The sequence below is a fragment of the Ochotona princeps genome, chromosome 1, assembly GCF_030435755.1.
Source record: "Ochotona princeps isolate mOchPri1 chromosome 1, mOchPri1.hap1, whole genome shotgun sequence".
NCBI lineage: Eukaryota > Metazoa > Chordata > Mammalia > Lagomorpha > Ochotonidae > Ochotona > Ochotona princeps.
Window position 1 is genome coordinate 7,454,666 of NC_080832.1, and position 54,843 is coordinate 7,509,508.

Below are 54,843 nucleotides of genomic sequence, written 5' to 3' on the forward strand. Positions count from 1 at the left end.
CAGGGCTGGCGACCAGGTGGGGAGTGACTTGTCAGCGCAGAGATGTAGGTGCAGGTGCTGTGTGGAGAGTGGCACAGCCCTCCCCCAGCCAGGGCGGTTGCTGGCATCCCACACTAACACAGTGCAAGGTGACATCCACGGCACCTGGCGCAGTCACCGGAACGCCCCTGGCCCCGCCGCCTGAGGCTCAGCAGCACCAGAACCTCCTTCCCACAGCACAGGAACGTTTCCAAACACGTGGCTTCCCATCCAGAGATGATTTTCCTTAAGCCGTTTATTTTCTTTTCACTTTGTTTCCAAATGTGACACTGAAAATCTTGTTAGCAGTAAAGAATCTATAATAATTTATCAACTACTTTATTTAGCTTTTATTTAAAAAAATAAAGCTTTATGGGATTTCACAGTCAACAGTTTGCAGAAATGACTGTTTCTTGGAGTGGAAAGTTTCCCTCCTGTGGGCCACAGCCACAGGGGGGCGCACTCATTCCTGAATGCTTGTATGTGGCCACACGCCCTCCAGAGACACCGGGCAGCAGGCCCTGCCCCCGCTACGGGCACCGTGGGTTATCTGGTATTACCCTGCTGGACTCATCAGAGCGCCACAGCTCCTGCCCTGGTGGCCCCCAGGGGCCAAGGCCTGACCACCACCACTCCCCTGGTCAGTCCCCACCTGCAGGCTCCCAGACGCCTGGCTAGGGGGCGCTGGCCACTTCCCCCAGAAGGCCTGCCTGGCTCAGGCAGGCACAGAAGCAGCTGCTCTTGGAGTGAAGGGCACAGAAATCAGAATTCCCAGCTCCAGGCGAAGGCGGGAAAGAAAGGGGGAAGCTGCCAGCGGGGCGCCTGGGCCATCAGGCCCCCGGAACGTGGGAGCTGTGACTTTTTCTTGAAGGAAAGCATGTAGCTGTCTATTGAGAATGGGCGATTTCCTGTTTCAGCATTGCACACCTAGCTCATCTGAAGTCTTCGTAGGAAGGACTTGGCTGTTTAAACTTTTGTCAGTTCCCCCTCTTCCTAAATAAATGCAGCTACCCTGACAATAACCGTAACGTTAAATTTGTCCTCTGTTTTGGTCTTCTTTTGAGAATGTGTAAACAACTATGAACGAGACTTCTCGGCACATGGGTCTGGAGGGAAGCAGGTGTGGGCGGATCTGGCCGATGCCGGCTCAGTCACTGTCCGACTCCTCCTTGTACTTGGCCCGGATGGCCTGGCCGTTCTGCAGGGGCATCTCTTCATAGTCACTCCTGCCGGAAGACAGACCTTGAGCCGCCCTGGCCCGCGCTGCTCCCTCACGTGGACACCACTCTAACAATGCCCGTCACATGGCTTCCTTCCCGGAGTGCCCCTGCCCATGCCACTCCCCAGTCACAGGGCCTGGCAGCGGGCCACCAGGCAGTCAGGATGTACAGAAAGCAGCCCTGTACACCAGCCTGAGCAATGTGAGAACGGGAAACCGTGGGAGCACATGGCTCACCCCGTCAAAGCCGCAATCCCTTGCAAATCATTTTAGAGTAATAACCCGGCCGGTAACCACCAATGCCAAGCCAGGAAGTGCCTGACGCCACGGCAGCTTACCCATAGATGACGTCGTCATCCGAGTCATTCAGCATGGAGAAGGCGGGATTGTCTTTAAGCTGGGACTCTGAAAGCCAATAGAAGCAGCTTAACCTCAGGAAACGTATTAGCCTGATGATGCAGACCACTGTCATGGGGACCAGAGCGCAGAGCTGGATCCCACCCCGGGTCCTGCTCCTCCCACGTGTGTGAGCCTCAACAGTGTCCCAAGGCCTGCGTGGCTCAGGGCTCTGAAGGGTGGGCACCCGTGAGAGACAGCAGGCTCGTTCCAGGTGCCCACGTGGACAATGAAACAGCAAATGGGCCCCAGCAGGGGTGGCTCAGTCGTGCCTGCCCCCAGCAAGTCTCCCTTCCAGTTTTTTTCCTCTGCACGTTGCATGTGGCTACAGCCATCCAGCAAGGCTGCCGTGCCGCTCGCTGAGTCCCCAAGCGTGAAGGTGCTCTGAGAGCCAGAGTACCTATGATGGTCAGGGCAGCACTGGTTGGGTCCCAGCAAGTTCCCTCTGGGCGTTCTAACTAAAGCTCAGAGCTTACCCTGTACACTGCCTTGTCTCTCCTACCCAAAGAGAAATGCTGTTAGCTGCAGTGCCCAGCACGAATGGGAAACTAAAGTGCATCCTGAGCAAACAGACTGTGCGGTGCCCGAGGCGCAGGGCCTTACCATAGAGCGCATTCCTCGACGGAGAGTACACAAAGGCCAGAGTGTAGAGGTAAAAGTTCAATAAGCCGTAGAAGGACAAGAACTCTGCTGGTGGTGCCGTCAAGGAAAGGCTGAAGGTCTGCTTGCTTTCTGGCCTCCCCTCCCAACAGTCAGAGCCCCGTCTAGGTGGACCCACACGCCTGGCAGGCCGCTGTGCTGGAGGCCTGTGCAGGGCTACACTGGAGAGTGTCACTGACTTCTACCAGTGGGAGTCGGGCCCGGGAGGACAGTCCTCAGCAGCCCCCAGGGCAGGGACAGGGAGGCCACCAGCCCATGCACTAGCAGGTCTCCACACAGGAAACCAGGAGGAGTAGGCCCAGCCAGGCGTGTCTGACCTTTCTAGATTACAGACTGCCTAGTGAGAAAGGCAGTCACAAAGCATGGGAAAATCCTGCATGCTGAGAAGGCTGTGCAAAGACGAAGATTTAAAGGCTGATGTCCAAAGTGTGCCAGGCACCAAGGAATATCAACGCCGAGTGGGGACAGGGCACCTGGGAAGCGACAGCATGCGCCACTGGCCTCGGGTCCAGGGGCACATAAGGCGGCCTTGGTGTTTCAGGAGCACCTCCTCAATGCGCACACTCAGCTTGCTCCACTCGCCCGAGCCTGACAGCACGCTCACTCAGCCCCGGGGCCATAGCTCCAAATGACCCAGTGTGGACTTGGGCCTGGGCCTCCAGTGACCTGCACGTGTCCATGGTCTGGGAAGGAGAGCTGGACCAGTGGCCTGGGACTGGACCCAGGCTGCGCCACGTGGTCACCACCTCGGGGACTTGCTTGGTCCTGCCCACAGAGGAGAAGGGGCAGAGCCAGCGTCTCCCAGACCACCATGGGCCAGGCGAGCCGTTAGGAAGTGTTTCTCAGCATGGGGGGGGTGGTCCATGAGGTCCCTGGGGGCCTCTACAGTGCAGGCCACAGGGAGCTGACGGTCACCTCGTGAGCAGCACTGATGGCGGTGAGGCCAGGTGCACGGGTTAAAAGGATATAATTCTGGTAGTGAGTGGACAGTTCTGCTACAAAGTTGTCTTGTAACACCTGTGCTCCGAACCTTAGATAAAGGATGACGATGCTGAAAAACAAGGCGTGCGGAAATGAAGCAAAACTCTCCCAGGAATGGCACCCATTCCAGACAATTCTCCAGTCCCCCAGCAACGGTGTGCTCACTGGTCATTCTGCACAGAAGCCTCCATTCACACACACAGTCCCCCTGGGAGGGCCAGAGCCCCAGCCAGCTGACAGCAGAGAGCCCTGCCACCAACACAGGCAGCAGTGGTCCCCCAAGGCCTGGGGCATCTGGCACACCCACTCCCAAGGTCACCCCTTCACAGCTGTCTCCCCGCATGGGATTCACCTCCTCAAGGGTGTCTCCCCCCACGGAATTCACCTCCTCAATCAAGGCCATCTCCCCCCATGGGATTCACCTCCTCAAGGCCAACCCTATGGAGTTCACCCCTTCAAGGCTGTCTCCTTACAGAGTTACAGCTCCCCTGGGAGACTCCTCCTCAGCCACCCCCTATCCTGACCCACGTCTTACACCGTAAGGACAGAGCGCCCTGGTCAGACCCTTCCTGATGACAGAGTTGGCACTAGAGCACCGCACATCCGTTTAACTGAGTGTCACCTCCTCAGAGGGCTGACCCTCCTCAGCCCCTGTGCTGTCGCCACTGCTTCCCACCCCTCATCACTCTTCCCCCTCCCGGAGCACAAATGCAGTGACAGGGAGGCGCTGTCTGCCAGCGTGGCTGTGGGACGCACCCAGGAATCCCCGCGACGCTCCCGTGAGGCAAGGTCACAAAAGCCTAGCAACTTCCAACACAGCTTCCAGAGAGGCCACAAGGAGCAGGTACACTCCCCAGCTGAGAACTGCGTGGCGTGAGGGTGAGGGCACGTGTGTCAATGTGTGGGCATAAGGAGTGTCTCAGGGTGTGTCTGTCCGTGTGTGTGAGGGCGTGAGGACACGCATGTTACTGCAGGTCAGATCAAGATGGTGTGTCCTGAGGAGGGAGGGAGGGAGGGAGCATGCGTGTGAGAGACAGAGAGACAGAGAGAAGCCAGAGACACTGTGTGCACGTGTACAGTAGATAGTGCAGACGCTGCTGGACGCCAGGCCGAGGGTCGCAGCCGGAAGGAGAGCCCCCAGCCCCGAGGAGTCAAGCTGAGCACACACGGGGCTGGCTGGACATGGATGCCCGCAGGAGTCTCCCGGACGAGCTGCTGCCCAGACACCTGTCGGGCTCTCCGGACTCATCTGCTATCCAAGCAACCAAACACCAGCACACACCTTTTTCTTCTCCCCACTGGATTCTGATTTTAAGGAGAAAGACAAACCCTAAACAACCAAATAATTACCTGGAACTTATTCCCGGGATCGGCCTGCCCGCAGGTGACCATGGCCCACAGGCTTCCTCTGTGACCCCCAGCAGGACCGAGCCCTCTAGGCCCGGCAGCCCCCACAGGGCTCCCCAGTACCTGAGGCTCTAGCTCAAGCTTAGGGTCCAGTCCTGGGAGGAACAAAGGGTCAAGCACCCCACACCTCCATCTCACCAGACCCTAACTCCCTGACCCGAAGGACTGCCCACCACACACAGAGCAAGTGTCAGTCGGCCGGCTGGGTCACCTGCTCTGGCTAGCCTATGTCCTGGCCCTGGCCACCTACAACCCAGCCTGTGCTCTGGGCTGTCACGCACGACCAGCCCTGCCCTTGGGGTGGCCAAATAAAAATCAGCCTTTCCTTCTTTCAAGCAATGACATTTTCTTACCTAATGACCAGCACTACAAAGGTTAACGCTGTCAGAAACTTCAACCTGAGATCTGAAAAAGACAGCAGGGCTCCTATTAGTAAGTTCCCCTCCCATCTCCAGGATCTTCAAAATACAAGCAGGAATAAAGCAAAGCTTCCAGAACAAATCCCTTCATGGGACTTATGGACTTCAAGCCCCTTAGTCGCAGCCCAAGCCAGGCTGGCAGCTCCCAGAGCTCTTGCCGGGGACCAGGAAGGCTCTGCCTCAGGCCTGCAGCCAGCCCCTCTGAGCAGCCATCGGGGTCTGGGGCCTGCACCTCCATCCCCAGACCTCCTACCAAACGGCCAGGGCCATCATCTCTTTAAGCCAGCTGCAGCCTCCTGGGGCCAAAGAGCAGGTCCCCAGCTGGTGGAATGAACAGTCCCTCCCACCCTGCAGGGCAGCCCTAAGGCATGCTTACCCACGTACGGCATGTGGCGCAGCTCAGAACAGGCCCGAACAACCAGGAACAGCAGGGCTGCGACGTACACAGCCGCCCCCACCAGGAAGAATGTCTTCATGCCCTGTGGGGGGACGAGACCTGCACCTGAGTGAGGTCAGGCTGGCTGCTGCTCCCCTGTGGCCCGCCTCACCGCTCCAAGGATGGCCCTGGAACCCCACAGGCCACTCCAGGAAACAGAACTGTCCTCTCGGGCGCCCTCTGTGGACAGGGACGCCTGGCCCTAGTGTGTTGGAGGGGCTACAGCCAACCCCCTCCCAGGACACACCGCACTCCGGGCAAAGGCAGAAGCCAATGAGGTGGCAGGGCCTGCTAGCCTGCGGCCCCCGGGGTAAGGCTGGTTGCTCGCCCCACTTGTGAAGATGGAGGCTGGTGCCCAAGCTGTCTGGAAATCTTGAAAGAGCTAGAGCAGAATAGGAACACGTTCTGGGCCACACAATTCTCCTAAAAGGTGACACGTCTTGTGTCCTGGTGTTTCAACCAGAAGCCGTAGATTTGAAGTGAAAACACAGTTTTTTACATTTTGTATTACTCAAACCTTTTCCTTAAATTTGCGACCCTTGAACATCCTATGGGTCCTCCCACACAGCCACCTGCAAGCCCGCAACAGCAGGCCGGCGTGTGCGTTTACTAAGTGGCATTAAGGAGCTACACAATCCTTACCTGAAAGTTGCCCGTGTCAACACGATACTGGTACATGGGGTCATGCAACTCATTGACACTACAAAACAACACCATAAGACTGAGGGTGAACGGCTCACTTCACTTCCTATTTCACACATTTTCTCACCTGAATTTTTAAACTCTGTGCAATACTAGTAAAGGATTTTTTACCCAGGATCCTAAATCCATGAGAAACCTCAATTTCATGGTTCAGATAGCAAAGGTGCACAGCTGCCGTGCGCCTGGGCTGCAGGGTGGCCCCACGCCTCCTGCAGATGGCAACTCCGGGGCAGGATGCCGGGGACACACCTCCCTGGGGCTCAGTGCTGACTCTGAGCTGGTGGCCCAGGTGCAGGGAGTAGGGTGGCAGGGGCGTATCCCAGCCACAGGGCTCCTGTGCGGGAGCCCGGCATCTGTGGGTGGGCAGGAGCACCAACAGCCTTCCTTGGGGGTACAGGAGGCTCCACTCCACTAGGCCTCTGCCCAGCCACCTTCTAGAAGACACTAGAAAGATGAACCCTAGGAGCCGGGGAAGGACCCAGGGTAGGAGACTCAGTAACCTGGTGGGTGGCACAGCCAGGGCCTCTGGATGCCTGAAACGGGGTGCTGAATGCCACGGTCAGGCTAAGAAAGCAGGGCAGTGGGATCCGCTCTGCCAGCCTCCAGCACACCCTGCAGGCCCATAGCTTCGCCAGATGACCTACTCACGTCTGCCATATTCCCAGAGTCACAGATGCTAGCCACAGCAGCCCAACAATGAAGAATTTCGGCAGATAGAAAGTTAAGCACTTTCTTTCTCCCTAAAAAGGAAAGCAAAAGTATGAAAAGTCTAGCGAAGTGCCAATTCAGCATTGGTGGCAGACACGCGAGTCACATCTCTGTCACCACATCCATCCATCCTGTGGGAAGCCCGGGTTTTCAGGGGTCACCCCCTCTTGAAGGACTCCTCTTGGGTTGGGGGGATTCTGGTGCCGGGGTCCGTGTGGTGGATGTGGAAGACAGGAAGGTGTGAACAGCATTGTTCAATTGCAGGCAGGGCCGCAATGAACTCCCTGCTGGGCAGGGCTCCGGCAGGATGTTGCTTTGACCACCTGAATGCAGCCCGCTTCCCACTGCTGGACACTGGACTTTCCCACTGAGTTTCCTGTAACCTATCTAGGCATTGTCTGCCCCTGCGGGTTAACGTGTAGTATCTATGTGAGCTTGAAAGTTGATGTTGCTGATATTCGCTTTAGCAAAAAGGTTTTTACCAATTGCTGTCACAGCTGCCTTCATTGGCAATATACTGATCAGGGGTGTTAACTCCCCCTTTGATCCTATGCTAATCAGAGGCATAGCAGTTACCTTTGCTCAGAATCCTCTTCCCCTATTGATCTTATGCTAATCAAGGGTGCTAACCCTCCAGAGGTAGAGAAAATCCATTCTTTCCCTCTTTCTTTGATCTTTGGGTCCTGCCTCCGGACACATTCCTCCCTTAGCTGATCCAAGAGGAATGTGTTACTGATTGAGCTTGCCTTAGGTGATACAAAGGGCAGAATTATCTTTAGTAACACCCATTTAATCATGACGTAAAAAGTCTGAGCCAGAGTTTGACTGATTCTGTATAAACAAAGCGGACGGCTTTATTGCTTGGTCCACAATCATCATGGAATCCTAGTGGTCCATCTTTTTCTTTATCCTCTCTTCGCGCCTCATCCACGCACCCTTCCCGAGTTCCGAACCCCGGGCCGGAGCTGGACTCCGGCATTCTGGGGCATGCTGAGGCAGGCGGCTCACCTGGACCCGAATGCCGTGGTACACGCACAGCCAGAAGAGCAGCAGGGCACACAGGAACATGGACTGGAAGAGGTCGTCCAGCATGCCAGGGAGCCAGCTGTTCACCAGGAAGGAGAGCGGGAAGAAGGGGTCTGCAAGGCGAGGGGCCGGAGACATGAGCCCGTCCATGGCTGGCCGGTGCCCTCAGAGCCAGCTCCCCTCCCGGCTCCCTGCTCCGAGCCACAGCTCTCCTGTTCTCCAACACCCGAATGCCACCTTGCGCCCCTGCCCGGGCCACTGCGGGGCTGACAGAGAGCTGCTGGCCCGGCCCGGGAGCACACGCATGCAGGGGAGGCGGAAGGGGCCCCATGCACATTCCAGCAGTGTACACGTGCAGTGCATCCCAGTGCTAACGGCTGAGGTGGCACCAGTCTGCTCCGGCCAGGCAGGACATGGCTCTGGAGCAGCAGGAGCCTGCCTCTACCCCTGCCCCACCACCTCGCTCCCCGCACTGGCCCTTCTGGGGCCTCCCGAGACTGGGCCGCCTCCAAGGCGGACGGGAAGCGAGCCGCGCCTACCGTTGTACAGCAGCAACAGGGGCAAGAGAACGGACATCCACTTCTGCTCGATCCCCCAGTCCCGCATGGAGAACTTGCGCAGTGAGTGTGTGAACAGGCACTGCAAGGCAAGCCAGGCCCGCAGCCGCTGGGTCACAGCCTGCGCCAGCTGCGAGCCCAGGGACGCCTGGAGCAGAATGGCTGCCTCTAAAGGGGCACCAGCACAGGGCCGGGGGCGGGGGCCCAAAGCTTCTATAAGAAAGAGAAAGGCACCCCTCCACCCACACCCTGGGCCGGCGCCCACATCTGTGGCTTCTACATGCAAGGGGGAGCAGGTTGCTACCAACGGCCTCAGGTTCCCGAGAAAAACTCCAGTGGAGCAGGACTATGGCTGGACCCTAAAGCAGCTGTGGGCCCAGGGAGAAGTCTCAACTGCTTTCAAACCCTTTCATCCTTCCTCTTTTCCCTCCTTCCTTTCTTTTCGCTTTCCCAGGACACAGCAGGGAGCTGGACCGGGAAGTGGAACAGCAGGGACACAAACTGATGCCCATATGGGATGCTGGTGCTTGCAGGCAGAGGATTAGCCAACTGAGCCACCATGCCAACTCTTTTTGTAACCTGATCTAAGCCCATGACTTCTCAGCAACCTGGACTTGCTGGCCTATGGGCCACAGTCCCCAGTCTAGGTGGCCTGCTGAGACTAGGGCCTGGATGGAGGAACAGCCCTCCACCTTCAGGAACAGCAGGGATCCTGGCCAGGCTACAGAGCGGGGTCCCCACCCTCAGGACACTCAGTATGCCCACTTGGGGCTGAGACATTGAGACACCGGGGAGCACCATGCCTGCCCCCCAGTTCCGTCTCTGGACAGTGAGTCTGCAAGTCCCAAGTGTTTCCCAGGGGTCAGCCCAAGGGCTCGCCAGGGCGAGGGTGTGGTCGCACAGCTCTCAGACGCCACTCGTCCTGGTCAGCGCCGGCGGGCAGCAGCTGGCAGGGCAAAGTGCCACTCTGCAGACAGCACGAGCCACTCCCTCCTCAGCACAGATGGGGTCTCGGGCTCCCCTGGGTTCCTACAGCCAGCATTGCCCCTGGATCCCAAAGGACTCTGCCCTCACACGTGCCAGGAAGGGTTTGTGACAGCCCGCCATCCCTCTACGCTCTGCCACACGCAGACATGTGGGACACAGCAGGGCCCTGGCTCCGGTCTGCTGCAGTCTGCGTACGAGGGGCACGTACCGTGATGACAAAGGTGAGCACCACGAAGGCAAATCGGAACCAGACTTCCAGCTGGGAAAACGCGGGGTTGTAAGTCTTCCACTGCAAAGAGGAGGCATGGCAAGTGACTTGGACAGAATGCACCCAAGAAGAGACATGCCGGGTTAGTAAGAGCAGTGGGCTCCGGACGGCGCCCTTTGCATTACCCTGTCCCAGGGGCTTGGCACTTACTACATTCTGAATTTGTTTTAAATATACAAACATAAAAAGTCCTAATCACCAAGAGCTGAAAGGACTTTCAAACGAATCTTTTAATGATGCACATGCCAGAGAAATTATCCCATAACTAGAAAAACAGGTGGATGCTGGGGTCCGTGCAGTAGGGGTGGATGGCACGAAGGTGTGAAGAGAACAGCTCCCCTGCTTGGCAGGGCCCGGGAGGGGGCTTCCAGCTGTTTGGCAGGGCCCGGGGGAGCTTCCGGCTGGTTGGCAGGGCCCAGCGGATTTCTCTCTGACCACCTTGACACAGTCTCACCCCCTTTTTGCATGAACACTCAAGCACCCCACTAAGAATTCTGTAATCTATTGAGGCATTGTTTGCCCCTGTGAGATGGCTTTGGCAAGTAATGTGAGCTTGAGAGTTAATGTTATTGATAATGTCTTGGTGAGTGGGCCTTTAACTGCGCACAGGAGTACAATTAAACCCATGCCATTTCTGGATACCTTATTGCGTGCCTACCCACTGCCCTGAAATCTGGCCCAGACATATAGCATGCCTTCTGGGAAATGCCTTAATAAGAATTTTACAAACTAATGGAATTGATGGGAGTATCAGTGGAAACTGCTATGGCAAAAAATATAGTTACTGTGACCTTAAAGGTTAGCCTGTCCTTGCAACTCTTTAGAGCATAGAAGATGTAGTTGTTTTAGCCGCTTTCACAGTTTTTTTAAACTAGAGGAAATATAGGGCGATTCTATTACCATCACAGAGATATACTTTGGATTATTCTTTGATTGTTTATGAGGTTGTAGAGCCTGCAGTTGTAGGGGGATTTAATGCTTGAAACTTTTTGTCTTAGATCCTTATGTTTTTTCCTCTTTTGATGTATTTTTCCCATTAAGTAATAAATAAGTTGTGAAAATAAAATGTAGTAGGAATGTTTTATTGATCAGTAGGTAACCATCTGTGCCTCGGCCTTGGAGTTCTGGCTGTCACCTAATGGCTACTTCTGAAGAAACTGATTACAGTAACTTACAGAATTATCTTTAAGAGCACCTGGTTGACCATGAAGTAAAAATTAATTGAACATCTGTGCATGTTGCCTTAGTTCTGAAGGTAAAGATAGTAAAATCAAATGTTTATACAGAGGCTTGTCATGTGTCTGAGCAAATAAAAAGGACAGCTTCTTCTTGAGAAAAAAGCAAGGGGGCACCAAGTGACAGTGTCTGTGTCTTTCCTTATCGCCAACTCCACGCACCCTTCTCAAGCTCCGAGCTCGGCTGGAGCTGGACTCCGGCAGGTGGATTCTAAATCCATCAAAATCAACCCTGTCAAAGCAAAAAGGGAGGCAAGCAGCTAGCCCAGTAGGTAAGACATCACATCCAATGGCAGAGAGCCTGGTTCGATCCCTGGCCGACTCCTGAGCCCTGGGAGGCAAGAGAGGCTTGGATTGTGTTCCTGGCTCTGGCTTCAGCCTGAGCCCAGCCTGGCCCCCGGGGGCACTTGGGCACAGCCAGCTGCTCTCATGTTCTATCTCTGCCTCTCAAACCAACCCCCACCCCATCTCCTTGTTAGAAAAAGCACACTTTAATAACGGGGAACATGCTTTTGTATCTTTTCTTGAGACAGAGCACGCACTCCCATCTGCCAATCCATGCTCCAAATGCTGGCCAGGCTTGGGCTGGACCAGACCTCAAGCGGCAGCCAGGAGCTCAATGCAGACCTCCACGGTGGGCGGCAGGACCCAGTTAGCTGAACCATTACCTGCAGCCTTCCATGGCTTACACCACCAGGAGGCTGGAGTCAGACGCCAGCTGGGGTACCAAGAGCAGGCTGCCAAGCACAAATACTCCAGTAAAGAAGCAAAGCACCCCAACCCATGTCTTAGCCACTGGGCTAAATGCCTGCCACAGAAACAGGTTTTCAAGTGTTACCCAGAATAAGCAGCATGTAAATGGGTGAGAGGGGACGCTGAGGACGCAGGCGCCACCTGCTGACGAAAGCACAGAGGCAGTCAGGCCCCGACTGCTCTGCTGCAAGGCCAGTGAGCCCCATCACCGCAGGGCAATGAAGCACCATTGCTGAGCAACTTGCACAAACCTTTTAAAGATGAATATTGTAACACAAACTCTAGTGATCAGTAATATCACACATGAAATTAAAAAGCACAGGAGAGGCCCAACATCAAAGCCGACCAGAGGTCAGAAGACAGAACCAGCAGGAAGGCAGCTCCACGGGCCAGCGGGAAGCCTTGCCCTGCTCCAGAGAGACAAGCGGGGTCTGCAGCCAACCACCACCACAGAGCCTGCGGGGAGCGGGCCCAGAAGCCACCTGGGACACAGCGAGTCAGAGGAGACAGAGACGGCCGGCGCCCTGTGCCCTGGGCGTCTGTGGGACACTGGGGTGGCAGGCGAGGCCAGGAGGGCAGCAACAGGGGTGGCCACGGGCTTCCGGCTGAAACCCAGGGGAGCGCACCGTAATCAGATTGCTTCAACAGGAAAGCTCTTTTTTTTAAAAAAAGATTTATTTATTTTTCTTGGAAAGGCAGATTTTAAGAGAGAGAGAGAGAGAGAAGAAAGATCTTCCAACCATTGGCTCATTCCCCTGATGGCCACAACAGCCACAGCTGAGCGGATCTGAAGCCAGAACTTCTTCCGGGTCTCCCAAGTGGGGGCAGGGTCCCAAGGCCCTGGCTGTCCTCAACTGCATCCCAGGCCACAAGCAGGGAGCTGGGTGGGGTGGGCTGCCGGGACACAAATGGGCGTCCACGTGGGATACAAGTGCCACACAGCGGACAAAGTCTGCTGCACCACCGAGCTGGCACCAAGTAAAAGACCTCAAACAGAGGAGGGGGACTGGGGGCAAAGATTCAGTGAGGACGACAGCGGAGTCTGTGCCAGGATCACGCAACGCAGAAATACCCTGTGAACTGGAACTCGGCGTGGCACCTCGCAGTAGCCAGCATGGCAAACCCTACAGCACCAACAGCACCAGGGGCACAAGGACAGGGGGCCCAGAGGTGAGGGTGCTCTTCTTTGGCCCGAGACCCGGCCACCCCACCTCTGCTGTCAGCACACGTCCACGCAAGGGCTGGCACACAAGTGTTCCCAAGAGCTGCCTTTACAAAAGCTCCAAACCACCCGAAGGTCCTCAACAGCTGGACGGACGACCTCTGTTGGCAGCACCCAGCGGAATGGGACTTGGCTGTGACAGGGCCCGAGATGCAGGACACCCATGCCGTCCCCGCGCTGAGTGAGCATGCCACAGGACAGGATTCAGACACACCAGGTCCTTGCCAGCTCGGTCATAAAATCAGATGCTGGGGGCCTGGGCTGAAAGGCAGCAGCAGGACGGGGTGCTGGCTTCGACGTGAGTTGATGTACAAGCCAGGCACAGGTGGCCGCAGCAGCTGATGGCTACCAAGGTAACCGAAGGAAGGTGGAGCCTGCCTCCAAATGAACCCAGACCAGATGGCGGAATTCAGGTTGTGAAACCACCCCTGCACCAATGAGGGGCACAAGCCCATATCCCCCCATCAAATACGGGCCAAGGCAACCCCCGTTTCGGTTTCCGTGTCAAGGAGAGTTTAAAAAGGCCCCTTCCCCATCTCTTCTTCCTCTGTAGCCCTCTCCTTCACGTCTGTGTTTTGGCTGCAGACAGAAGGGAAGCCCGTGACCATGGGTCCCTGAAATCAAGGCCATCTAAATTCTTTTCATATATTCGCTGATTCATATATTCGTATATTTCCCCGGTGGCAGTTGAATCTAACATTTTGGCAAGTGACGAATCTAACAGCAGCCCACGTACAATAGACAGTGACACATCCAAGCGGTGATCGTTCCACAGTCTGACTGTCACGCCAGTCTATGGGTCCTAGAGGGATCACAGTGATACGGACAGACACGTAACACGTGCTGATGAGAACCCAACAGTCCAACAGGACCAAGTACAATACACCTCCCGCTTGCAAAATACAGAGGCTGAAGCACAGTCAAGAGGAAAAGAAGGAATTGTTACAATGGGGGTGGGGGACAGAAAATATCCTTAAAGTAACAGGAATAAAAGGTTTACTTAGGTATTTATTTTTTAAGTATCAAGGAACTGAACTCCTAAAGATATTCTGTCTTAAGATTCAGTCGCATCTGGGCAAGATGGCCGACATAGGAGGAAGACTGACAGAGCTCACAGACACAGAGGGCTAGAACGCGACAAAAGCGTAAGTGGAGCAGCATAGAACTACAGGGAGAAGAACGTGAAGTTCCCTGGACAGTGTGGAACCAAAAAAATCCACACAACTCGGAAGAGCAACCAGGGAAAAACAAAACAAAGGGCAGGGAAGACGACTTTCCGCTCCTGACCTGCTGAGTCACCTTTGAGTGCAGACACTGAAAGCTGCAGACGACCTGCAGACCGACCCGCAGACGCTGTGGCCGTGAGGACCAGCGGTGATTGGGACCCGCTGGCATTTGCTCACCCTGGTCACCAGGACCCGCCAGGACCTGCGCCAAGACCGGACACCAGGACCCTGAGTCATCGGAGCCCGCCGGCTTCCGCCCACCCTGGTCGCCAAGCCCTGCCGGGACCTGCACCAGCTGCAGCCTCCAGGTTCCATCCGCCTACACCCGCCGGGACCAGCAACGGACGCAGTAGCCGGGAGACGCATCCGCGGCGAGGGTTCCCACCAGAGGAAGAGGCAGACTGCAAGAACCTGAGGTTTGAGTGAGTTGGGAGGGGACAGTGGTGGGTTGGAGGCTTCGGAAGTTAGCCCCCCAGGGGCATGCACAGAGCCTGAACACAATTGGTGCTCGTCTCCCCGCCCCTCCCCCCCCCCAAGACTCCAGCGTCTAGAGACACCGGGAGAGTGCCTTGAAACTGCCAAAACTGTGTCTGGGAGAAAGGCAAAAGGCACACTGAATACTCCCCCGTGCCTTTGCGGTCTGGCACTCAGCTGGGCGGTGCTATCCCACAAGAACCCAAGCACACCTCTGGGCTGGGCAGTCCCGTGCTAGCGCTGGGCGGTCGGTCCCCTGCAAGCGCTGGGGTGGGCGGGCCTGCGCAGGAGGCGCTTCCAGAGAGCACCTGGAACACCCCACGCCCTATAGTCCCGTGCTTGGGAGACGAACCAGGAGAGCACTGCGGACCCGCGTGCAGGAGGCGTTCCCAGAGAGCACCTGGAACCTCCACGCCCTGCAGTCCCTGGCACTGGGGACACACCGAGAAAGCACCTAGAATCCTCTGAGCCCTGTGATCCCGCGCACAGGGGGCGCGCACAGAGAGTGCCTTCACTCCCCCACGCCCTGTGGTAGCATACCTGTAGGGGACGAGCTGAGAGTGCGCTTTGAATCCGCTGGGCCCTGGGAGTGGCGCCCTGAGGTCCAGTGTTCTGGAGACGCACCAAAAGTGCCTTGAAAATTCCCACACCCTGCTACTCCACGCCTGCAGACTCCGATCTCTACAGGATAGTGCTTGGAGACCCCTCAGCACACTGGTGCCTAGGTCTCTCAAAAAAGAAACACTAACACAATGGGAAGAAATACCAGAAAAGGTAATGATCCAGATGAGAGTGCCAACACACTACCAATAAAGGATCAAAAGCCAATGTCTATTTCGGAGAAGCGAGATGAAGACATAGAAGATCTACCAGACAAGGAATTCAAAAAAATAATGTTAAAATATGTCAGAGACAATGAGAAGAATTGGGAGGACTTCAAGGAATTCAAGAACCACATAGCCTCAGAAATACAACAAACGAAAAGTAAAATCCTTGACTTAGAGCACAAAATTGAGAGCCTAACCAACAGAACAAATACAGCAGAAGAGAGGATCTCTGAAACGGAAGACACACAAAACGAACATACCCAGTTCATTAAACAGCTGGAGACAAGTCTGAACAAAGCCAATAAGACCATACAAGAAATGAAAGACAACCTCAGAAAATCAAATATTAGGATTATTGGCCTTCCTGAAGGAGCGGAAAAAGAGTCAGGAATGCAAATGGTGCTCGACGAAATTATACAGGAAAACTTTCAAAACACTTGGAACATGAACCCAGCCCAAATCCAGGACGGTCAGAGGACGCCCAGCAGCTATGACCCAAAGTGATCTTCACCCAGACATATGGTGCTCAAGTTCCACTCCAACGAAGACAAAGAAAGAATCCTAAGACAGGTACGAAGCAGAGAAAAGATCACATACCGGGGAAAACCAATCAGGATCACTGCTGACTTCTCTGAAGAGACCTTACAAGCAAGAAGAGAATGGACAAAGATCTTCCAAATCCTGAATCAGAACAACTGTCAACCAAGAATATTGTACCCAGCAAAGATCTCATTCGTATTTGAGAACGAAATCAAATACTTTCACAGCAAAGAGAAATTAGAAGACTATGCCAGCACAAAACCAGCTCTACAAAATCTCCTTAGAAATGCACTAAATCCAGAAAAAAAGGAGGTGAATCATAAGCAAAGATGGCAAACAGGAAGATCTCCCCACTAAAGTCCACACAAGAAAGGGCAATTACACAGATATCAACACCCACAAGAACAAGTATGGCAGGGCAAAATCACAACCTCTCAATTTTAACTCAACACAAATGGCCTGAACTCACCAATCAAAAGGCATAGATTAACAGAATGGATTATCAAACAGCACCCAACTATCTGTTGCCTACTAGAGACACATCTAACCAGAAGAGATTCGAAGAAGCTGAAAGTGAAAGGTTGGAAACAGATATTTCATGCCAATGGACGAGAAAAAAAGGCTGGGGTAGCTGTCTTAATTTCAGATGATGTGGACTTCAATGTGACACACATCAAAAAGGACAGGGAAGGACATTATATATTGGTGAAGGGACTGATCCATCAGGAAGTAATTACCATTGTGAACATATATGCACCAAATTCAAACGCACCTAGCTACGTGAAGCAATTACTCACGGACTTAAGGGGAGACATAGATATGCACACAATAATAGTGGGTGATCTTAACACCCCACTAACAACAATAGACAGATCAACAAAACAAAAACTCAACAAAGAAACAACAGAGCTCATACAAACAATAGAACAACTGGACTTGGTTGACATTTATAGAATTTTTTACCCTAAGGCCACAGATTATACATTTTTTTCAGCAGTGCATGGCACCTTCTCCAGGATCGACCACATGATAGGACACAAAGCAAACCTAAATAACTTAAAAAAGATAGGAATCATACCATGTACCCTCTCAGACCACCACGGAATGAAGCTGGAAATCAGCAATTCAAAATGCCCCAGGAAATACAGAAACTCTTGGAGGCTGAACAATATGCTATTAAATGAACAATGGATCAGCGAAGAAATTAAAGATGAGATCAAAAAATTTATGGAAACCAATGAAAGCTCTGACACAACATTCCAAAATTTGTGGGACACTGCCAAAGCAGTGCTACGGGGTAAACTCATCGCAATTGGAGCTCATGTCAAGGCCCAAGAGAGGCGCCAAATACAGGAACTAAACACACACCTCCAGGAATTGGAAAAACAACAGCAGAAGAGCCCCACACACAATAGGAAACAAGAAATCATCAAAACAAGGGAGGAAATCAACCAGATAGAAATAAAAAAAACCATACACAAAATCAACGAAACAAAAAGCTGGTTTTTTGAGAAGATAAACAAGATAGACACCCCACTGGCCCGACTGACAAAGAAAAAACAAGAGAAGGCAAGAATTAACAGCATCAAAGATGAAAAAGGCAACATAACAACAGACACCGCATCCATTAAGGCCATAATTAGAAATTACTACAAAGCACTGTACTCCAACAAATCAGAAGATCACCAAGAAATGGAAAAGTTCTTAGACTTCTACCACCTGCCAAAACTTAGCCCAGAGGCAACAAACGACCTGAGCAAACCCATAACTGAAGTAGAGATCGAATCAGTGATTAAAGACCTCCCAACAAAGAAAAGCCCAGGCCCAGACGGCTTCACTCCAGAATTCTACAAAACATTCCGAACAGAACTGACCCCAATCCTCTACAAACTCTTCAAAACAATAGAAAAAGAGGCAACCCTTCCAAACTCATTCTATGAAGCCAACATTACCTTAATCCCAAAACCAGACAGAGATCTAACAGAGAAGGAAAACTACAGACCTATCTCTTTGATGAACATTGATGCTAAGATTCTCAACAAAATCCTAGCCAACAGAATTCAAAAACACATCAGACAGATCGTTCATCCAGATCAAGTAGGATTCATCCCTGGAATGCAGGGATGGTTCAACATTCGCAAATCCATAAATGTGATACACCACATCCAAAAACTGAAAAACAAGAATCACATGATAGTATCAATCGATGCAGAAAAAGCTTTCGACAAAATCCAACACCACTTCCTACTAAAAACCCTAACCAAGGTAGGCATAGATGGAAAAATCCACAACATAATTAAAGCCATATATGAAAAACCCAACGCCAGCATCATACTGAATGGAGAAAAGCTGGAACCCTTCCCACTGAGATCTGGAACAAGACAGGGATGTCCACTTTCTCCACTACTATTCAACATAGTCCTAGAGGTACTCGCTGAGGCCATAAGACAAGAAAAAGAAATCAGAGGAATCCAAATGGGAAACGAAGAAGTCAAACTCTCACTATATGCAGATGATATGATTCTTTATGTAGAAGAGCCAAGAGACTCAATACAGAGACTGCTAGAACTTGTACGAGAGTTTGGTAGAGTGGCAGGGTACAAAATTAATGAACAAAAATCAACAGCCATAGTGTATGCGAACAGCCCCAAGATGGAAAAAGACTTAACCAGCAAGATACCATTCAAAATAACAGAGAAAAGTATGAAATATCTGGGAATAAATCTAACCAAAAATGTAGGAGACTTATTTGAAGAAAACTACAAACTACTTCAAAAAGAAATTAAACAAGACCTCAAAAGATGGAGTAACATCCCATGCTCCTGGATAGGTAAAATCAATATCATTAAAATGTCTATACTGCCAAAAGCAATAGATACATTCAACGCAATCCCAATCAAATTGCCCAAAACATTCTTCATGGAACTGGAAACAATGATCCAAAGGTTCATCTGGAAGCACAAAAAACCACGGATAGCTAGAACCATCCTGAAGAACAGGAAGTTAGCAAGGGGAATCACAGTTCCGGACCTCTGGACATACTATAGGGCAGTGGTTATCAAAACAGCGTGGTACTGGCACAAAGATAGAGAGGAAGATCAATGGAGCAGAATAGAAACACCAGAAGGAAACCCACACAGATACAGCCAAATAATCTTTGACAAAAAGACAAACGACAATCCAGGCAAATGGGAAGGTCTGTTCAATAAATGCTGTTGTGACAACTGGTTAATAGCCTGCAGAAACAAAAAAATAGATCCACATCTCTCATCATACACTAAGATCAGATCTAAATGGATAACAGATCTAAACCTACATCCAGAAACCTTCAAACTTTTGGAAGAAAATGTTGGAAACACACTGCAACACTTAGGGGTAGGCCCTCACTTCCTAAAAAAGACTCCAAATGCAGTAGAAATCAAGACCAAAATAAACAATTGGGACCTCATCAAACTAAGAAGCTTCTGTACAGCTAGAGAAACAATCAACAAAGTAAAAAGGCAACCCACAGAATGGGAGAAGATCTTCGCACACGACATAGGTGATAGAGGGCTGATCTCCAGAATATACAAAAAGCTACAAAACAACCAAAATGTCAAAACAAACAAGCCACTCAACAAATGGGCACGGGAAATGGGCAAACACTTCACAAAGGAACAAACCCAAATGGCAAATAAACATATGAAAAAATGCTCAAGTTCCCTGGCAATAAGGGAAATCCAAATTAAAACATCAATGAGGTACCACCTAACGCCAGTAAGACTGGCCCACATGAATAAAAGCACCAACAACACTTGTTGGCGAGGTTGCGGGGAAAAGGGATCCCTACTCCACTGCTGGTGGGGCTGCAGGCTGGTACAGCCTCTATGGAAATCAGTATGGAGAATATTCAAACAACTCAAATTCAACATACCGTATGATCCAGCAATAGCACTCCTAGGAATATATCCAGAACACTTGTTTTATGAGAAACCAACATGCACTCCTATGCTCATAGCAGCACAATCAGTAATTGCAAAAACATGGAAGCAACCAAAATGCCCATCAACAGAGGATTGGATAAGAAAGCTATGGTTCATCTACTCCATGGAATACTACTCAGCTATTAAAAAAACAAAATGCAGTTCTTTGTGGCCAAATGGGCCAAACTGGAAACCATAATGCTAAGGGAAATGAGCCAATCCCAAAAGGTTAAATACCACATGTTTGCCTTAATTTAAGATGATATGATGTTATGTATAACATGTTATGTTATGAATGTTATATGTTGTGTATAAACTAAAATTGAAGTATAGGTGAGGTGGTCACAGAAGGTGGCTGGGAACTCGCATTTATCTTTAACATATTGGTTACTCATTACTATGTCAATTAATTCCATAATGATGTAAATCTTTGCTGATGGTATGTTGGAGCTTTCAATTGACTGGGATGATACTCTGCTGGCTCTGTCTTCAGACCAGAGAGGGTATACCTAAGAAGCCGTTGAACTTGACTGGACAATAAGATGCTGGACTCTATGTTTGGTATACGCTTGCAATGGGGGAATCTCAACTGAACTTGAACTGTGGTTATGCAACAAGGTGGAGGAATCCACCATGGTGGGAGGGTTTGGGGAGGGGTGGGGAGAACCCAAGTATCTATGTAACTGTGTCACATAATACAATGTAATTAATGAAGTTAAATAATAAATAATTAAAAAAAAAAAGATTCAGTCAGAGTTGGGGCCCGGCAGCGTGGCCTAGTGGCTAAAGTCCTCGCCTTGAACACCCCGGGATCCCATATGGGCACCGGTTCTAATCCCGGCAGCTCCACTTCCCATCCAGCTCCCTGCCTGTGGCCTGGGAAAGCAGTTGAGGACGGCCCAAAGCTTTGGGACCCTGCACCCGCGTGGGAGACCCGGAACAGGTTCCTGGTTCCCAGCATCGGATCGGCGCAGCACCAACCGTTGCGGCTCACTTGGGGAGTGAATCATCGGATGGAAGATCTTCCTCTCTGTCTCTCCTCTCTGTATATCCGGCTTTCCAATAATAATAAAATCTTTAAAAAAAAAAATTCAGTCAGAGCAACAGAAAACAATTGTCTCTCATGCTGAAAGCCATCCCTAGAAAACAATGCTTTAGCCAATAAAGTCACCTAAAGCCACAGTGAACATCTTAATTGTGAACTCTGAGTTAAAAGGAGGCAGGGGAAGGATGGGCAGTGGGAGAGAGAAGGCAGTTGGGCAGCCCCCACACCATGCCGCATGGCACGGCAAGCCGGGCTGCCCCCCACACCACACCTGGCACGGCACGGCACGGCAAGCCGGGCTGCCCCCCACACCACACCTGGCATGGCACGGCAAGCCGGGCTGCCCCCACGCCACGCCCCGCACAGTACAGCAGTTGCATGAGTTTACCGCTCGCCATGTGGTGTTGCTTCTCCCTGCTCCACAGTGCCCAGTCCTTCTGGAGTCAGACCCCACTTCCACTCAAGCAGCAGCAAGCAGAGTCTCACGTGGGTGGGAGGCCGGGCTGAGCAGGCTGTGCGTGGGGGCCTGAGGGCTGTTTCCGTGAACTGCACTAAGAGGGGCATGCATGGCCCCAGGCCGCCCCCCCACCCACACACTGGCCTACCAGCCACACATGGTCCAGTGGGTGGGGCCCGAAGGCAGGGAGGTTGCAGGGGACAGTGTCCGAGCCAGTGAGGCACAGGGGCCTATGTATGTACCCACCTGTGGATATTTCAAGATTCATCAGAATCAGGTTTTGGGATTTTTGAAGTTAAAAGTCAAATAAGTAAAAGGCAATAGATGGGCCCGGTGGTGTGACCTAGCGGCTGGAGTCCTCGCCTTGAACACGCCAGGATCCCATGTGGGCGCCGGTTCTGATCCCGGCAGCTCCACTTCCCATCCAGCTCCCTGCTTGTGGCCTGGGAAAGCATTGAGGATGGCCCAATGCATTGGGACTGTGCAACCGTGTGGGAGATTCAGAAGAGGTTCCTGGTTCCTGGCTTCGGATCGGCGCAGCACCGGCCGTTGTAGCTCACTTGGGGAGTGAATCATCGGACGGAGGATCTTCCTCTCTGTCTCTCCTCCTCTCTGTATATCTGACTTTATAATAATAAAAAAAAATCTTTAAAAAAAAAAAAGGCAATAGAGTAAAAATGCCAGAAACTGCTGAGGTTTCGGCCATTTCCTTTGACACTGGAAGAGCTGCTGCCCCACATGCCAAGGTCCCTCGGGCACCACAAAGCCTTATCTGTCCTTCCAGAGCTGGGCAGTTCCACCAGAACGAGCATCCCCACCGCCTCCGGTCAACAGGCTGGCGTGTGGCCCGAGCCTGTCCAAGCACCTGCTGACTGCACACATGCCACAGATGCCAGACCTGGGCAGATGAGAATCTGTGAGCGCTGTGGGAAACACCACCAGTACGATGCCTACAGAAGCAGAGAACAGATGTTCTCGCCCCTTCCTGGGGCACCCTGAGAACACACCAGGAACACACAGGGGGCTGGAGGAGGCAGGCAGCCACTGCAGGAGACCCGAGCAGCATTGACTCGATGCCTGGCACGTGACGTGCCACAGCCCGGAGCCCCAGGGCACAACTGGAAAGATGTCCCAGAGAGGCAGCACGGAGCAGGACAGCTTCCAGGGGCCACTGCAGGGATTCCCACAGGAAGCCAGAGAGGTCCTGGGGGAGCTCGCAGACTCCACCTGGGAGGTTCTCACGGGACTCCAGTGGGCCGGCATCCTGACCTCAGAGCTTGCTTCTACTCCTTACACATTTCCCAGCCCTGCCACAGTGTTACCGTAGTACAAACAGACCGTTAGCACCTCCCAGAGTTACACATCTCAATCAGTGAACCAAATGTTCCCGACATACACCTTCAGAGAACAAAAAGGGATTAAAAAAAAAGCATGGCAGCCAAAGCCACCACCAGCAGGTGTCTGTCCTACCCGAGGCCAATGGTGGCGGGCAGGGGAAGGCGGCCATATGGCTCCAGCCTTCTCACAAAGGGGGCCGAGACACTGGGCCAGAACACCACACCCAAATGTAAAAGCCAAAGGTTCTCCCAAGCAGAGCTAATAAAGGACCAGAAAGTCCCAGGAATCGGCTCTGCCACGAATCCACAAAGGACTCGGCTGGAAAAACAAGAACCATCCAAAGAGAGGTGTCCAAAGAGAGGCGTGTGGGTGCCCCTGCGGCACCCCGACGTGCCCCATCTCTGCAGTGCACTGAGATCTCATGAGAAGAAAACCCTGCCTGTGTCACGTGTCCGACGTGCACAGCTCAAGTCACAAGCTGCACACATCTGGGCAAGCGTGTTCTGATCAACACACACCACCCCCACACAAGGGAGGTCCTGCCCTTTATGCCACACTGAGTCACCAACCTACCCAAGAGTGACACCGTCCTGATGTTTTGCCAGCTTTGGTAGTTACACAAGTAAGATACACCCCATTTCACTGTTGGCTTACTCCACCCCACATTAGGTTTGTGAACTGTGCGTGGAGCTGGACAGCCCATCCTTACGTGCAGTGCTCGTCACGGACATGTCCTGGGCTTTCATACCCATCCTGCCCCTAGGGCAGCCTGCAGAGGGGCCGATCACGGCTGGTGCACCTGTCAGCAGGCAGGGCAGGTGGGCCAAACCTGCGCGTGCCCTTTCCCATCCCAGCCTTCCCGCAGGCGTGCCGCATACGCCCAGACCTTAAGACACGTCCGTTGAGTACACCGTGCTTGCACCACTCCAGACTGCAACAACTTTCTTTGTTTTAAACATTAATATAAAGAGAGATTTGACCTATTTCATAGATAATGATTCTGAGAATTGAACAACTTTTAAAAGACAAAAAAGCAAACAAACATGCTAGAGATCTACATGTGGATGTTAGTGGTAACCACAATTTGGCAAAACCCTTATCTCTGCAATGTCTCGCAGTCAATGGCTGAGAGACGCATGAGTTCTGCAGCCTTAACTTCCCAGTGCGAGAACTGTAACAAGCAGCGCCCAGCACTCCTGGCTGTGCTCCCTGGTGTCTGCCTGAAGGAGTTAAAAACGAGAGCCTGCACACGGATGCCGAAGGCAGCCTCGCTCACAAACACTGGCCAGGCCTTGGCGCCAACCTAGATGCGCTGCAGTAGGGGAGGGCCGGGGTGCATCCATGGGGGAGCACCGTGCTGAACTGCCACGCCGAGAAGAGTGCCGAGGAGCCTGGACACTAGAGGAAAACGGTGGCAAAGGTCGTGTGCTATTTGACTCCAACCCGAGGACATTCTGGAAAAGCCAAGACCACAGAGACAGACAGACCACAGTTCAAGGGGAACGGCCCAGCAGGAGGCAGGGCTCAGGACAGTGGGATACTGAACCGTGCTGTGACGGTGACTCAGACCACGCCTGGCCAAACCCACAGATCTGCCCCCTCAAGAGAGCAGGGAGGACCCAAGTACCCCAGCCGCAGCCCAGGCAGCCACTCCACAGCGGGAGGAGGCGACGGTGAGCAGGGGGTTGCACGCATGGGGGGCCAGGATGTACATGCGAAGCCCTCACCCTCCTTTAAATTTTGCTGTGAACCTAAAAGCACTCTTCAAAAATTACAATTAAAGCCTAAAATACCCAGAATGCTGCGGGAAGGCTACAATATGGTCCACATTGCATGGACACTAGCCTCTAGACAGTTCTGTGAGATGTACAAGAAGCTCTCCACAGGGGTCACTTTAGCCTTGGGTGGTGGCCACCACGCCCACCAGTGGTTGTCTGAGCACCGTGACAGGAGGAGAGAACACACACAGCTTGTGGGCACGTGTTTGATTTCATTCACAGGAATGTCCAGAGCTGGCAAACCCCAAAGACAAAATGCTGAGTGGTAACTGCCAGGGGCTATGTGGCAGAGGACAGGAAATGACAAGCAGTGGGTGTATTTCAGAAGCGGTGACAATGGTTTGGAGTCAGACCGCTCTATTGGTCACACATCTTGTTGAACCCATGGAGCCCCAAACTTGGGAAGGGCTTGTTCTATGGTGTAAGGGTGGCAATTCAATGAAGCTAGCATTTCACGTGACATGCCCAACTCCATGAAGAGCTATTCCACACGTAAGATGTGGCTGCAAGTGCCACACCAGGGATTCAAATCCCCTGCACCTGTGCAATCCCAGTCACTGGGCCGACTACGTTGACCCCAGTGAGCAGAAAGGACAAGGCACAAGAATGGACCATGCAATCCGGTCAGGGACCATGCAAACCAGTCAAGGTCCTGCCCTCGCTCTCAGGGACTGCAGAAGGTGGTCCTGAGCCAGGACGGAGGGATCCCTTCACAAAGGCTTTCCCGCTGCGGGAGCTGCTCCTCCACGTACTCAGGAAATGTGTCCCTCCCATGTTTCCAGAAGCCTGCTGCCCAGTGCACACGCATGGCCTGGGGCGGGGCATACTCACCGTGAAGTGGATCTCCTTGACGGGCAGCTTGAGGTGCTCAAAGCTCACGGTCACCGTGTACTTCGTGTAGTTTAGGTAGCCCAGATGAGCCACGATCATCTCTGTGCATTTCTGCAGGGACACAGGAAGGCCTGTGTCTCCCCTGGCGGGCACACCTCAACCCCAGGGGAGCAGGACTTGACAAAAGCCCACATAACCAAGACCAGCCAGGAGAGAACCAAGTGGACATCTTGGGAAACACACTAGATGACTTAAAGCAACTGGAACATTTCCAATTCAGATGACTAGGAAATACTGTGTCACCTGCATCAAAAGGTTAACCATGCAAGAAAGCCAAACCTGACATTTCAACAAAAACCACAAGGCACAGTGGTAGTGTAAGCTAATCCCCTCTGAGCCTGTCCTGCCGGCACCACCTCTGCGACCCCCAGGAGGACACTCAGTGTTGATGACACAGTTCTCTCTCTCCCCGGTAAGCCTGCCCCACTGCTGGCCACATGAGGCCACCCCACCGCCAGACACGTGAGGTCACAGCACTACCTGGATGTGTCCACTCAGCTGCCTGTCCCTGACCCCTTTCACTCCCAGGGAAAGTGTCAGGTGTGCTGGGGAGCCCCCGAGCAGAGCCTGGGCTGTGATCCCTGCACCTCACTCAGCACAGCCGCAGGCACCGGCGTGGACCCTCACCAAAGGCCTGCACCCCTTCATGTCAGCTTGTGGGCAGCTGGTGCGCATAACTGATGCTCTGCACGGAGACAGCGGCTGCCCTGGCTCTGACGCCTGGCTCCCAAGCCTCTCATCCAATGCACTGCCCATTCTGGAGGCTCCTTGGGTGCATCTCACAAGGCCCCCTAACCATGGCAGGGATCTGACATGACTCTTTGCAACATGAAAATGTAGTGGGCAGTGAGGGCCCTTTTCCATGTGAAGCGTCAGGTCTCCTGTCCCAAAGCCGCACCGCACCTAACGCAGATGCTCAGGCAGGGCCACTGAGCCCACGGGTGGGGGATGCTGCCTCTCACCAGATCCAAGCGCCCAGCACAGCCCTGGGGCAGGGAATGGCCACTGATGGGGCACACCCTCCTCCAGCAGCCATAGGCTCTCCATGTCTGTCTGTGGCCGCACCAGGCCGTGAGTCAGCTAGACGGCCACTACAGCTCACATGAGTGCACACTCCTATGTGGGCATGTGGGAGCTGGTGACAATGTCAAACTGCATCAGAGTGCAAACCTGGATGACTGCACTGAGGAACACCCGCCCAGCTGCAGGCCGTGACCGCCCACGTGGCCCTGCAGTCCTCACGCAGCCGCCACAACACTCACCCCTGCACAGGTGAGCGTCCTCGTCCGATTGTGGACTTTGTTATGAATGTACATCATGGTTCCATCCTGAGCGACACCATCCACCTTCACGGTTAAGGGAAAGCTCGTCTGGATAGAGGTTTCTACAAAACAGAGACACAGGGTCCAAGATGGCGCCAGGAGCTGACATGGAGCCGGGAGCACCTATGGGGCCCGCAGAGCGTCTCCCTCGGCCCGGCTGCATCTCAGGGACCCTGAATATCCCACCAGCATCCTGTCACTCAGAGCTGACACTGAGATCAACATTTAAGAACCATTGGCTTTACTTAATAAAATGGTGTTTCAAGGCTAATACAATCATATTTATCTTTTCCTACATAAATTTTAATGGATCAAAACAGAAAAAGATTTCTTATTTTTTCTGGTTATATAATTTGTCATATTTCTGATTTAATTCTCATTAAAGAAAATCAGTGACGCAGCTGGTAAAACACCACTTGTGAGGTGTGGATGAGATCTAGCTCCCTGCTAAGGTGCCTGGCAGAGGACGGCCCAAGTGCTTGGGTCCCTGCGCCCACATGGGGGACCCAGAAGAAGCTCCTGGCTCCTGGCCTGGCCTCGTCCCGGTGATTAAAGCCAAATGGGGAGTGAGCAAGGTATCTCTCTCTCTCTGTTTCTTCCTCTCTTTGTGTAACTCCTTCAAATAAATAATAATCAGAGAGCAAAAAACATAAAGAAAGGGTTAAATGAGTATACTTTCCCAGAGAGACCTAACTATAATTAACTTTTTTTGATCCTGTCTTTACACCACTCCTAGACATACAAACAGACAGTGGTATAAATTTGTTTCTGCTTTTCAGGTTATGAAAAGTGAATAATTATTTTGTGGTATCAACTCTTTAACTTCATTTGCTGTGGTCACTGGGTTCTGTCCGCATTTCCCTGGATCACAGGACTGAAAAGACCACTTGGGTGGCCATCTCCGTCCTCCCTAGGGTGACACAAAATGCACATGTTTCAGCTGCACAGAGTCTGTGACACGCCACAGACACTCTGGGCCAGGGCTCTTCAGCCTGACACAGCCGACACTCAGGAGAACATCCTGCGGGAGGTGGGGGGCTTCCAGGCAGGGTGGGCTGTTCAGCTACATGGCTGGCCTCCAGCACTCCCTCCCCGACAGCTGTGACTACCAAAACCACCCCAGACATGCTCGGGTATCCCTGGGGTGCAGACTACTTGGGTGCCCTGAAGAGACCACCTCGGACTTCCATGTATCACTACTGCTAATAACGCACCTGTCCGGACAGGTCCTTTCACCTCCAAGCATGATGCTTCGTAGGAAGGAAACTACAAGGAAATCTCGGGCACCATACTTCGAGACAGAGAAAGATTTTACCTGCTAGCTCACTACCCAAATACACAAGGGGCAGGACCAGACCAGGAACTCAACCCAAGCCTCGCATGTGGGCAGCAGGGACCCGCCTACTCGAGTCCTCACCTTCTGCCTCCTGGTGTGCATCGGCAGGAAGCTGGGTGGGAAGCAGAAGTGGCTCCTGAAGCAGGCCCTCTGATGTGGGACACCTGACCATCACCACGGGGTGAAACACCCTCCCCAGACGCCATACCTTTTGACTGATTCAATTCAACCACACATGTCAGCCACAGCTGCTGATTATACTTCGACAGTGGATTTGAAGGTATCTGAATCGGCTTTAGCTGCAGCGGAGAGAAAAGGAAAGGATCTCCAGGGACCACTGAGCAGCCAGACCATCATCTCCACACTCAAGAGTCGCATTTAGCAAAAGGCCTCGCGCTAGCCCTGACACACCAGGACGATGAGTCTCCCCAGGAGAGCAACGTCTTGAGCTAAGACTCACTCTCGTGGTCCCACCAAGGCCTGGCAGCGGGGGCGCGCACCTGCAGCAGCCTTGGGACAATGGGCTTATCTCCATCACAGGAAAAGAGCAGAGAGATGAGACATGGAGTAAGGGTAGACTGGGGCACCAAAGAAATGACTTCCGGGTCACAAGACCATGTGTCTTGATAATTGCTTCCTTGTATCAGCATGCCAGACATCTACAAGTCCAGGACAGAACTAGAGGCAGGCCACGCTCCCAAGGACCCTCCTGAAAAGCACAGGCTGGGTCTGGAAGCGGAAGGCCAGGGGTCTGAATGCATCAAGGCTGCACAGGAAGTGCTGCTTTGTTTCATCACTTCCGTCTCTGTGAAGCTGCTAGCAACCAGTGACTTGCCTCAAAGCCACCAAGGCGATGGACCCCATCAGGCATGATACCCAGGGCCCTTCACAAAGTCTGTGGGAAAATGGAATTAAAGGTTGCTTTGGCACATTGCTGGGGTCCGCGCAATAGGTGTGGATGACACGAAGGTGTGACAAGAACAGCTTCCGTTTGGCAAGGCCCGGGGCAGCTTCCCGCTGTATGGCAGGGCCTGGCAGATGTCTCTGCAACCACCTGAACACAGTTCCAGCTCCCTTTGCAAGCACACTCGACCACCCTGCTAAGAATTCTGTAATCTACTGAGGCATTTTTGTTTGCCCGTGAGATGGTTTTGACAACCACTGCGAGCTTGGGAGTTAATGCTGCTGCTAACGTCTTGGTGAGTGGGCCTTTAACAATGTGTGCTGTCTCAGTTGCTCTTATGGCCCTTTGGCTGGAAGGGCTCAAGAATGTCTGTACTAACATCGTAATACATGTTGTCAAACTAACTTAGGGCTATTGAGTCCATGGGTGTAGTGGGAATCTGTTTAGGGTTTTCTTTCCTTGACCTTTAGGTTTCTCCTTCTGTGATATATTTTCTCCTCTGATAAGCTGTAGAATGAGAATTGTAGTAGGAGTATATTGCTGATCAATATGTGTTGTCTACTGAGGAATTCCTGGCTGCAGCATCAGAATGGATAATGACCTGCCTTAAGGTGAAACAATTTGCAAAATTATCTTTGGAAACACCCACTTGTCCATTGTAGAGTTGAAATCAAAATGGAGTAAACATGGCCCATTGCTAACTGCAATTCTTTTTGCGTTTATAACTCCTGCTTCACTTGCTTAGCTAACAAACTGTGTGAGCTTGCAGGCCTAATGGCCAACATGACCTTTAGTGCCAATTGCCCCAATCCCCATAAACCAAGGCCCCAGCCTTATTACCCATAGATAATTCAAGATTGGGGTCTGGTTGGCGCCCAGGCCTGAGGAAAGCAGGCAGGGGCTGGCAAGCCGAGATAAGCAAGGAATGCATAATCCTTCCTCACTCACCTGTTATAAATTGTGCCCCCTTGAAGCTATGTCAAACTGCCCCTAAAGAAAACTTTGTAATTGTACTGCTCAGGGCCTGCACTCTGTGGTTGAGTGGATGAAATACCATGACGTAAAAGGTCTGTGCCAGAGTTTGTGACTGCTTCTGTATAAATAAAGATGACAGCTTCCTTGCATTGTCCATTTTGATCCTGAAATTGTAGTGGTCCGTTTGTTTTCTCTCTACATCTATTTCATGCACCCTTCTTGAGTTCTGAACTCGGCTGGAACTGGCTTCCGGCAGCACATGCGTTTGTCAAATGGATTTTTCACAATACACACTTTCTCTAAGAATTTCCTGGTGAGCCCACAGCTGGCCCTCCATGCCCATAGGCTTTGAAATGGGATTTGACACCCTAAGATCACCAACAATAGGGCAAGTAAAACATGACCCGCATGGAAGAGACTTTCCCGCTGTTACTCTCTAAGCGATACAAGGCAGCCCCAATTCACTCAGCTCTCCCCCTGCCAGGAACCCCAAGCAGCCCAGGGCCTAGGAGGACACGCATAGACCACACATTCTTTGGCACCTGGGACTCGACTCCAGCATTGTGGAGGAGTTCCTGGACCCGGGCCCAAGAAGGCCAAGAGACAGGTGTATTGTCCCTGTTCTGATGGCAGTCTCTCAGCAGCATGTCAGCCTGCAGGGACAGCTGCTGCTTGCAGCATCAGGGAGTCACACTCCAGGTGACAAAGACTTGGAAAGACCAACATCTCTCAGGAGACACAGCAAAACAAAAGGTGCGAAGAGAGTGCTCAGACAGTGCCAAGCCGGGCAGGCAGAGGCCTGCCACACCAGGAAGAGCTGGACCATTATTCTCTCTAAGTCTTTTGGAAAAGCTACGGAAGTAGAGAGCTGACAGGGTGGGGGGACTGAGTGAAGAGGGACTCTGGGTCCCGCAGGCAGACTGCAACTATGCCCACCTCAGTGCCCTGGAGATGCAGGGCACATATTTAACAGAAACACAGGGCGTTCCTGCTGCTTGGGTTCTCCTGAGTATTCATAAAAGAAAACCAAAGTCTCCCATGGAATGGACCAGTTTTTCCTCTAATTATGGCATTGAATCAAGGCACATACACACACAAGGAAGCAAAGCAGTTCATTTATCCTGATTCATGCAAGAGGAACTCAAGAATCGTTGGAAAGAATGGTTACCATGAGAAAACGGACACCAAGCTGAAGTCTCTCGGACAGACTGAGTCAGACGGGCCAGGCCGCGGGCTATCCCAGTCAAAACCTCCTCCCCACTGGGCTCAGGGACACGAGCAGCAACCCCTCCCTGCAATACCATTCTCCCCAGGGACGCAGGTGCTGGTTACAGGAGACGGGGCAGTCCTGGCCAGCAAGAAGCCAGCAGGCAACACTGGCATGAGGACTGTCCTCAATGGCAGCTGACCCTAAACCCTAAAGACCCTCTCACCTGCGGGATGCCCAGCCAGCTCCCACGTCCATGCACCCTGACTTACCTTTCTGCTATTATTCAGTGAAAAATTAGCTGCAGAAGTCTGGATCACTTTGGGTCCTAGTATACAAGAGAGAAACGGGGGGCATGTTTTTATTGATCATTTATTGTTCAAATACTAAAAGGACTCACAGTCTATGGACGTGGACTTACTCCAGAATTCTCATTCTCTCTCTCTCTCACACACACACACACACACACATACACGTTGTGTGTGTTCTGCTGGGTGTCAGGTTTCCCAGCACACACCGACACTCTCGGACAACACATGAGTTCCCATGGGAAGCCCTCCCCCGTGCTGTCCACACAAGTTCTCTCTAAAATCATCAACTCTGCAGACACTGTGGTTTGTGAAGGATGTGGGTCTCTCCTCACAACCAGGACACGTTCATCTGATCTTCCAGAAATATTAAGTAAAGCTATGAATAAATACAATATATACCAACATACAAATAACAGCATATAGCTTTAAATTTTTTTTATTGAAGTTTATTTCAAAGATGAGGCGATCACAGGTCCATGTGGGTTTGTTCAGGAGTGGAGAGGATCAGGACGTGGGCAGGACAGGAGGAAGTTTGTCTTCCATGCTCTGTTCCCACATGTCAGTCTTCCTACGATACTGGGAAGGGGAGGGCTTCATGATCCCACCCCAGATCCTCATGGAAGGCAGGTACTTCCTGGGGAGCAGTCACACTGCATGATACAGAGAGCAGGCGGAGTGCGGCTCCCAGCCTGCCCTAAGCTGGCGACCTACCCGTCCCATCTCACTCCCTCCTCAGAGATTCTGCTGAAGGATACAGAATCACCACATCTTCCGAGGTTACTTCTGCTGCTCGGGGAAGAGGGCTTGCCTCTCCTGGGTTCTCTCCTCATCTTTTCATCTAATTTCCCAAGCCAATGGTTGTGTCTCCTACATCGTCATCATTATCCTGAGGTGTAGCTGGCTTCGGTGCACATGAGTCAGCACCGAAAGTAATCAAATCATGTGACATGTGTGTTAGGGCCAGGCCACACCCCCACAGGTTCTGAGCCCTGAGACTGGAGTTCCTGACGTGTCCGAGGCTTCATAAGATGGAAGGATATGCTGCTTGCTGACGCCAGCAGCCACTGGTAGGCCTCCCCGGACAGTGGTGCAGCAGCCTGGGCCGGGAACCCCAGCATGACAGCTCTTTAGGACCCAGCCGTAGCTATCAGATGTGCTGATGGCTGTTGACGCCTGGTCCAGGAAGCCCTCCAAGCCATCTGTCTGGCCTGCCCTCAGTCCCGGCTCAGTCTATGGCTTTTCCAGAAAGAACAAGGGTACAAGTTGCATAGCTTGATTCTCAATTTAAAAATTTACTTATTCAGGCTGGTACTGTGTCATTAGAAGATTAAGCCGCTGCCCACAGTACCAGCAGCCCATATGGGTGCCAGTTCCAGTCCTGGATGCTCCTTCCAATCCTGCTCCCTGCTAATGTACCTGGGAAAGCAGCAGTGGATGGCACAAGTGTTTGGACTCTGTACCCAGGTGGGAAACCCAGGAAGAACCTCCTGGCTCCAGGCTTTGGCTTGGCTCGTCCTGGCTGACACAGCCATTTAAGAAGTGAATCAGCAGATGGGAGATCTATCTATCTATCTATCTATCTACCTATCTAACTCTTTCTTTCTTTCTTTCTTTCTTTCTTTCTCTCTCTCTCTCTCTCTCTCTCTCTCTTTTTCTTTCTCTCTCTCTCTCTCTCTCTCTCTAACTCTCTTTCAAATAAGTAAATAAATTTTTAAAAGAAACTTCTGCAGATACACAGGTCATTTAAGACACCATTTTCAGGGATTGGCGGCATGGCCTAGTGGCTAAAGTCCTCACCTTGAACGCCCCGGGATCCCATATGGGCACCGGTTCTAATCCTGGCAGCTCCACTTCCCATCCAGCTCCCTGCTTGTGGCCTGGGAAAGCAGTTGAGAATGGTCCAATGCATTGGGACCCTGCACCCGTGTGGGAGACCTGGAGGAAGTTCCTGGCTCCTGGCATCGGATCGGCACAGCACTGGCTGTTGTGATCACTTAGGGAGTGAATCATCAGATGGAAGATCTTCCTCTCTGTCTCTCCTCCTCTCTGTATATCTGACTTTGTAATAAAAACAAATAAATCTTTACAAAAAAAAAAAAAAGACACCATGTTCGGTTCTTTTGTGAGTATTCACTCGGGAGGGAATGGCTGATCTTGCAGTAATTTGCAGGGAGAACCTCACCTACACTTACCCTAATTACTGATGAAGAAGAACTGGTCTCTGTCATCTTGTTGTCCATCTGCATCTGCTTCCCAAATGCCTCACAGCTTTTCAGTGCCTTACTTACACCCTAAAGTTACAGCACCAAACTTCAACTTAGAGCAGCTCAGCATCCAGAGCATAACTCTGCCGCCTTACAGCCCCTTCTGTGCCTCCTTCATTGCTCATGTCACAATTTTGACTACGTCTTATCTTTATGTATTGCCCAAGACCTATTAAATTTTAATGCATTCATTTTTTAATTATATCAAAAATAAAATGCGGAATTACAAATCAAAATTAAAATATTAGTTTTTAGACTAAGTATACAAGTCTCATAAAAAATAAGAAGTGGAGGCACATACCATTGCTACAATACTATGAGCATTCTCTAAATCAGATTTGCTTATTTATTTGAAAGGTGGTGTTAGAGACAAAATCTTCCACCCTTGGGCTCACTCTCAAAATCACTGCATCAGGCCAAAGTCAGGACCCTGGGACTCCATCCAGGTCTCCCGTGTGCACAGAAGGGCCTCAAATACTTGCACCATCCTCCGCTGGCCTCTTGGGTGCAGTAACAAGCAGATGGATCCCAAGTGTAACAGCTGGGACTTGGTATACAAGAGAGTAGCATCACAGGTGGTGCTTTAGGCACTGTACCCCCAAACCTGCCCTATTACGAGCTTTAGTAATTACCCACGGGGTTGCCTTTACTGAGATCACACGAACGGCTGTCTAGTACCCTTTCGTTTCCATCCACAGGACTCCCTTTAGTAATTCTTTCAGGTAGGTCTACTGGCAACAAACTCAGCTTTTGTTTATTCAGGAAGATCTTGACACTAGCACATAAGAACAGACTGAGTCCCCTTGCTGGCGCACTCTCCAAATGCCAGAAGTGTCTAGGACTGGGCCCCGCCTCAGCTGTGAGCAGGAGAGGCGGAGTTCAGTTCCTTAGGACACCAGCCCCGCCCCTGGGGTGCACTTCAGCAGGTGGCTGGACTCGGGAGCCGGTCATGGGACCCAGGGACTCTCCTACAGGACAGGCACATGTCAACTGCTTGGTCACTGTCCTCTCACTGACAAAGCAGAGCTCTGCCGGCTGCCGACCCTTGGCTGACGGGTGTCTCAGCACAGTGGCTGTCTCAGCCACTGTGGCCTCCAAGGTTTCCCATGAGTATCTGCTGGACAGCTTATTGAGAATCTCTCGTATGGGATAACTCAGGGTTCTGTCTTCAGCTTTGCACAGTCTGTAATGTGAGTCTCTGAATTACTCCTCCTGTGCGCCTGTTGTTCCTGAATATTTGGATTTGTGTCCTTCACCAAATCTGAGTTTTCCACTGCTGTTCCTCTGATTACTTTCTCTGATCCTTCTTTGTTTTTTTTTCTCCTGAGATTCCCACTTGTACAACCTGGTCTGCTGGGTGCATCCCAGGGCCCTCAGGCTCTGTTCACCTTTTCTTCAATCTCTTTCTGTTCCTCAGAATAAGGCGCCACCATCCTGCTCCAGGGGCACTGTTTTCCAGCGGCCTGTGAACAGCCCAAGGGGAAGCTCATTGCCGTTCTGGCACTCGCTCCAGACTCCCTCTGTGGGTGTGCTGCGTCTCCCCCGGTCCCTCCATCCGGGGCACGCCTCCTCTCCTGCCACACCGTCTCAACAAGGGCATTCAGTGGTTTCTCTTTCTGAGCTGGTGTCTTTCTCTGGGAAGGTTCTATGACTTGCACAGGTTCTGTCCCTGCACAGGAGCCTCGTTCCTTTACCCAGGAGAGAGCTGGATCAACTCCAAGACCCCAGAGGATGCGTGAAACTGCCCAGAGCGCTGAATCCCACGTACACCACCACTGTCCCTATACATACATCCCTATGATAGATTATAAATTAGGTCCACTAAGAGCTGAACAATAATACAACAGAATACTCCTTAGAAAATGGGACTGTTTACTTCTGCCACTTTTTAGTTAAGGTTGGATCACAGTTGCCACGGGCAACTGAAGCTGCAGCTGTACATCAGGCCTTGGTCCTCAACATCTGGCTCTAAAAGGGAAAGAGAAAATGAAGCGCGGTTGGGGCAGACTGTTGCTCCAGCCCTTTCAATCACCTGGAACTCATTTCAGTAGGGCTGACAGCCATGGGAGGAGGAGCAACAATGACCAGCCACCTCACCGTAGCTCTGTGATTACAGTGATCAGAGCGGGGGGCCTGCTGTGGCTCCTGCAAGCTGTGCGCAGGCTGCTCCAGCTGCACTGACCGAAACCAGCTGCAACTTGATGTCTGAGCCTCGGCCCAGCAGCCATAATGCTCTAACAGACTCTGAAGTTCCCCAACAGCCCCATCAGCCCGACTGCACACTGCGGCCGAGACCTGAGGGGAGAGAGCCCATCCTGGGGCTCGCTGCTCCAACCCCTCCCCACAAATCCTCCTCAACTTCACAGATGCCTAGCCTGTGACTCTTCAGAGCTTTAGCTGCAAAGGAAGTCGTCAGGGCAGACACAGTAAATCTCAGTGACGGTGGGAACTGCACTTCCTCTAAAGCGCATGCCTCCACCTTGTGCTGGCAGTTTTCTGGGCTGCCTAGTGACCAGCCTGCCACCACAGCTGTTCACGAAGAGCAGGAGATATGCTTGGAGCTGCGTCAGGCAGCACGGCCCCCTCTCCAGGCTGCATCTCCAGTGCTGAGACGGACATCTCTACATAGGAAGCAGGTTTGCATCCACAATGAGGCTTCTTCTACAGACTGTCAGTCCGAGTGGACCCCTGACCCACGAAGTCTGGAAAGAAGGGGAACCCAGCAGATGGGGCGGGCATGTGGCACGCAGTCAGGCTGTCCCTCGGGGTGCCCACGCCCCCCCGGAGGGCCTGAGCTTGAGTTGTGGCTCCACTTCCATCTAGCTTCTTGTGGATGCACACCCCGGGAAGCCGCCAGTCAGTATCCCAAATGCTTGGGTCCCTGCACCTGCTTGGGATCCAGACAGAGCTCCGGGTTCCTGGGATGGAAGATCTCTCTCTGACATAAAAACAACAATCTTTTTAAACAAAGCAGCAGCAGTCAGAAAAGCCTGTGCCCCAGTCTTGGTTCACCGGGCTTTCTGGGTCTTGAGCCCCTCACTTGCTGATTTGGCTGCTCAGGCTCTGAACTTGCCATCACCTTAGCACACACAGTAATCAGAGCGGGCACTGAGGATGGCTAGCTCTGTGTGCCAATGTGACTGCCCCCCAGGGGCCCTGGCATCTGTGAAGACATCTCTGAATGACACTTGTACCAGTGGCCTGAGGAAAGCAGATCTCCTTTCCCAGGGGCAGCTGCATTCAGGGCACACCTCAACAGAACACAAACTACAGGAGAATTTGCTGTCTCCGCCTCGGCTCTCTCTGCTCCCACCTGAGACAAGAGCCTTCTGCCTCTGGACTCACACTTACTCATGGACTGCGGCACCTACCACTGGTGCTCTTGGTGCCAGGCATCTGGACTTGGATGGGCATGCAGGGAGTGTTCTGGGGGCTCCAGAACCCTGCAGCCAGTTCATGATCATTAACTCCACAGACATAGGGAGACCCTCGTCTCCTGCTGGCTCCGCATGTCCTTATCTGGGCCTTGGCATGTGACTTTCTGTTTCTGCAGGAGTGTGATCACGGATGCTTGTGACAGAGTGGCTTAGGGACACCCATGCTGGCTGTGGTTCCACTGAGCCTGGAGACCAGGACAGGGACGCCTCTCCTGCCGACCCGAAAGGACGGCTGTGAGCACCAAGGAAGACAATAGTGTGGCCTGCACAGTGACTCCAGACTCTGCAGCGTCTGCTTCTGGCATCACCATCATCCCAGCAAAGTCAAAGGCTGCAAAGCCAGGAAGGCTCCAAGGTAGCTCGTCCTCTCAGGCACAGGCAACCCCACCGGGGACCCACGGACTGGGCCTGGTCGCAGCCCTGCACTACCACTGCACCTGCCCAGGCCACACACATCTACCATCCACCACCCCTACCCTGTTCCCCACAGCCTGGCCTCCTCCTGCCAGGAAGCACCCAGGGTGGGGTGCAGCCCAGTGCTCTCTGGGGAGTGTGTGTACGACTACAAAAGGTGTGGACTCAAGCCTGCTCAGAGCTGCCCAGGCTAACGGGAGCCCACTGTGGACACCCTTGGGTCCCGCCTTGTACCACCCCAGAAGTGGAGGAGCAGCCAGGGGTGTAGAGCCGGGCACCTCCAAGGGGGAGGGTTAAGAGAAACAGATGGCATGTGTCATGTCCCTCCATGGTGGGCTCCTGGGCACTGGCAGCTGGGATGCAGCTGAGTGGCTAGGAAGCCACACTGCAAGGGGCTGCGAGTGGCATGGTGATTCAATGATGGCAAAGGGTACTCACCTTTGATGCCCACGAAGACAGTCAGCCCAAAGCAGATGAAGAAGACGACAAACACCAGGACAAAGTGGCGCTTGGAGAGGGTATAGAGCCGCATGGGCGCCAGCCTGCGGGCAGAAGCCAGTGGGACAGTCAATGGGGGAGGGGATTATAGAGGAGGCACATGGCCTGCACACCAGCCCATGCCGTCAGCCATGCCACCAGGTGGCATCAGGCCCTGCCCGCCCAGACAATAACTCCGGCCACACCAGTCAACCCACATGGCTCTCCCTGACAATCAGCCCCGACACCCTCCGCAAGGCCTCCAGGAAGCAAGGCTACACGCTCCACTGACGAGATCCCTGCCACCATGGTCTGCAGGGAAGGCAGCCCCACTTTGCAGGCAGGGACTTCCGGGCTGTGATGCCTGTGGCCAGCATACCCCACCTCCAGCTGCCACACTGAGCCCCAGCACAGCCACGGAGGGCAAATGCAAGGCTTGATGGGAGCCCCAGACTCCAGCAGCACCACACTGCTGGGCCACCCCCCCGCTCCTGGGCCCTCGAGGGGAAGGGCAGCCTGGCCTCAGGGGCAGAGAGGGAGTCTACATGAGCAGGACCAAGCCCGCGACCTGCAGTCTGCCATTTCCAACACGTTAGAGAAACAAAGCAGGGGGCTGGGAATATTGGAAAGTCAGAGAGGAAGATCTTCCGTCTGTTGATTCACTCCCCCCACAGCCCACAACTTCTTCCGGGTCTCCCACATGGGTGCAGGGTCCCAAGGCTTTGGGCCATCCTCAACTGCTTTCCCAGGCCACAAGTAGGGAGCTGGATGGGAAGCAGGGCCGCCAGGATTAGAACCGGCACCCATATGGGATCCCAGTATATGCAAGGCAAGGACTTTAGCTGCTAGGCTACCATGCTGGGCCCAACTGCCTTAACTCATTCAGGACTTCCTGTATCCGGGGATAGAAGTGCCAGACGATGATGGCTGGAGGCCTGGGGGCCCTGGGTGTGTCACAGCGCTCAGCCTCATCCCCAGAAGCAGTTTTGCTTAATGTGGGACAGGGCAATGACCCAACTAGGCTGCACACTCCAAAGCCATGGCAGGGACCCCACCAGCAGCCCTGGATCCCTCCCTAGGCCCTACAGGGAGACCCCAACATCAACAGGACAAGTGCAGAGGAGGGGCTGACACCAGCAGGAAGCGAGCCCCAGAGGCTGTTGACTTTCACACAGGTGTGTGCACACACACCCCTCTACACATCCGTGACTTCAGGGCAGAAGTCAACTGCTGGGCTGGCTGGCTTCCAGGGCAAAGGTGAGGCTCAGGAATCAGCACTGCTGTGACGTGGCAGTGCTGCCACGCTGGCCAGGAGGACGTACTGTCCCCAGCCTCAGGCCAGCGTCACCAAGACCACTGGGTGAGGGAACCAGCAGGTCACGCAAGGTCTCCCCAGCACACCAGCCCAACCGTGAGCTGCTACCGGCCCTGCCGGGGGAGTGTCGCGAACACCGAGCCCGGTTACTCGAACAAATGCCACGAGTCGAGAGAATGGATGCTTGCAATCAAGCGTTTATTCAAGCGAGCACACACTAAACAGGACGGGGGAAGCCACCGAGAGCACCCTTGACTTCGGCCTTGTGGAAGTCTGCTGGGCCTTGGTTCCGGCCTAGTGGGAACCTGCTGGCTTTCGATGGAAGCCCGAGAGGTTTGGCTCCGGTCTAGTGGAAGCCTGCCGGCTTCAGTGACTGGGACCAAGGCATGGGTTTTTATACAATTCAGTGGGTCAAGCCAGTAGTCGTTACATTTTGATTGCTTATTACATGTTATCTATCAACAACATTTGCTTTCTCTTAGTTCTGAGAAACATGGTTTTTTACATATTTATCAAGACACAGTTTCTTCTTCTTTTATCATTTTTACCATAACTTGTTTTTCATGACATGCTTACGTACGTTAGAGCTTCTTAACAGGAATGATAGGAGAGAGCTTACGTACACTGGGGTTTCTTGACAGGAGTGAAAGGAGAGGTGGCCCCATTTCACCAGTAGTTTAGGAAGATGGAGTCACCTCTGTTCAAAAGCTCCAACATACATACTATATCCATTATTAAGTCACAGCATAATTCACATAAAAGGTCTATTATTATAGCTATTTCCGGGTCATCAATCTCAGACAAAAGTGTACTAATATTAAGGATAATTAAGATTATTGATAATATTACTACCCATATTTCCCATAGATTCATTTTTATCTATACCCATATTATTGATGGAGCAGTCTAGATGCAGATGGGAATAAATACTTACAACCAGACTGTTCCCATCAGGGAGAGACCTGATCCTATCCAGATGTGGTACCCCACAGATGATGGGAGCCCAACAGCCTCAAAACACCAAAGCAAGAAACGGTCTCCAGGACAGTTCGGTTTACAGCTGGGAACACTGAGGCTGGAGACAGTGGACTTGTGCAACATGTCACAGCACTGCCCGCTGGGGGAGAAGGCAGGATCCAAGTGCCAGCAAACCCTTCTGGGACACTGGCAGCACTGCGAGGGCCCCACTCCGGCTGACTGGCAGGTCACTTGACTCCCACACCATCTGCACTGAGGCTGCTTCCACACTGTGCCCTCCATGCTGAAGGCAAGTGACACTATGCTAAATGGGTGACGGGGTGCAGTCTGCATGCTGTGGCAGCCACTTTGGAGTAAGGCAAAGGCAGAGGAGTCCCACCCACCCCCCTCTCCACCCACCCTGGCTCCAACCCCCAACAGGGCTCTCAGGCTGAGCTGCCTGACTGGCCTTACTGAGAAGGAGAAGCAGTGGGAGCAGCTACTTTGTATCTTTAAAATGCATTATATTGGCCCTGAGTGGTTTGCAGAAACAGAAGAACAGTAAACTTCCTTCGGGACTAGGGAGGGGAGCTTCTTCTGGTCCTTACTCGGTTCCAACTTTGGATCCCCACCCTCTCTTACAATGACTATCAGGGTCGCTCCGGAGGCCCCCCTCCAAAAAAAAAATTAGAGTAGACAGACAGAGAACAACAAGGAAAGCTTAGAACCAGACAGGAAACAGCTCGGACTCACACATACCTTACTAGGTAGGACACAAAGATTAGTTACTCCTCACTAGGGTATTGAAGATTTCTCTGCACACCCCTCCTAAAACTATTCTGCACTTCAACTGTTGACAAAGGCCTTGTAAGATTTATAAGCCAGTTTAGACTATCCTAAAATCTGCCAAGTTCAGCAAAATCATGCTTCAACACAATAAACTGCTAAATACTAAAATGAAAATAGACACGAGACAGCTGAATAGTACCCTATAGCCACTTCAAGGTGTATAGCAGCCAGTTCTGTGTATAAACAAAAATTGAAATGTCAATGAAGTAGTCACAGGATGTGGTTAAGAACTTGCATTGTTTTAACATATTAATTACTCAATACCATGTCAATTAATTCCATAACGTTATAAAATGTTGTTGATGTTGTGCTGGGGCTTTCAATTGATCGGGATGATACTCTGCCAGCTCTACCTTCAGACCAGAGATGGTCTCCCCAAGAAAGTGTTGAATTTATCTGGACAATAAGATGCTGGACTCTATGCTTGGTATATGTTTGCAAAGAAAGAATCTTGACTTAATTTGAACTGTAATACTACAACAAGATGGAGGAACCCACCACAGGGGGAGGGCACAGAGAGGGGTTGGGGGAATCCCAGAGCCTATGAAACAGTGTCACATAATGCAACGTAATTTTAAAAAAAAAGAACAAAAGAAATGCATTATATTGGCAACTGGCGCCATGGTCTAGCAGCTAAAGTCTGGCTAAAGTCCTCGCCTTGAACTCACTCAGATCCCATATGGGCTTTGGTTCTAGTCCTGGCAGCCCCGCTACCAATCCAGCTCCCTGCTTGTGGCCTGGGAAAGTAGTTGAGAATGGCCCAAAGCCTTGGAATCCTGCACCCATGTGGGAGACCCGGAACAGACTTCAGGCTCCTGGCTTCAAATTGGCTCAGCAGCTCCTGCCGCTGCAGTCTCTTGGGGAGTGAATCAACAGACGGAAGATTTTCGCCTCTGTATATCTGACTTTGCAATAAAAATAAATAAATCTTTCAAAAAATGCATTATATTGGCAGGCCTATGACTGTTGCCTAGTGGCTAAAGTCCTTGCATGCACCAGGATCCCATATGGGCACCAGGTGTGTGTCCTGGCAGCTCCACTTCCCTTCCAGCTCCCTGCTGTGGCCTGGGAAAGCAGGGAAGGATGGCCGTAAGCCTTGGAACCCTGCACCCCTGTGGGAGACCCGGAAGAAGCTCCTGGCTCCTGCCTTCGGTTGGCTCAGCTCTGGCATTTGCGGCCTCTTAGGGAGTTAACCAGTGGATGGAAGATCTTTCTGTCTCTCCTCTTCTGTAAATCTGACTTGCCAATTAAAAAAAAAAAAAAGTAAATCTTTAAAAAAAAAAAAAAAAAGACACATTGGCCTCCAGAAAAAAAGAAAAGTGGTGCAGCCTGAGGCCAAACGTGCTGGCACAACCCCTCCCCCAGGGCGGGATGGCTGCAGCATCTCCCTGTCCTTAAAAGGTTATCAGGGAATGTCCAGGCAAAACCCCTGCCTGAGGGCACAGTGGGGCCAGGCTGGCTGCAGGCAGGCAGGACCACAGGCCTGCTGCCTGCTCTCCCTTGTCTTCACACGCCACCCACCGGGAAGTCCCTGGGCACCCTCCCGCCAGGAGACTTGGGCCCAGAGCCCTTAGCAGCCCCACAGCCAACGCAGGCTGGGGACAACGTCCAGACAACACGAGCCCACCTGACGAGGCCTCCCAAGCTGCCATCTGAAGCGTTAGGCAGACAACTAGCCGTTTGACAGCTCAGAAACACTGCCAATTTCAGCCAAGTCAGCTCCACAAGTCCAGACGGCAGCTCCGCCCGAGAAGTGAACACTGAGGGACAGGAGAGGCCTCTGCCAGACCACCCCCCATGCTGCAAGACCAGAGCCCTTCCAGCCCAGGCACCACACCTGCTCCTGCCCCAGTCACCTCCCAGCTGAATGTTGGCCCTGGTTACAAGACAGGCAGGCTGCAGGGACCCAGACAGCGGCGCTCTCCACTCAGACGGGCAGGAGGGTGCGCTGGCCACACGCAGCACCCCTGTGATGCAGAGACAAGCAGGGCCACCATTGAGAGGCCTGACCCTGGGCCTCCCTGTCCTCACCCCATAAATCACACCTGTCACCACTTCACTCTCCAGGCAAGTTCCTGGGCCCTGCTGGTGCTCCAAGCAGCCTTCCTGCCTTCAGAAAACAGCCTGGAGCAGGCATTGTGGCACAACAGGGTAAACCGCTGTCTGGGACACAGGCACCTCCAAACCAGAGCGCTTGCTCAAGTCTCGGCTGTCGCACTTCTAACCCTGCCTCCTGCTCATGCGTCTGGGGAGCAGAGGATGACTCAAGTACATGAGATCCCGTCACCCACGGGGGAGACAGGGATAGCAGCCCTGGCTGCCCACTTCAGCCTGGCCCAGCACCAGTACACCAGCACATGAAGGTATTCACTCATGCTCATTATTCATTCATTCTCTCAAATATTCTAATTAATTAAGGGGGCATTCCAGCAACCTGCCCACATTTACTCTATTGTGAAATACAAAGACCTGCATTGCTTTATGGGCAAACTGAACCCTTAGAAGCAAAGGAAACACCTGATTCCCCTGCCCGTGTCCTACCTCTGTCCTCTCTTCTCCATCAGAGAGCTCAGGGTCATCTCAGCCCACCTCCTCTCCCCGATGCCCCGGCCAGCAGGCAGGTGGTAAGTCCCGGCTTCCTGGCACCCAGGTCCTCGACGCTCCTCAGCAAGCCAGTGCCACGCCTCCCAGACCCAGCTTCCCTCGTGGCTTCTCACAGCCAGCCTCTGAGGAATCCTGGATCCAGCCCCCTGCATGCCTCCTGAGGGCGTACCATGAGGACCCTGTCACAGACTCAGAGTAATTAAGTGGTCTGCCTCACCCTTGACGGCAAGCAGTGAGTCAGCAGCACTCAGTCCCAGGAGCCAGCCATCAGAGGTCCGGTCTCTAACAACCCCCAACACAGCCAAGCCAGGCTTGAGCTTTTCACTCCCATGCCAACCTCCTGACCTGAAAGCTCAGGTGCACCCCCATCCCGACACAATCCAACTTACCTGGCCTTCAAGGCTCCCCTGTGTGCCCACGTCCCTCATGGACCATGCTGCACAGCTGAGCACTGACGCCAGGCCCAGGGTGTCTACGTGGCGAGCGTGGAGGTGGTCTGGACGGCTGTGTCTTACACTAGAGGGCCTGGCATCCAGCCCCAGCTGCCCGCGGGCACAGCCTGGGGCACAGCAGGTGGCAGCCCCGGAGTCGAGTCCCTCCCACCTACAGAAGACCCAGACAGTGCCCTGCTCCTGGCTTTGGCCTGGCCATGTGGGCACTCGGGGAGTGACCAGATGGGAGCCCCTCGGTCTCTATTCTAGTCTAACTCCAATGGATATCTACTCCCATCAACTCTGTCGGCTCTTTGACAAGTGTCCGTGGAGCTCCCTCAAGTTGCTGGTGAATCTTGGGAAGCAGTGTGGGGGCTCCCTGACTCCTTGCAGGCCTTGGGCAAGTCCAGCCCAGCTTATGTTTCCAGCCTGGCTAACCAGGGCAGGAAGTCTTCCTACCTCCCCCACCAGCTCCTGATAGTGTCGATCTCATCGGGCAGGACAGGAGGTCCTGAGCTTTTCCCTCTGGGCCCAGGCACCTTTCCCACACCGGGCAGCAACACACACTCTAAAACCTTGGTCCAGGGGAGCCTCCTGCCCTGGAAGATCTCAGACACAGCGAAACGGCCATCCCGGGCCCTTTCTAAGTCATCCTCACTTTTAAAGGTGCTTTATGGCATCTGACACAAGCCTGAACACATGCAAGGCACCTCTCCTGGAACACCTCACCGAGCATGTCCATTGCCCTTCCCTGGGGTGCTGCCCAGCAAGCCCTTGGGAAGGGCCTCTCGAGCTCACTACAGTCAGGCCTCGCTGAGAGGTGCTGAGAAGGGAGACGCTCTCCTGGACTCAGGTCTGGAGTGGAGCTTCAGTGGGTTGGAGTCAGACCAGGCCCAGGTGGAGCCCACACAGGTGCAATTCTGTGAGAACTGTACCCATACACACGTCATGTCAAGACGAAATATTTAGGCCCAGCATGTGGCTCAGCGGATAAATCCTTGCCTTACAAGCACCTGTATTTTACATGGGTGCCAGTTTGTGTTCCTGGCTGCTCCACTGCCCATCCACAGCTCCCTGCTTGTGGTGTGGGAAAGCAATAGAGGATGGCTCAAAGCCTTGGGACCCTGTGTCCACTTGGGAGACCCGAAAGAAGCTCCTGGCTTCAGTTTGGCTCAGCTCCAGCCATGGCGGTCACTTGGGGAGTGAATCAGTGGACAGAAGATCTTTTTCTCTGTTTGTCTTCTCTCTGTAAATGTGCCTTTCCAATAAAAAATAAATAAATCTTGGGCCCGGTGCCGTGGCCTAGTAGCTAAAGTCCTCGCCCTGAACGCCCCGGGATCCCATATGGGCACCGGTTCTAATCCCGGCAGCTCCACTTCCCATCCAGCTCCCTGCTTGTGGTCTGGGAAAAGCAGTCGAGAACGGCCCAATACTTTGGGATCCTGCACCCATGTGGAAGACTCGGAGAAGGTTCCTGGTTCCTGGCTCTGGATTGTCACAGCACCAGCCTGTTGCGCTCACTTGGGGAGTGAATCATCAGACGGAAGAACTTCCTCTCTGTCTCTCCTCTTCTCTGTGTATCTGACTTTGTAATAAAAATAAATAAATCTGTAAAGAAATAATAAATAAATAAATAAATAAATAAATAAATAAATAAATAAATCTATCTATCTTAAAAAAAAAGAAAAGTGATGGCCTGGTTGCTGAGGCCTGGCCTTGCGCACGCCAGGATCCCATATGGGCGCCGGTTTGTGTCCTAGCTGCTCCACTTCCCATCCAGCTCCCTGCTTGTGGCTGGGACAGAAGTCAAGGACGGCCCAAGGCCTTGGGACCCTGAATCCACAGGGGAGACCCAGAGGAAGCTCCTGGCTCCAGGTTTCAGATCAACTCAGCTCCAGCCATTGTGGACATTACAGAAGTAAACCAGAAGACAGAAGAGCTTTCTCTCTCTCTCTCCTCTGTAAATGCATTTCCAATAAAAATAAAATGAATCTTAAAAAAAAAAAAAACTTTTCCTCCCGTTTTTTTTTTTTTTTGGTTTGTTTTGTTTTACCTTTTTATCGACTTTGAAGGAAAAAGGAGACAGAGCCATATTCTATCCATTAGTTCTCTCTAAATGTACATAACAGCTGGAACTGAGTCAGGCCAAAGACAGGCGCCCAGAACCCAGCCCGGGGCTCCCAGGAGCCAACACCTGCTGCCTCCCATGGTGCACTGCAGCAGGAAGCTGGCACCAGAAACAGCACCAGGACTTGAACCCGGCTGCTCAGAGTTGAGACAGCAACCCACACAGCAGCACCTGAGCCGCTGCGCCAGCCCCGGGTCCCCAGGGGCCCCTCACAGAGCTGGCGTAGCCACAACCAACCTGGCCTTTGCCATCTGCTTGTGTATAGCACAGGCCCAGGCACCCCCACACGGCCGCGCCCTGGGAGCTGGCTCCTGGAGGCCACCCTGCTGGGCCAGCTGGAAAGCCTGCGTCCCCAGCAAGAGTGCCTCTGCACACTGCGGCAGCCACGCTGTGTCCACAGAGCACCTCTCCCTCACACAGCCCTCCTGAGAGCTCATAAAACAGCCTTGCTAAGAAGAGGGGGTGGGAGGAGGGGGGAAGAGGGCATGTGACGGGCCTGACTCACCTGCGGGCCTGTGAGCGGTATGACCGCAAAGCAGCCATAATTCGGGTGGTGGAGGATGCAAGGGAACCCCACGGTGCCTTCTCAGGTGCTGGATGAACACAGGGGAAGGAAAACTCAAGCACCGAGAGCCTGCCGCCTTTCCGGAGTCCCAGGGCTGAGCAGCGCCCCAGCAGGTGGCCAGCACTTCAACTGGAGGCCAAAGGTTGGCCAGGAAGATGCGGTTTATCTCATCAAGGCACTGATCCAGCAGGTGGGCAGGACGGCACATGTATCAGCAAGCAACCAGCAGCGGAACTTTTGAGTACTGGAAATGGGCTTGAAGGTTCTACACTTGTTTCTGCATCTGGGCCAGGATTTTACTCTTTGCACCCGTCTGGCTGCCCTCTCCCAGCTCCCTGACTACGGGCAACCAAAGAGTTAGGGTTAGTTAGAGGTAGTTAGGATTAGGGTTAGGCCTGGTCTGCACCCGGACTGTGGCAGGGGCCTTGTCCTGCACGCTGCCAGAGGTGTGAGATGGGAAGGGTCTGCACAGTGTGGCAGGCAGGGAGCAAGAACTCAGCGGAGACGGCAGCCAGGAAGAGCTCCGCTTCCCCATCCCCCACTTCCACTTGGTTATTTCTGAACCCAGTTAGTCTTCCACTGCACATCCATGCAGGTGCACGGGGTAAGTGGCCGCTCCCTGCCCAGCTCCAGCCACAGGAGGGAAGCACAGGGCTGGTGCCTCCCAAGGTATCAGGCCACAGCAGCCCGATCTACACAGGCAGAAACAGGCCAAGGGGGCTTTTCCAACTGGGGTCGCAGGAGGTGGAGGTGGGATTCGAATCCACAAACGCACACCTAGTACAGGAAGGTCGGGGTGGATAGGAGGCCACCACACCTTCCCACTGGGGCTGCCTCTCCATGCAATGGGGCTGGACAGGAAAGGCTGATGGGAAGGGCAGACGAACAGCCCCGAAGTGTCATGCAGCCAGGACTATCTGCCCAACAACTCCTGCAGTTACTCAAGCTCCAAGAAAACCACCGTGTGAGCATTCAAAAGCCCAAACTTCAAGGTGCTTTTACGAGCACCTCAAGGAAGCACACATGTGAGTCCCCTCTAGACCACAAGCCAGGCTCACCCCAGGAGGCGGGGACAAGCTGCTTAGGTCACCAAATGCCCTTTCCAGGGCAAAGGGAATGCAGAGGCTGCTCAAAGACTGGTGCCTGAGCTCATTTGAGCGCAGGCAGTGTGCCAGCCCAGAGCCAGGCCCCACTGTGGCTTAGGCTAGCAGGTGCTCCGCTTAGGCCAGATGAAACAATGGCTGATGGCTGCCATCTCATTCACCGTTTCTAAGGATCATCTTGGTTGCAACAAAACATAATTCTGCTTTTTCCCCCTAAGGTAGTAGCAATTTTTTGTTTACCTTTAAAGACTGTATTTGAAAGGCAGAGCTATAGAGAAAGAGAAGAGACAGATCTTGCATCTGTTGGTTCCTTCCCCAGATGGCCACGTCAGCACCGAGCCCGGCCAAAGCTGAGAAGCAGGACAGCTGGGAAACTAACCAGCAACAAGCAGGGAGCTGCAGGGGAAGTGGAGCAGCCGGAACACGAACCAACATTCACAGGGGATCCCAGCACTTGCAAGGTGAGGATTTAGCCATTGTGCCACTTCACTGGGCCCCATATTTTTAAGGCAGATTTACAGAGGAAAGACAGAGAGAAAGATCTTGCATCTACTGGTTCACTCCCCAAATGGCCACAATAGCCAGAGCTGAGCCAATCTGAATCCATGAGCCAGGAGCTTCTTCTGGATCTCCCACGTGGGACCCTGTACCATAAGCAGGGAGCTGGATGGGAAGTGGAATAGCTGGGATCAGAACCAGCACCCATACGTAATGCCAGGGCTTGAGCTTTGAAAAACCGTAATTTCTTCAGTGGTGAGCTGTAGTCCCCGCATAAGCCACCTTCCTTGTGGACACGCTGGTGTCTGATGCTGGTCCGAGGAGATGTGGGTATGCAAAGGGGCTGTGCTGGGCCCGCCTCTCCTGGACAGGCTGGAGGGAGTAACTTGAACACGACCACAAGGGCTCACTACTGGGCTACTGGGGAACCAGCCTGGGAGTTGCAAGCAGCCAAGGCATGACGGTCTAGCTCAAGCAGCAGGGAAAAAAAGATAAACATGATAAACAAAAGAGGCCACACCCAAAAGATATTCTTAAAAATGCAACCCGGTGTTGACAGGAATGGGTCACTAACCCATTCCTTGTGTCCCCTCAAGCACAGGGACACCCCGCAGGCTCAGGACCCAAACACCACCACAGGCTCTCTCAGGCATCAAAAGGATGACAGTGCTATCCCTGCTGATGGCAAAAGAGGGGTCTCCCTAAGACACGCCTGCACACAAGCACCCCCAGGATGGAGGAAACTCAAGACACACTCCTCGCGGAGGGGTGTGGCGGGCTGTGAGCCTCTGTTGGTTTCCTCCCTCTGACCCAGCAAGTGCAGCAAGTTATTGGGGGTCTTGCCATTAACACTGGACAGCCCCAAGCACAGCAGCCATTTGGGTGTGACCCCAAATGTCCTCTCTGCCTCTCAAATTATAGGGGAAGCTGTGGTGGAGGCTGCTATCTGGCATGGCAGTGAAGATGCTGTGTGGGACACTCCAATCAGAGTGCCTGGTTCGAGTCCTGGTTCCAGCTCTCTAACACACACGCAGGAGCTCCTGCCACCCCATATGGCAAATCCAGACTGAGTTCCGGGCACTCACCTTAGGCCTGGCACAGTCCTGATGGCTGCACACATTTGGGGAGTGAGCCAGCAATGAGACCTTTCTTCTCTCGCCCCTACACCTGTCTGTCCCTGACTTCCAAATTTTTTAAAGATTAAAAAAAAAGAAAGAAAGAAGGAAAGAAAGAAACAAACACACACAACCTTGAAGCATCAAGCAAGACACACAGGGCGAGCTCAATGACAATTGCAGAGAAATGAACACAGGAAACATCGTGCCCAATGCCTGGGGGGAAGGCTCCGGCCCAGGCTGCTCTGTGCTTCACAGTTACCTGGCAGCTGTCCCAGGCGCGTCCCAGGCAATGGTGACAAGCCTGCCACCACGGCCTGAGCAGAGAAGGGGTGAAACTACAGAGTGAACAGGAGGATCTGAGGCCCCTGCCCGTGGGCTGGTTCTTTCATTTATTGATTTTATCTGGACAGAAAGAATAGTTACGTGAGCATGCGCTGGTGAGAGCTCACCTATCAGTTAGCTCCCTCCCCAAAAGCACACAGCAGCTGGGGGTGAAGGCAGGTGCCTGGGACTCTAGCCAGCCCTCAGACTGCCTCTTCCAGGCCACGCGGTGAGGGGCCAGATGGGGAAACCTGGGAGTGAATCCAGGCACCTCTACAAGGGACACAGGTGCGAACCAGCATTTTAATCAAATGTCCACTCCTGCTGTATCTTTTTGCAAGACTTTTTTATTTATTTTTTAAATTGCAAAGTCAGGTATACAGAGAGGAGGAGACACTGAAAGGAAGATCTTCCATCCGTTGATTCACTCTCCAAGAGGCCTCAACGGCAGGAGCTGTGCTGATCTGAAACCAGGAGCCAGGAGCTTCTTCCAGGTCTCCCACATGGGTGCAGGGTCCCAAGGGTTTGGGCCGTCCTCAACCACTTTCCCAGGCCACAAGCAGGGAGCTGGATGAGAAGTTGGGTCACCGGGATTAGAACCGGCACCCATAAGGGATCCCGGTGCATGTAAGGCAAGGACTTTAGCTGCTAGGCTACCACGCTGGCCCCAATTTATTTATTTTTGAGGTAAAGTGAGAGACAGAGACAGCACTTCCGCCTACCGGTTCACTTCCCAGATGGCCACAACGGCCAGCGCTGGGCAGGTCCAAAGGGAGCAGCCGGGAGATGTCTTCAGGTCACTCACATGGGTGGAGGGGTCACCTTGTCATCCTCCGCTGCTTTCCCAGCCACATTAGCAGGAGCTGGATTAGAAACGGAGCAGCCAGGACTGAAAACAGTTTACACAAGGGATGCCAGCAGTACAGGGCAGCATGCTATGCTAAACCACAGTGCAGTCCACTGTGCCTTGCCCTGTCGCAAGGTGTGGCCACGAGTCACCAGGGCCAGGGTTTGCTGTGGCCGTGTCCCCACCCCAGCCCCTGGGCAGCACACCTGCTCTACACAGCTCTACCCTCTCACTGTCTCCAGCTTCTCTTTCTGAACCTGTCGCTACTCACCTTTCTCACCGCCAAGAACACTCTGCCCTACCGGGCACCTGAATCCAAGATACACTCACTTCCAGGCTTCGTGTTGGGGACAATTTTATTGCTGCCAAAGGCTTTCATGTCAGCACCATTCTGAGCATCCAATGCCAGCAGCTGCCTGACTGGCAACTATCCCACCCTAACACCCCAACCTGCAGTGCCCATCCCTCCACGCAGTCCAGCACTCAAGCTACCCCAGGCCCGGTCCTCCAGTCCTCCCCAAAGCCCACTCTGTCCACTTTCTACACTCAGGGGACTGCTGCGTGGACGACCTGAAGCCACACCCTGTGCCTGTCACCATGGGGTGGTGGGACACAGCCACCACAGGCTGGTCCCCAATTTCAAGCTGGGCAAGTCACACAGAAAACACATGAAGGCTGCCCCCTGGAGTTATGCCAGGGTGGTCCGCTAACCCACCTCCATCTGCTATGGAAAAACCATTAAGAGCCTGAAAGTCTCCACGGAGGTGTAACAGGTCAGGTCAGTCTGGTTTCCCACGGGAAGCTAGGCAAGGAGCCACCACAGTCAGTTACGGAGTCAAGGGCCCTTCTACAGTCAGTGCATGCACAGGAGACGAGCCCACCCAGGTGACTGTCCCCTGGAGCCACAAACAAGGCGCAGACCCCACAACGACCCGGCCTCTCCTCCCCCACACGTCGCCAAGTGACCAGCCCCCACAGTCCTGGCTAACCCTGGGAGTTGGGGCAGGTCCCCTTCCGGAAGTGCTCTGCGGGACACAGCTGCGCCCAAAAAAAAAAAAAAAAAAACAAAGCGAGCTTTAGGGACAGTGTCCCTGGGGTGCCCCCGTGACAGCTTTTCCTCGTTGAAACCCCAGCCGAAGTCAGCCGCAAGTGCAACTCGGAACTCCCCAAAGCCGCCCAGGGACGCCCGCAGGCCCAGCGCACGTCACCAAACACTCGGGGGAAGCGCCGGAGGCCGGCTGCCGGGTCCCTGGGGGGAGCCGGGGTCCCCCAGCCCCGTCTCCTGCCCGCTGGCCGCCGACGGGCCCCGCGGCGCCCCGTTCCTCCTCGCGGCCGACCCCCACGTGGGTGCAGTGGGTCCCTCACGCGCGACCGCCGGGCACCCCCAACTCCCGGCGCGGGCTTTCACCCTCCCGGGGCCCGGAACTCACGGCTCCATCTCGGCGCCACGGGCCCGCCCGGCGTCGCGCAGCAGCAGCCGGGGGAGCCACAGCAGCAGCCGGAGCAGGAGCCCTCTGCGCTGCAGCCACAGCCGCAACCGGAGCGGCGAGCCCAGGAAAACTCATCAGAGCGCGACGCGGCCGGTCACGTGCGCGGAAGCGGCGCGCGGGGGCGCGCAGGCCGGGGCGCGCGCCGGCGGGGGGTGGCGCGCAGGCTCTGGGCCGGGACTCTCCATGGAAAGCGTGGAAGACTTGAATTCTACTCCAGGTCCGCTGGGGAAGGCAGTCAACGCCTTGCTTCCATCCTTTCTTCCTTTCTTCCTTTGCCCTTCTGCTCCAGGGTCTTAGTCCAAGCTTAAGATGCACCTTGAGCAGTCTGAGTGTACATTTTCCTGGACAGAGGCCCAGTAACTTCCCATGTTCCCAAAGGGGTTTGTGACCCCCAAAATGTTAAAAGCCAGGGCAAGCATCCTGCCTCTCCGTGCAACAAAGGTAAGAGCCGGCTCCTTCCGGTAGCTCTGCAAATCTTTTCCAGGCTGCAGGCTCTGCACAGGTGGTGGGTCCAGCGTCTCGGAGCAGTGCTGTCCTAGGGCAGGTGTCAGGGGCCTCATCTGCTCACCAAAGCACTTTCTCGGAATTCGCCAGGGTTTGGACATCACTGAGACTTTTCTTGGTACACTTGCAAAGATGTTCCCGATCCCCACGTTACTGGGGGTACTCACACATGCATTCTTCCTGATGTAGCCTCACGTGCAGGCATGAGGGTACAGGCGTGAAAAAAACAGTGCCCGCCAGCAGCAAACGGGCAGGTGAAGAGCCTGGAAGTTTTCTGCCCTTTGTGATCCCGCCTTGATGGCTTGGCTGGGGGCTGTGTGGATTCCGGGCCTGACACCCAGCAGGACACCTGGCAGGTCACGTAGGCAGACCACTCCTCAGGAAGGAGGTACCTGGTGTTTGATAAGATCCACCGCCCTATACTTTTTGAAAGTTGCTAGTTTCAAACCCACCAATAGAAGCCTGCTAGATCATGACTGTATAATTAATAGCCTGAAATGTATAAAAACTGGGGAGCTTGGGCTCTCGGGGTCTTTTCTCTCGGGCTCTCTCTCTGGCTTGCGGGCTTGCTAGCGCTGCGGATCCTGCAGCGGCTGCCCCTCCCCCGCCCGGCCATGCTGGGCTGGGGGAGGTGGCTGGGAGACCTAGGTTAGTTTCAGTAAACCACTTTTATGCCTTAGCACCGGCTTCAGACTTGATGATTATCTGGGGATTTCAGAAACCGGCACAACATTTGGAGGTCCCACCGAGACTACCAGGTCATCAAGTCTACAACATTTTGGGGTTCACTGGGATCCCCAGGTCATCAAGACTAAGGACGTGTGTGGTGAGTGTCATCTAACTTTTATTTGCCAGCTAGTTTTTTTTTTCAGCTGAATTTTGTTTTTGCGCCCAGCATGAGGGCAGGAATCCCTGAATGGGTTAAGTGTTTGTGCCTGGTGAGTGGGCCGGAAGGCCTCTCCAGGTGAGGCACCTTTTTGCCAAGGAGGAGCTGGTGTGTCCCCTCCCAATGTTTTTTTTATCTTTTAGTAGGCTTTTTAACTGTGTGTCTGTTTTGTCGTGAAACTGTTGTATGTTTTTGTGTCTGCCGGCTATAGGATAAATGCTTGCTAGAATAGTTAAATTGGCTGGAACAAGTTGAACTATTGACTGTAAAATCTTGAACTGTGAGAACTTTGTAAGAGGACCTCTTACCTAAATTAAATTGAACCTATGAGTGGCGTGCCGAAGTTAAATTGAACCTGTGAGTGGCCGCCTAAATTCTAATCTGAATACAGTGAGGGAAAGTTTCTCTAGATTAATTTTCTGAGCAAGCAGGACGGCCGAAAGTCTCCGGAGGATAGGGAGTCGGCAGCTGACATTACAGAGTCTGGGCGGACGCGTAATTCGGCCCTGTTGGCTGGGGCTTCCTTGGTGACGACCGGGCCCCCACGGCTGACTTTCCTGGGTCCAAGTGCCTGACCTGAGGGACTGTGGGCTCTCCCTGGTTCCAAGGTGGACGAACCAGCCTGCCTGGGTTCCGAGTCCGATGAGTTCGGAGGCAGCCTTCTAACTGGGCGTCAGGTTCGATAAGGCTTCCGCCTGCAGAGTCTGATGGGGAGGGCGGCCTCCTAGCTGGGTTCCGGATTCGAGGGGTAGGTTGGTTATTCCAAGCTCGAGAGGGAAGAGCCAGTGTCCAGGTGCCAGGTCAGAGGGACCGGTTTGTGTATGTGTAGCCTAAGTTCCGAATCCGAGTGGTTGAAAGGTGCCCTTTCCACCTGAGTTCCGGGTTCGAGAGGCTGTTATGTCTTTGTCTTGAATTGGATGTGTCCCTGTCCTGCAGCCCTGTTCTCATTTTGGGCTTGAAGCCTGAAAGCTTTCTCCAGGTGATTTTGGGTTTGGAGTCTGAAAACTCTCTGCTTCCTGGTGTTGCAGGTCGGCCTCAGCTTGGCTTT

The 54,843-nt window shown here is 53.1% G+C and overlaps 1 protein-coding gene across 2 annotated transcripts; it reads right to left on the reverse strand.

The window, feature by feature from the left end:
• Positions 1–587: 587 nt before the first annotated feature.
• On the reverse strand, positions 588–52,468 carry TMEM181 (transmembrane protein 181). 2 transcript variants are annotated; one of them, XM_058661111.1, is made up of 17 exons: positions 52,346–52,468; positions 38,141–38,244; positions 31,549–31,604; positions 28,399–28,489; positions 26,795–26,916; positions 25,473–25,583; positions 9,725–9,805; positions 8,512–8,611; positions 7,955–8,085; positions 6,887–6,978; positions 6,179–6,236; positions 5,477–5,579; positions 5,035–5,086; positions 3,262–3,344; positions 2,237–2,326; positions 1,576–1,642; positions 588–1,244 (listed from the first exon to the last, which is right to left on the reverse strand). In XM_058661111.1, the coding sequence occupies exons 1-17, from the start codon at positions 52,351–52,353 to the stop codon at positions 1,166–1,168; spliced, it is 1,428 nt and encodes a 475-aa protein (XP_058517094.1). In that variant the 5' UTR covers positions 52,354–52,468; the 3' UTR covers positions 588–1,165. The 2 variants fall into 2 exon arrangements, with proteins under 2 accessions (XP_058517094.1, XP_058517043.1); XM_058661060.1 differs by lacking the exon at positions 52,346–52,468 and adding an exon at positions 46,969–47,107 and having other exon boundaries at positions 589–1,244.
• Positions 52,469–54,843: the final 2,375 nt, after the last annotated feature.

What these genes read in the sequence shown, in the direction of transcription:
- TMEM181 (XM_058661060.1), bottom strand. Translation starts at nt 47,006, where the DNA reads ATGGCTGCTTTGCGGTCATACCGCTCACAGGCCCGCAG. An exon ending in CACTGAATAATAGCAGAAAG is followed by an intron (nt 28,490 to 31,548) that starts GTAAGTCAGGGT and finishes TCTCCGCTGCAG; the next exon opens with CTAAAGCCGATTCAGATACC. An exon ending in TGCTCACCTTTGTCATCACG is followed by an intron (nt 8,612 to 9,724) that starts GTACGTGCCCCT and finishes CTTGCCTTGCAG; the next exon opens with TGCCTGTTCACACACTCACT.